At 37.3% G+C, this 72,089-nt stretch overlaps 1 protein-coding gene and 1 pseudogene across 1 annotated transcript; both read left to right on the plus strand.

Annotated features, from left to right (window-relative positions):
• Nucleotides 1-30,000: 30,000 nt before the first annotated feature.
• Nucleotides 30,001-41,179, plus strand: LOC129025709 (glutamate dehydrogenase 1, mitochondrial-like). The gene is given in 6 exon segments (XM_063660950.1): nt 30,001-30,055; nt 31,444-31,528; nt 34,143-34,298; nt 38,418-38,466; nt 38,469-38,749; nt 38,751-41,179. Coding segments are annotated over 6 exon segments (1,950 nt in total). The 3' UTR covers nt 40,075-41,179.
• A 1,540-nt stretch (nt 41,180-42,719) lies between these two features.
• Nucleotides 42,720-55,822, plus strand: LOC129025710 (heat shock transcription factor, Y-linked-like; annotated as a pseudogene).
• The last annotated feature ends 16,267 nt before the right edge of the window (nt 55,823-72,089 follow it).

Genomic DNA, 72,089 nt, shown 5'->3' on the forward strand with positions numbered 1-72,089 from the left:
AGGACAAGAGATAAACAATAATATTGGGGTGGCCCTGTGGTGACAGTATTTTCCAGCCAGCAGGACTGCTTTACCTTCTGGGAAGAAGGCTGGGCCTCAGCATCCCACAAAACTTCTTCCATCTGATCCCTTTTAGAGGGACATGAATAGAATGGGCCTCCACACTCCCAAGAAAGCTCTCAAGGACTTGGGCTTGGACTTTCCTGGAGACAAGACAATTTGAATGACACTGACTGCCAGGTACTGTCATCCCATGGGCCATGAGACCATTTCACCTGTTCACTTCCCCTCTACTCTTTATTGGGGACTAAGGCATGGAATGAGTGTAGGGATGACAGATGACAGGGCCCTGTCTGTGGGATAAGGACAGACCCCAGGGAAGGGGAATCCTCCAGCCAGGAGCCCAGGTCAGGAGCCAGGTGTGGGCAGCAGTTTCCTCTGACCCTATGCTTACTCCTGCAGCCTGACTCATCACCTGAATTTATGTCTATTTTGGAGAATGGAGAAAACAGACTTAGGAAAAGACACTTGCAGGCCTGTCACCTAAAGACAAGCCCTGTTGTAATTCTGGTGTGTTTATTTTTAGTATTTTGTTTGTTTCTCTTTTCTCATGTTTCTGATACATATCAGTGCTTTTTTGAGCACACTCCCTGAACTGTGTGATCTTCCTTTGTTGAGGAGGATCTTTTAAGACAAGAAAAGTACAGGCTGGCCAGCTGTGGATCTGGTCTACATTTGGGCTGGCCTACATCTTGTCTGGCTTTCACACCATGTGCACTTTTTCTCCTCCTTTCCACATACCATAAGGATATTATCATCTTTCTTGGCACCTCTTTTGCCTGCTTGTATTTAGATCCTGCTCTGCCCTGGTGTGTGACCTTGGGCAGGTTAATGTGACTTCTCATCTCTAAAATGGGGATGGTGCCAGGACCTGCCATGGGGATTGCTGCAAAGATTAAGTGAGGGTGGTTATCAAAAGCCTAAGAGTACCATTGAGGCAGAGTGTGCATTCATAAAATACAAATTCTTTATTATCAAGTACTGCCTAATTGTTCTTTAGGATCAACCATCATTTATTCACATAACTATCAAGCTCTTGTTAATCATTTTCCTATTTTCAACACTGGAGAACAATACTTCATTGAAAGTCATTGTAAATAAAGTGCTAACGTATTATCAATTCAAGTAATAGGCTACATTAAGTGCCTCAAGGGTGCCAGGTCAATCAGAACCTGAGCCAAGTGTTTGCAGCCACAGAGAAAATGGGAAAGGCATTGCAATTTGTGATATCCTGCGACCCACAGCCACAAGTGGCCAAATTGAAACAGGAAACCACATTCCTCAGCTTGGCTTCAGTTTCTTTACAAGTCCTACTGCTCTGACCTGAGAGAGCCTCTGCCCACCAAAATATGGTGTTCTTTGTGTCCCCCAGGCCACTGCAGGGTAGTGAGATGCACCAGTAGTGGCCCAACCATGTTGTCACCACCCTCCCTCTCATCTTTCTTGTTCCTTTTGTCTGCCCTCTGGCTGTTACAGTAACATGCTGGACCACTCTATGGCTGCACCTGAGTCGTGGTTGATGCCACTAGCACTGGCATCCTCTAAGGAAATTTCCTTCCAGACTAGGAAGTTGGTCTACACTTAGGGGCTGGACTTCATGATGCACACTGCGGATACCTCTGTGATTGTGTCTATTGATACCATTTTTGATGCCTACATGTGGATCTGCTTTAGACAGATCTAAAGTTTTTGAGCTGGATCTGGTGATTACTTGGGTCTTGTTTCAGGCAGCAGAAGTGTGGGTAGAGACAGGACTTTCTGCTGGAATCTGTGACATTTAATTAGACTTGGAACAAGTACACCTGGAACAGAGACTGTTCCTAGAGTCTCTGATACTACATATCATTTCTCATGTATTTTATTTTGAAAATAAAAATATATGCACATGACTGAAAAATACAGAGGTGAGCCAAGAGTTACACAGAAGGAGCTGCCACCATGTGCACCTCACTCTAGTCACCTGAACTACCTGTTAACAACCGGGTAACACAGAGGATGACTGAGTTTCTTACACTCCCCCATTTCCTCCACCCTCATCCAATGATAGGAATACCATGATTTTATTTTCTTTCTTAGTTATCATTGAAGTTGTAAGTAACTGTAGGATATAAATATTTAGATATACATTTTGTTGATCCAATACAATAGAATCTTGTGACTTTCCTCTTGTAGGAAGTATATTATCACTGTGAATTCACATACACGTCTTGGTATTCTATGGGTATATACAAATTTTTTCTTTAGCTTTCTATTTTCTTGAAGTTTCTATTCCTTTTATTCTCTCTTTCTTTTAAAATTAAATTGTCTCCTTTTATCACATCCTTAACATCTCCCCTCATTTCTAACCTCCCATCTGAAAAGTCACTGCTGGATGCCTTCCTTTTTCCTGTTCCCACCCAACCAACATCTCTCCAGGCCTGGAATTGAGCTGTCATTCCAAGGACTTTTATAACTGCCTCCCTGGGTTTTTACATGTCAAATGCTATTTCACTACTGCAACTCTGGGACTCATCTCCCGGAGAGCTAACCACTTTTCTTTTTTTTTTTTAATTGTATGTGGTTTTGAAATATTTTTTAGATTCTGTCTTCCATTTTTTGAGAGTTTCACATTTTAACAGAATTTCAAGCTGTATTTCCTAATCTCAGAATTTTCTTATTACCTTCCTAAATTTTGTTACTTTCTATGGATGCAATATTTTGTACTTCTTTGAGACGATAGGGAGTATGAACTCTGAAATTTCCTTGAACAGAGGGCATGGGGCCAGAAGGAAAAAGGAACTTAAAGACTCATTTCTCTGGAAGTGAGTTGTGTGTTTGATCATATTTGTCTTTTATTTTTTGCATTTTTTAAAACTGTTGAACACTCATGTTTGTCTCTGCAATTAGTACTTAGGCTGAAAGGAGGATGATCACAGGCTCATTTCACACTGGGACAAGAGGAACTGGCCTTCAAACCAGGGGTCTACACATGGGAAGGATGATTTCCTCTGGGAATCCTTAAGCTTCCTTGTTTCCTCTGCAGAAACCTTCACCTTCAGTTGTCCTGCTGCTGCCTTGGCATGGCGATACTCTTCCTCCACTTGCAACCTGACTGCACAACCATGGACATTGTGCTCATGGCTTTTCCCTTCTCTTTGTCTTGAAGAGAGACAATGCAACCCATTTATCTACTGTGATGGAACCAGAATGTTCATATTAGAACTTGAAAATCATTTCCTCTACATAAGAGGGCATGTAAGATTCTGCATGAAAGAGGAAATACCAGAAAATAGACACAAGGACAGGAAAGTCACTTTGACCTATAAAGGTCCTCAGGGGCAACTGGGTACTATGTTAGATGGTCACTCTTCTGTGCTGTGCAGAAGGAAGGACTGTGTGAGCCTTTCTCTCAGGCCTGTTCTGCGTCTGAGTTCAGGGCCAACTTAATTCTCATTGTATAGCCTCATAAATTAGGAAAACAAAAGAATCTACCTTCTCAGATCTCCTGCTCATCCATATTCTAAGCTTTCGACAGTTATTCCTTATTTAAAAACAGCTTCATTGAATTGTGATTGGCATATGGTAAACTGCATATGTGCAGGTAGAAGAACTGGTGGTTTTCTCCATGTGAGTATATCATTTACCACAAGGCCAGAAGTGCGATGAAGGTCATGAAAATATATCTTCCTCCCAGCAATAACAATCTCTTCCTGGCCAATCTCAGATCACAGATCTGCTTCTTTCACTAAAATTTAGCAGGTATTTTATAGAATTACATGTAAATACAGTATGTATTTGGGTCATTGTGCATCATTCTGATCTGGCTTCTTTTATTTAGCAGAACCACTTTCAGAGTCACTCTGTTCTGAGTGCATCAACAGTCCATTCCTTTTCATGCTGAGCCACATGCCATGATGTGGATGTGCCACGGCTTGTTCACCCTTCTTCTGTGTATGGGCATTTGGGATCTCCTGGTTGGGAACATTGTGTATAAGGAGGTCTTGAATATTTATTTATGTATATAGCCTGTAAATTTGCCTTCATTTCTCATCATTCATTCCTAGGAGTGCAGTGGTCACATCATGTCATGGTAGGTCTGTTTCAACCTTGCTAGGGAACCACTGGCCCTTGTGATAAGTGTTTGGTCCATTCCCTGCTTTCTGTCTTGCTCCATCTGATTTAGTCATACTAAGTCATCTGCATGTGGTGGTGCTCATAAAATATTAATTTCCCTTTATTTACGTGGAACAATGCATGGATATTATATGCTGAGATCTGGATTACACTAGAGCAAGATGCAGAAGACATTGTAAGCCCTGAGGAGACATCACTGATCACTGGGTGTCTGAATAGGCAGCATAGAAAAAGTGACCTGGAGCTGGAAATGGCCAGTGGGTGTGTTACAGATATTTAAAGAGGTGTGAGTGGGGCAGGAGAGGGATTACTTTATACCCACTAGAATGTCTTTTTTTTTTTTTTTTTTTTGAAAAAGGGAGAGTTGGAGAGTTTGTGCAGAAAATGGAACCCTTGTGCATTGCTGGTGAGAATGTGAAATGGTGGTGATGGTTGCACAATAACATAAACATACTTAATGCCACTTACCTATACACGTACAAATGTTTAGATTAGTAAATTTTATGTTATGTTTCTTTTAACACATACAATAAAGGCTTCCTAAGAACTGGTCCTGAAACAGTTCCATGTGGAAAAAAACAAGACCCTTCTTTCCTAAAGTGAGTAGGAGCCTTTTATTTTTTTCAAATGGAGTCTTGCTCTGTGGCCCAGGCTGGAGTGCAGTGGTGTGGTCTCTGCTCACTGCAGAGCTTTGACTGTGGCCCCAATCAGCTAGTGAGATTTGCATTAATTCCGTGAAGACTAATTGACCAAGGCTCAAGTCAACACCACTAAAGAGTAATTGACAGCGTGGACTTCCCAATTAGAAAGCAATCTAGCACCGTACTAAGTCAAAGATTAACCTTAGGACCACATGAGTAAGCAAGCTAGTTAGATAAACACCCCACATTCATTTGTTTCTATTCTAACTTACTTAACTAAAGGGAAAAGGCCATTGTCAGGCAAGTTTATTACTGGAGCTTGTGCCAACCCCCTAGGCCTTGCAAGAAGGTTTGCATCTGCTAATTTTCCCCACCATCTTGACTGAACCTCCATAGATATCAAAGCAATAACAGGAATTTCTAGAGTACAAATTCGTTTCTGTGAAAATTGAAGAAATCATTGATATCAATTTTAGTACATACTTTGCAATGCTTAATAATTGATAGATATTAGAAATCTGAAGGTTTACCTTCTTAAATCTGCTTTTTCAAAAGTGAACCAAAATGTGAAATCACATGTTTTTGGTCTGTTCATTTTTCTTCACCTTTCGCAACATGGCACTGCTTTCGATTGACATTTGAAGACAGAGATTAATTTATTAAAACATTTCTCACTGTTCTTTTCCCATTTGCTTTGAGATATTACAAGTGAAACTTCTGGTAATTTCAGCAGTGCACACTTTAAATAAGAAGAAAAGGTGGTGGGCATCTGGCAATATGGTTGAAAAGTAACAACTCTGGTCTGCAGCTCCCAGTGAGATGAACACAAAAGACAGGTGATTTCTGCATTTCCACCTGAGTTACGCAGTTCATCTCACTGGAAGTGGTTAGACATTGAGTGCAGGCCACAAAAGGTAAGCAGAAGTAGGGTGAGTGTTGCCTCACTCAGCAAGTGCAAGGGGCTGAAAACTTCCTCCCTTAACCAAGGAAAGCAATTGTGGGCTGTGCTATCAAGCCCAAAACCTGCAGTTTTCCATGGTTTTTACAATGCACAGACCAGGAGATTCCCTAGTGTGCTTGCATAACCACAGACCTGGGTTTCAAGCACAAACCTGGGTGACTGCTTTCACAGTTGCTGAGCTAGCTGCAAAATAATTTTTGTACCCCAGTGGCACATGGAACACCAGTGACACAGAACCATTCACCCCCATGAAAAGGGGCTGAAGCCAGGGAGCTAAGTGGTCTCACTGAGCAGGCCCCACCCCCATGGACAACAGCAAGCTGATAACTGCTGGCTTCAAGTTCTCTTTACCCACATAGAAGCCTGAAGTCAACCTAGAATGATCACGGTTGGTTGGGAGAGGGTTGACAACCATTACTGAGACTTCAGAAAAGGTTTTCCCCTCAGAGTGTTAAGAAAACTGCCAGGAAGTTTGGACTGCATGGAACTCACAGAAGCATGCAAAGCAGCTGTGGCCACATTGGCTCTCTAGATTACTCCTTACTGGGTAGGGTGTCTCTGAAAGAAAGGCAGCAGCCTGAGTCAAGGGCTTATATGTAAAACTCCCATCTCCCTGGAACAGAACACCTGGAAAAAGGGATGTCTGTGAGTGCAACTTCAGCAGACTTAAACATTCCTGCCTGCTTGCTCTGAAGAGAGCAGTGTATCTCCCAGGACAGTGCTCAAGCTCTGCTCAGAGACAGACTGGCTTTTCAAGTGTGCCCCTGACCAATGTGCTTCCTGACTAGGAGACCCCTTCCAGCAGTGGTCAACAGACACTTCATACAGAAGAGCTGTGGCTGGCACCAGCCAGGTATCACTCTGGGACCAATCTTCCAATCATTGCTGTTGAGCAACTTCATATGGAGATACCCAAGAAAACAGCATCTGAAGTACACCAGCAAACTGCAGCAGAGCTGCAGAAGAGATGCCTGACTGTTAGAAGAAAAACTAACAAACAGGAACAGTAACATCAACATCAACAAAAAGGACACTCACAAAAAATCCCAATCCAAAGACATTCAGAATCAAAGATCACAGATAGATAAATACATGAAAAATGAGGAATAGCCAGCACAAAAGAGCTGAAAATTCAAAAAAACTAGAAGGCCTCTTCTCCTCCAAATGATTGCAACTCCTCTCCAGCAAGGGCACAAAAGTGGATGGAGAATGAGGATGATGAGTTGGAAGAAGTAGGCTTCAGAAGATCAGTAATAACAAAACTATCTGAGCTAAAGGAGTATGTTCTAAACCAATGCAAGAAGGTAAGAACCTTCATAAAACGTTACAGCAGCTGCTAACTAAAATAACCAGTTTAGAGAAGAACATATGTGAACTCATAGAGCTAAAAAACACAGTGCAAGAAACATTGTGAAGCAAAAACAAGTATTAATAGCTGAATCAATGAAGAGGAAAAAAGAGTATCAGAGATTCAAGATCAACTTAATGAAATAAAGCCTGAAAACAAGATTAGAGAAAAATGAAAGAAAAGCAACAATCAAATCCTCCAAAAAATATGGGACTATGTAAAAAGACCAAACCTATAATTGATTGGTGTACCTGAAAGTGATGGGGAAAAATGGAACCAAGCTTGAAAACGCACTTCAAGGCATTATCCAGGAGAATTTCACAAATGGAACAAGACAGGCCAACATTCAAGTTCAGGAAATACAGATAACACACTAACATACTCCTCGAGAGGAGCAACAGACATATAACTGTCAGATTCTCTAAGGTTGAACAAAAAGAAAAAATGTTAAGGACAGCCAGAGAGACAGGTCAGGTTACCTACAAAGGGAAACCCATCAGACTAACAGAAGATCTCCCTGCAGAAACCCTACAAGACAGAGGAGAGTGGAGTCCAACATAAAACAACTCTAAAGAAAAACAATTTCAACCTAGAATTATATATTGAGCCCAACTAAGCTTTATAAGCAAAAGAAAAATAAAATTGTTACAGACAACAAAATGTAGATGGTTTTGTCACCACCATGCCTGCCTTAGAAGAGTTCCTGAAGAAAGCACTAAATATGGAAATAAAATACCAGTATTCACCTGGTGCAGTGGCTCACACCTGTAATCCCAGCACTTTGGGAGGAAGAGGCAGGAGGATCATGAGGTCAGGAGATGGAGACCATCCTGGCTAACACAGAGAAATCCCATCACTACTAAAAATACAAAAAAATTAGCTGGCCGTGTTGGTGGGTGCCTGTAGTCCCAGCTACTCAGACTCAGGAGGCTGAGTCAGAATGGCGGGAACACATGAAGCGGAGCTTGAAGTGAGCCGAGTTCACACCACTGCACTCCAGTCTGGCAGACAGCGTGAGACTCTGTCTCAAAAAACAAACAAAAACAAAAACAAAAAAAAAAAAAAGAAAAGAAAACTGGTACTCAGCATTGAAAAAAAAAGAACAACAACACTATGAAGAAAGTGGATCAACTAATATGCAAAACAACCAGCTAGCATTGCCATGCCAGGATCAAATTGACACTTAAGAATATTAACCTTAAATGTAAGTGAAATAAATTTGCCAATTAAAGTACAGAGACTGGCAAATTGGATAAAGAGTCAAGGCTCTTCAGTGTGCTATATTCAGGAGACCCATCTCATGGGTGAAGACACACATACGCTCAAAATACAGGGATGGAGGAATATTTACCAAGCAAATGGAAAATTAAAAAAAAAATGCAGGGGTTGAAATTGTAGTCTATCCTAAGACAAACTTTAAGCCAACACAGATCATAAAAGACAAAGAAGAGGATTGCATAACGGTAAAGGAATCAATGCAACCAGCAGAGCTAACAATCCTAAACATATATGAACCTAATACAGGAGCACTCAGATTAAAAAGCAAGTTCTTAGAAACTTACACAGACTTAGACTCACACACAATTGTAACAGGAGACTTTAACTCCCCACTATCAATATTACACAGATAAATGAGCTAGAATTTTAACAAGAATACTCAGGAAGGGAATGCAGACTTGACCAAGCAGAGCTAATAGACATCAGCAGAAGTCTCCATGCCAAATCAACAGAATATACATTCTTCTCATCACCATGTAGCACTTATTGGAAAATTGACCACATAATTCGAGGTAAAACACTCCTCAGCAAATACAAAAGAACAGATATGAAAACAAACAGTGTCTCACATCAGAGTGGAATAAATTGAACTCAGATTAAGAAACTTACTCAAAATGGCACAATTACATGGGAACTGTAAAACCTGCTCCTGATTGACCACTCGGTAAATAACAAAATTAAGAAAGAAGTTGTTTGAAATCAATGAGAACAAAGACACAACCTACCACAATCTCTGGAACACAGCTAAAACAGTGTTAAGAGAGAAATTTATAGCACTAAACGCCCACATCAAAAGTGGGAAAGATCTAAAATCAACACCCTAAAATCACAATGAAAAAAACTAGAGGGACAGACATACTGGCCCATGCCTGATATTTCAGCACATTGGGAAGTTGTGCTAGGCAGGTCACCTGAGTTCAAGAGTTCAAGACCAGCTTAGCCAACCAACATGGTGAAACTCCATCTCCACAGAAAATACAAAGAAAAAAAAGTAGAGTGGCATGGGGGCACACACCTGTAATCTAGGATACTTGGGAAGGTGAGTTGAGATAATCTCTTGAACCCAAAAGATAAAAGCCACAGTGAGCTGAGGTAGCACCACTCCACTCCAGTGTGCATGGCAGAGCAAGACACCTTCTCAAAAAAAAAAAAAAAAAAAAATGAAGAAAGAAAGAAAAAGAGCTGCAGAAGCAAGAATAAACAAATTCAAAAGCTGAGACAAAAAAAGAAATAACTGAGTTCAGAACATAACTGAAAGTGATAGACACAGGAAAATCCTTCAAAAAATTCATGAATACAGGAGTGTTTTTTTTTTTTAATTTTGTAAAAATTAACAAAATAGATACACTGCTAGCCAGACTAATAAAGAAAAAAAAAAGAGAAAATCAATTTGACATAGTAAAAAAAGATAATGGGTATGTAACCACTGATCCCACATAAATACAAACTACCATCAGAGAATAATGTAAACACCTCTATGTAAATAAACAAAAAATGTAGAAGAAATAAATAAACTCCTGGACACATACACTTCTACAAGACTAAACCAGGAAAAAGTAGAATCCCTGAAGAGACCAACAGATTCTAAAGTTGAGGCAGTAATTAATAGCTTACCAATCATAAAATGCCCATACCAGACAGATTCACAGCTGACTTCTACAGAAGTACAAAGAAAAGCTGGTGCCATTTTCTTCTGAAACTATTCCAAACAATAGAAAAAGAGGCACTCCCCCCAAACTTATTTTATGGGGCCAGCATCGTCTTAATACCAAAACCTGTCAGACACACACACACACACACAAAAAAATAGGCCAATATCCCCGATGAACATCAATGTGAATATTCACAATAAAATACTCACAAACTGAATCCAGCAACATATCAAAAAGCTTATCCATCACGATCAGATCAGCTCCAACCAGCAAGGCTGATTTCAGCATACACAAATCAACAAACATAATTCATCATGTGAGGAGAACCAATGACAAAAACCACATAATTTTTTCTATCAATGCAGAAAAGGCCTTTGATAAAATTCAATATCCCTTCCTACTGAAAACACTCAATATACCAGGTATTGATGGAATGTATCAAAAACTAAAGAGAACTATTTGTGACAAACCCACAGGCCATATTATACTGAATGGGCAACAGCTGGAAACATTTTCTTTGAAAACACAAAACACAAGGCACAAGACAAAGATGGCTTCTCTCACCACTTCTATTCAATATTGAATTGAAAGTTCTGCCCAGGGCAATCAGGCAAGAGAAACAAATAAAGCATATTCAGATAAAAGTAAAGGAAATCAAGTTTTCCATTTTTAGAGGACATAGATGTATATTTAGAATACCCCATTATCTCACCTCTAAAACTCCTTAACAATAGACAAGAAACTTGTCTTTTATATGAGTTTGCTTAAGCTTATAAGCAACTCCAGCAATCTCAGTCTACCAAATCAATATGCAAAAATCACAAGCATTTCTATACACCAATAATTGACAAACAGAGAGTCAAATCATGAATGAACTCAAAATTCTCAATTGCTCCAAAAAAAAAAAAAATAACTAAGAATAAAAATTACAAGGAACATGAAGGACTTCTTTATAGAGAACTACAAACCACCACTCAAAGAAATAAGAGAGGACACCAAAATTTGGAAAAAAATATCATGTTCACCGGTAAGAAGAATAAATATGAAAATGACCATACTGCTTAAAGTAATTCACACATCTACAGTGATCTGATCTTTGACAAGCCTGACAAAAAAAAGCAACTGGGGAAGAATTCCCTGATATAGGAAAACTGGCTCACCATATGTAGAAACCTGAAACTAGATCCCTTTCTCACACCACATAATTAACTCAAGATCAGTTAACAGACTTAAACATAAAACCAAAAACCCTAAACACCCTAGAAGAAAATCAAGACAATACCATTCAGGATATAGGCATGGGCAAAGCCTTCATGACAAAAAGACCAAAAAACAATTGCAACACAATCCAAAATTGACAAATGGGACCTAACTAATCTAAAGAGCTTCTCCAAAGCAAAAGAAAATATCATCAGAGTGAACAGGTGACATACAAAATGTGAGAATATTTTTTCAACCTATCTATCTGAAAAAGGTCTACTATTCAAAACCTACAAGAAATTTTTAAAAATATACAACAAAATAAAAAACCCCATCAAAAAGTGGGCAAAGGATATGAACAGACAATTCTCAAAAGAAGACATTTAATCAGCCAACAAATGTGTATAAAAAAAGCTCATCATCACTGGTCATTAGAGAAATACACATCAAAACCACAATGAGATACCATCTCACACTGGTCAGAATGGTGACCATTAAAAAGTCAGGAAACAACAGATGCTGGTGTAGGTGTGGAGAAAAAGAAATGCTCTATACTGCTGGTGGGAGTGTAAATTGGTTCAATCATTGGGGAAGACAGTGTGGTGATTCTTCAATGATCTATAACCAGAAATACCATTTGACCCAGCAATCCCATTATGTCGTATACCGGCAGAGGATTATAAATCATTCTACATAAGGAAACATGCACACATATGCTTATTGCAGCACTATTCAGGAACAAAAAAGACATGGAACAAACCCAAATGCCCATCAATTATGGACTGGATAAAGAAAATGTGGAACATATATCCCATGGGATACTATGCAGCCATGAAAAAGAATAAGTTCATGTCCTTTCCAGGGACATGAATAAAGCTGGAAACAATCATTCTCAGCAAGCTGACATAGGAACAGAAAAGCAAACACTACCTGTTCTCACTTATAAGTGGGAATGGAACAATGAGGACACAATGAGGCCTCTCAGGGAGTAGGGGGTAAGTGGAAGGAGATCATTAGGACAAATACCGTATGCATACAGGAATTACAACTTAGATGATGGGTTGATGGGTGCAGCAAACCACCGTGTCACATGTACACCAATGTAACAAATCTGCTTGATCTGCACATGTATCCTAGAAGTTAAATTATAATTAAAATAAGTCAGGTTAAATGAAGACTAAATAGTATCCATGAATTCATTATTACTCCCTATTTGGGTTTTACTTTATAATTTGTCTGCGCTTTGTGTCTCCAGGAAAACAAAATAAAAATATATTGTACCGAACATTTTAAAAGAATTTACTAAAAAGCAGTTGGAGCCAATTCTTTTATCTCTTTATGAAGACAAGTGTGGATTAAAAACCAACTCTCCTAATGCTTGTCAGTGCTGCAAGGTACTCAGGGTAAAAATAAAACTTCCAACCTAAGGATACTTGGCAGCCTCCAGAACTTTAAGGAAAGTGAAGAAACAAAATATCCAACTTCAGGCTCTTTCTGGGAGAGGATGCCCAGTGCCTTGGGGACCCTTGGACCCTGGAGGAAGGGTGGAAGTGGGGTAGGTGGGGGCAGCCTTTGGAGCCACTGCCACTCTGGCAAGCACTTCTGCTCCCCGTGGATAGCTTGGAGTCTCAGCCTTCAGCAGAAAGAGCAGGATTTCCGCAAGCAGTGTTTGGTGTGCCTGCCTGATTTCCATCTCTGTGTCTTCCTTAGTGATGTATCTACTCAGGTTTTTACCTTGGAATTGGGTTGCTTATCTTTTTGAGTTTGACAGTTTCCTCATATATTGTCCATACAAGTCACTTTTCAGATGAGTTCGCGAAATTTTTCTACCTGTGGCTGGCTTTTTGGTTCCCTTTATCAGATTTTTATTTTTTTGAAGTGGAGTCTCATTTTGTCACCAAGGCTGGAGTGCAATGACCCAATCTAGCCTCACTGCAATCCATACCTCCCAAGTTCAAAGGATTCTCCTTGCTCAGACTCCTGAGCAGCTAGGATTACCGGGGCACACCAGAAATCCCAGTTAAATTTTTGTATTTTTAGTACAGACGTGATTTCACCATGTATACGATGCTGATCTGGAACTCCTGTTCTCGGGTGATCTATCTGCTTTGACCTTCAAAACTGCTAAGATTATGGGCTTGAACTGCCATGTCCAATGGTAACAGGGTGTTTTACAGAGTAGACACTTCAACTTCCAATAAAGTTCATATTATCCATTCTTTTTCTTTCATGGACTTGCTAATAACTCATTACCAAACCCAGACCCATGAAGATGTTTTCTAATTACAACTTTGCATTGAATAAATTTAATGTATGTGTATTTTTGACTACTTTTTTAACTGTAAAATTTTTGTCTATGTTCATTTGTTTCCATATAGTTTCCAGTAGTTTTCTTGCCACTTGTGAAATAGCTTTATCTCTTCCAAAATTATGCTTTGCGTTTTTGACAAAATCAGTTGACTTGGGATGGTATTAGGGCTACCTATTCTCTTCCACTTATCTGCTTGTCTGTTAAATTATGAATGCCACACTCTTCTTTATTACGTTAGCTTTAGTGTAAGTATTCATATCCAGATGTGCAAGTCCCTTAGCTTTGTTCTTCTTCAGTCTTATTTCATCTATTCTAGGTTTAGGAAGAGTTTGTTGATATATTTACCTGGAATTTGATTGGGATATGGCTGAAATAATCAAAAATGTACTTCTCCAGAACGAGAAACATCTGTTTATTGATTGATTGATTGATTGAAAGAGTTGTGTCACCCATGTTGGAGTGCAGTGCTGCTATCTCAACTCACTGAGATTCTCCCACTTCAATGACTCAAGTAGCTGGGACTACAGGCGTTGTATTTTTGGTAGAGATGGATTTCACCCTGTTCCCCAGGCTGGTCTCCAACTCTTAGGCTCAAGTGATCTGCCTGTGGCAGCCTCCCAAAGTGCTGGGATTACAGGCATCTGCCAACATGCCAGGCCTCTCTGCATTTACTAGCATTTCTTTTGATTTCTCTCAAAGGTGACTTGTTGTTTACTGAATGAATCTTGCATATTTTGTTACATTTATACTTAATGGATTCAATTTTGTGGGTAGTATTGTAAGTGATGTTTTAATATTCAAATTCCAATGATTTCTATTCACTGTTGCTGATATACAAAAACTCAATTGTGTTTTATCTATTGCCAGTCTTCTTTACTTCTTTTTATCTCCATTCAGGTATGTGAAAGTTGGCTCTATTTAACTTCCACTTCCTGAGATTACCTCGTGGATTAACCCACACTTAATTTCAGAGATTTTCCCGGGCTACCACCAGAGGGTGTACGGAGCCTATGCAATGAGCCCGCAGAGCCGGCAAACCAACTCTGAGGAGCAGGGTGTCCTCACAGAGCCTCAGACAGTGCTTCCTTCTCCTCAGGACACACCGGAGAAAGGCCATTGTTTCTGTGTACCTGGGGACACCGGTGGCACGTTCATCTTCAAGACTATGCCTCGTTCATCTCAGGACCCGCCCAAGAGTGGTCGCGGATTTGGCATAAATGGGGTCGCGTCCACCATGAAGATGAAGCCCCTTTCCCTTCCGGACATGTCCAGGAGTGGCCGTTGCTACAAGAGATCTGGTGCTACGACCAGGTGAGAATAAAAACGTCTCCGCAGAACCCTCCCAGGAAAGAACATGGCATTCAGACATCTGGTGACCAGGTGAGGAAAAGACACCCTGTCTGCAGCACCCAGAACTGAGGAGGGGCACTGTCCTGAGCCTTAATTCCCAGCCCTAGCCTCCAATTCTGACTATACGAAAGTGTCCCTTGAGTGAGTCAGTGACCACACATTGTCACAGCTACCAAAGTGTGGTTTGCAGATGATCTGAGCTTGTTTCTGGGGGAGATTCTGGTACAGAGAAAGGAGAGGTGCTGAGTGGAACCACTATGACTGGCTGAGGCCAGGGGAGAAATCACAACCTCCAACAATACTTTTTTCATGCTTTCATGACTCATTTTTCTTAGAGAACTAAAGTAGTTCAAACAACATAGAAAAGTTTTTAAGTAGGTATATGAGAACTTGAATTGTTATTTAAGTTTATGTATATGATATATGACTGGTTAGCAACATTTTTTCTTTTCCTGAGACAGTCACAGTTTAATTCAGAGTGGATTTCTAATGGTGAAGAAAATGTCCACTTTATGAAGATTGACATCCTACATTAGCTGAGATGTACTAACAGTATCAAATTTTAATATTATATCATAAAATTAATTGAAGAATTCTGAGCCAGATATGAGTGACAAATGATCCATGGCACAGCCCTACTCAGGAGATCCTGAGAACATGTGCCCCAGGTGATGGGTATACAGACTATATTTGTACATTTTAGGGAGACAGGAGACATCAATCAAATATATGTAAGATGTACATTGGTTTGGTCGAGAAAGGATGGACAACTTGGAAATAGCGATGGTGCGGAGCTGGACTTTCAACTTACAGGTAGATTTAAATATATTTTCAATGGCAGTTGTCTGAAAGAATGAAGTTATTACCTAAAAACCTAAAACAGATAGGAATGACTGGGTTACAATAAATAGTAAGGGATGTAGAGACCAAAGTTTTATCATGATGAGGACGACTCCATGTAGCAGGCTTGAGAGAATAGAAGGTAAATATTCCTTGTCAGACTTAAGGTATGTGTTGCTGTTAATGATGGTCAACTTTTTCTAAAGTGAAAAAGGGAAGAGTGTGTAATGAATCATGTGTGTCCCTCTTTCCTGTTGGGAACTGGACCACTTTTGGAATGCCCTTGGTCAAAAGGAGAGGTCCATTCAGATGACTGTGGTGGGTGGGGGGACTTGAGAGTTAATTTTTTCTATAAAGTTTCACTTCTATTTACAAAAGTATAACCTATTAAATTGTTATACATTATAATTAGTCTAAGAGAAAAAAGGGATTTCTTAAAGAAAAAAAAAAAAACAAACACTAAAAAACCTAAGCCACCACATCTTGCCACATTTTTTATTGTTTCTGTTTTTAAAGTTGTCAGGGATGCTTTGCTTGTAAGTCATATAGTTGACTTGTTGACCATCTGGGTATAGTTCTTTTGCTTCTTCAAATACTGTACCTAGTAACCTTCCAAAATTGTTTTTAAGTAAATTTCTTAAATTGTAGCAGTAAACAAAATGAAAAGACAATATTAAAAAATACTGAGGTTGATCACAGCACATAAAATTTTCAACTCTTATTCCTTTTCTTCTTCTATTTTTTTTTTTTTTTGACACAGGATCTCATTCTTTTTCCCAGCCTGGAGTGCAGAATTGCCATCATGGCTCACTGCAGCCCCTAGCTGCCAAGATCAACTGATCCTACACCTTAGACTCAGCTATCATCTCTGGCTAACTTTTTGTATTTTTTGGTAGAGACAAATGTTTGCCATGTTGCCTGGACATGTCTCAAATGTCTGGACTCGAGTGATCTGCCTGACTTGGCCTCAAAAAGTGCTGAGATTATAGGCATTAATAAAATATTTATGTTAGGGTTAGATAAAAATCAATCTTGAAAACTGGGTAGCCATATGTAGAACGCTGAAACTGGATCCCTTCCTTACACCTTATACAAAAAATTAATTCAAGATGGACTAAAGACTTAAATGTTAAACCTAAAACCATAGAAACCTTAGAAGAAAACCTAGGCATTACCATTCAGGACATAGGCATGGGCAAGGAGTTCATGTCTAAAACACCAAAAGAAATGGCAACAAAAGCCAAAATTGACAAATGGGATCTAATTAAACTAAAGAGCTTCTGCACAGCAAAAAAAAATTACCACCAGAGTGAACAGGCAACCTACAAAATGGGAGAAAATGTTCACAACCTACTCATCTGACAAAGGGCTAATATCCAGAATCTACAATGAACCCAAACAAATTTACAAGAAAAAAACAAACAACCCCATCAAAAAGTGGGTGAAGGACATGAACAGACACTTCTCAAAAGAAGACATTTATGCAACCAAACAACACATGAAAAAACGCTCACCATCACTAGCCATCAGAGAAATACAAATCAAAACCACAATGAGATACCATCTCACACCAGTTAGAATGGCAATCATTAAAAAGTCAGGAAACAACAGGTGCTGTAGAGGATGTGGAGAAATAGGAACACTTTGACACTGTTGGTGGGACTGTAAACTAGTTCAACCATTGTGGAAGTCAGTGTGGTGATTCCTCAGGGATCTACAACTAGAAATAGCATTTGACCCAGCCATCCTATTACTGGGTATACACCCAAAGACTATAAATCGTGCTGCTATAAAAACACAAGCACACATATGTTTATTGTGGCACTATTCACAATAGCAAAGGCTTGGAACCAACCCAAATGTCCAACAATGATAGACTGGATTAAGAAAATGTGGCCCATATACACCATGGAATACTATGCAGCCATAAAAAATGATGAGTTCATGTCCTTTGTAGGGACATGGATGAAATTGGAAATCATCATTCTCAGTAAACTATCGCAAGGACAAAAAACCAAATATGGCATGTTCTCACTCATAGGTGAGAATTGAACAATGAGAACACATGGACACAGGAAGGGGAACATCACACTCTGGGGACTGTTGTGGGGTGGGGGGAGTGGGGAGGGATAGCATTAGGAGATATACCTAATGCTAAATGATGAGTTAATGGGTTCAGCAAACAAACATAGCATATGTATACATATGTAACAAACCTGTATATGGTGCACATTTACCCTAAACTTTAAAGTATAAAAAATAAAAAAAAAGTTGGAGTTGGTAGATCCAGAAGTTCCTTTTCTGGCCTTGTTTGAAAATCTTTAAAATGTTCTAATTGTTTCCTGTCCATGTACTTCTTTTTCTGTTTTTTAATCTGTCATCTGTTAAAGTCATAAATACATTTTTCACAGTTTGTGAATTGCTGCTCTGCTTCCCAAGTGTCATTCTGTTTGTCATAGTTTTTCCACTGAATGAAATACTCTGCCTTCCTATTTTTGTCTTATCTTTTGTCAACAACAGTTTCAACCTCAAACTCCTGGGATGCCATGAAGGAAGAGATAGGATTGGAGCAATTACTGTGTCATTTTTATTTTTCTTTTCTTTTCTTTTTTTTGAGATAGACTCTCATCTGTCGCCCAGGCTGTAGTGCATTGGCGCAGTCTCAGCTCACTGCAACCTCCACCTCCCCGGATCACGTCATTCTCCTGCCTCAGCCTCGCGAGTAGCTGGGACTACAGTCACGTGCCACCACGCCCGGCTAATTTTTTGTACTTTTAGTAGAGACAGGGTTTCACCGTGTTAGCCAGGATGGTCTAAATCTCCTGACCTCGTGATCCACCTGCCTCGGCCTCCCAAAGTCCTGGGATTACAGGCATGAGCCACTGCGCCTGGCCTGTCATTTTTCTTTCTGATGAGTCTCCATGTTGTCACTGCTTTCAGCCTCCATTGCTGCACCAGCCCTGGGTATGGATGAGCCTGTCCACTTTGTGGCCACTGGTGTAGTAAAATTTGTGTGAAGAAGCAGCTATGCTATGTACCTTTGTATCTCCTAACTTAGTCCATGGTGGGACAGCTCAGGCTTCTCTTTATCATGCCAAGTTTTCTGGCTGGGTAGCCTCAGGTACTCCTACTTTCTGGTGTGGTAAAGAGATCTTCCTTCCTGGCTATAACTCTTTGCTTTGTAGTTGCTCCAGTGTTTATATAGAACATTCTAAAAGTAAAACACTTCTAAAATCACATTAGTTTATTCTCACTTAACATACAAAACCCTTACTCCTTTATAGCATGGCTTGCTTTATTTCAGTTATTGAGTTCTCAAAATTATAACAATATGCATTCTATCTCAAAAACACAAGCTAGTGAGTTTTTTTTAATATAATAGTGTATTAAATTATGTGGAGAACAGATTGTGAAGGTGCACATTGTTAATTTTTTTATCTTTTGGAATTGTTCATATATTTATCTTTACTTTATTCTTTGTTTATTAATACTGCTGTTCATTGTCCTTTCATTTTACCCTGGAATAATCCATAAGGTATTTGTTAAATGGTTGTCTACTGGCAAAATAATGTGGCTTTTATTTGGGAATTTCATAACTTCTGCCTCACTTTTGATGGACGCTTTGTTTAAACATAACTTTTCTCTTTGAAAGTTCTTTCTTACTGCACTTGGAATATATGAGTCTTCTCTGAGTTTTGAGATAAGAAATTCCCTTGTTATTTGTGAGGGTATGTTGTGCATTACTAGTCAAGATTTCTCTTTCTGCTTTCAAGATTCTCTTTGTCTTTGTTTTAGACAGTTTAACTATCATGTATGTTTGGGTGTGTTTCTTTGAGTTTATTTTATTTGGAGTTTGTTGAGTTTCTTAGGTATTTATTATCTCAAATTTGTGACATGTTTAACCACTTTTTTTAGTCTCCCTATTTCTTTATCTCCTCTTGAATTTCCAAAATGCCTAAGTAGGTCTGCTTGATGGTGTCACACTGGATTCTAAACTGTTTTCACATTTATTTATTTTTTTCTCTTCTTAACTTAATAATTTCAATTACCTGTTTTATTCAATTTGCTAACATTTTGTTCTATATGCACAAGTCTCCTGTTAAATGTCTGTAGTAATAATTTATTTATTTATTTGAGATGTAATCTTGCTCTGTCACCAGGCTGGAGTGCATTGGTACAATCTTGGCTCACTCCAACCTCTGCATACTGGGTTCAAATGATTCTCCTGCCTCAGCCTCTTGAGTAGTTGGGACTACAGATATTTGTGACCACACCCAGCTAATTTGTGTATTTTTAGTACAGATGGGGTTTCATCATGTTCCCCAGCAAAATCACAACTTCTTGACCTTATGATCTGCCACCTAGGTCTCCCAAAGTGCTGGGATTGCAGGCCTCAAGTGAATTTTTTTCTATATTTTTTTTAGTAGAGATGCGGTTTCACCATGTTAGCCAGGATGGTTTTGATCTCCTGACCCCTTGATTCACCCAACTCAGTCTCCCAATATGCTGGGATTACAGGCATAAGCCACCATGCCCAGCCATGAATTTTAATGTCAGTTGTTTTATTTTCATCTCCAGATTTTTTTTTTCTTAGAGCCACTGAACCTGGACCAGAATTTTTTTCTAAGTTTGAAAATAAGTTTCCATGGTTTCCTAAGAACCTGTATTATTTTACTTTCAATGTCTGTTTCTTGAACCTAAAGTAAGAGATGCATGGACATCACATTTGTGAATTTTTTTCAAAGATGCATTTTTACCAGTCTGTGTGTTTTTATATAAGAGCTCACATTTACAGTGATTACAGGTAAAAAAAATTACTTACTGTGACATTTACTTACCTTTTTTATATGTTATTTTTCTTATTTGATCCTCAATTACTCCTTTATCCATTAAAAAAGTTAACATTTTAAAACTTTTTTCTGTATTTTCATGTAATAATTAGTTATATTTGGGACTTTAATTATATTTTAAACATAAACAGACTTCTTTGAATAATATTAACTTGTTTGAATATTCAAAATTTTAATATTAACAATATAAATATATGCTGCTCTTATACTTTTCTCTTTCTCAATATAAATTGTCTCAGGTTATATCTGTACACACTGAGTGTCCATTAGGGTAAATTTGTAACTTTTTGTGTAATAGCTGCCTATGAGATCTGTAATAGTAATAGCTAACTTTGCCAGGATTGCAATAGTAACAGCATTTTTTTTAGGCAAATGTTAATCACACATTATTTTAGCTTTTCTATATGTAGACATTTTTTGCTTGAGTATCATTTTCATAAGATATAGATTTTGTTCATTTCTCCAATGTGTTTTTCTTAGTTATTGATAGCTTAGAATGCATTCCATTAACACTATGAATAAGAGCAATACAAAAACTATCATTTTTTTAAAAAATTGGATCTGTATTAACAAATCTTTTGTATTGTCTATTGTATGAAAAAATTGTATTCTTGCTTTCAACAACTTAAAACTTGTTCGTGACCAATTCCTGGCATTTTCAACCAAGAGTGATTTCTGACTTTGCAAAACAGAAGTACATATGTTTCATTGATTCTTTATTTATCTTCTAGAAAGACTACAAGAAACACAATAAGTTAGCACACAAGTGCTTCTTCACTCCTGCCAGAATTAGGAAACAGGGCCTGAAATGGAAAATGCGGATTTCTAATTTTGAAGGCTTCATCTGTGCCTGGGAGGCAGTATGGCAATCCAAAAAAATATTTACTACTTTAAAACTGTCTCTTTTGATGGTTTGCTTGGTTTATACAAACTACTGATTTACAGGGATCAGACAGTTTTTGATTGGTTTGATGTTTCTTTGAATGGTTTGAAGCTGCCAGCCCTGCAGTTTTGCCCTCATTTTTATTTGGGAAACACTGATTGTTTTATAATCTCAGAAATTAATTTTATTTAGGGGATCTATGATTTGTCCCTTGGAAATATGGTTTAAAATACTAAAATTGAATTTTACACTTTTAATTTGTGTTTCTAATTGTTAGCTTTTGTTTTAGTGGTTATGGTATAAAGTTTGTTGTTTGCTTTTTAATAATTGATGTTATCAATTTCATATAAAAGACTAAGGCAATATTCTCTATTATGAATCACGTCTTGGTTTTATGTAAAACATGTATACAATTTTTTGTTTCCAAAGTGACTTTCAAGTACATATGAAAATAAAATAATAAGGGAATAATTATGTAGGCATGCAGCAAGATCTACAAGTGTGATGATCTCTGACAGAAGCCTGCATAAATTGTTTGAAAAACAACCAGGTCACTGTGGATGGAGCACACTGTGGAAGGAAAATGATTGTAGACAATGAGATTATAGGTGTAACACACAGTTGATGTGATTGTCTAGGGTTTCCATAGGTCAGTAGATTTTACTTTAGTTTCACTTTAAGCCAAGTTCATGACAGGAAGTGGAACTGGTAAGGTTGTTACTAGCATCTAGTGCCAAGAGGCTAGAAATGCTGTTGAATATCTTAAAATCTAGTCTCAGGCACCTTTGAACAATTAACAGTATCGACCCATCTCTCCAGAAAATTGTAAAAGAGAAAAAAAGAAGCACACTTTTAGAAAACATTGATTTTATATTTTCAAGGTTACTTAACTCAATCTTTGGTTTCTGTAAATCAGAAGGATTTTAAGAAGCTCTTGTAAAGTTCAGTTGATTCAAGTTAGGGTAAGTGTTAGTAAAGTGAAGTCAGTTCAGTTAATCAATAATTAGAAAGTAAATTTCAGGCCAGGTGTGGTGGCTATAATCCCAGTACTTTGGGAGGCCAAGATGGGCCAATCACAAGGTCAGGAGATCAAGACCATCCTGGCTAACACAGTGAAACCTTGTCTCTACTAAAAACACACACACACAAAATTAGCTGGGCATGGTGGCAGGCACCTGTAGTCCAAGCTACTCATGAGGCCAAGGCAGAAGAATGGTGTGAACCCAGGAGGTGGAGTTTGCAGTAAGCCAAGGTGGTGCCACTGCACGCCAGCCTGGGTGACAGAGCAAGACTCCATCTCCAAGAAAAAAAAAAAGAAAGTAAACTATTTCCTTTTTTCTCCCCCTTTCTTTTCCATTACTATAAAATATTTCTGTAAAGCACTAATATAGCAAAATAAAACCCTAGGCACACTCTATTTTTGGGATACCATGGAGAACACTCCTAGGCTTTTGGGATAGAACTAATCTTGAATACAACTGGAAGTTATACAGAATACAGATGCATATATGTGCATTAGTGCACTTCATTATGCATACAGACTGGGCATAATGATTCTCATAAGACAAATATTAAATGTTTCTTATGACATAATATTTGCTAAGATTTTACAATAACCATGCCAAATGGAAACCAAGATTTCAAGGATTACAGCCACGGTTAGAGAACTCTGGCTGTTAAGTACAATGAAAACTCAAGCATCTTCTAGGAGAGGCCATCACTCTTGCCATAACCAGCATGGGGATTATCTCTACAGAAACAGGTGAAAGGGCTGATGGCAGCATGAATCTCATTATTCCTGGATGCAGAAACATAATGCGAGATTATCTGAATGGCAGGGCTGAATGACCTGGAACACAAACAGGGATAAAAGTTTCCCCTGGCTTACCACATTGTGGTAAGACAAAAATAAAACAAAAGCTGTGGCCCTTCAGTGTGCACAGACCTAGGAGCTCTCAAAGCCAGCGGGGGCTGCCACACCCTTTGCAGCTTTGCATTTTCTGGCATCTCCAAACTTCTGGGTATCACTACATTCCCCATTATCAGCTGTGGAAGCTGCTTGCGGTTCGCCTGGTCCAACTGCAGCTTTTCAATGATCTGGCAGTTCTGTTGGCAACTAAAACTTCCTGGCCTGATACAGCTGGCATGACTGACCTTGTTTAGCAGCTGAAGCCCACACTTGCTCATACACCACTCACCACTCATCCCTGCTTGCCCTTGACAGGTGATAAATCCTGGCCATTAACACCAGATGAGTGCAGCATGTCAAGTAGAGAGGGTAGAACAACTTAGCAGGCCTGATTAAAGCTCAGGGAAAGGCACCACAGGCCAAAGAGGTTTTTGTCTGCAAAGTGACACCCCTAAACACCCATAGCAATAGAAGCATAGCTGGTTACGTTTAAATGACTTACTTCTTTTGGTTCCTGAAATAATGACTATTCAGTGTCCTACATTTTGGTATTTTTTAACCTCATTTGCAAATGATTATATTTCAAAATTTTTACAAAATCAAATTTGACAGATTATTATTTGCATTGAACCACCTGATCCATCTTATGTACACTACATTTTTTTAAGATGGAGTTTCAGTTTTCTCATCCAAGCTGGAGCGCAATGGCATTTTCTCAGCTCAGTGTACCTCCTGCCTCTGCCTCCCGTCTAGCTGGAATTACAGGCACCCACCATGGTGTGCAGCATGGCATTGGAGTTCAGATTAGCATTCTCCTAGTAGATTATGAAGCTTACGTATGAAAGAGTATTTCTAATTCCTGGACTTTGATGTTTTGTACTCATGTAATTTCTGTTTGAGAGTCACTTTTGCTCAGGGTTGTAATATGATGAGCAGCATTTCTGCCATTTTCTGCTAAATGCAATAGTAACATCCATTTTCTGTGGTTGAAATACCCTAATATGTTTGTGTCTCAAGAAATCTGAATCATTGACATTTACTATTCTAGAGAGCTCTGAAGAAGAAATTAAAAACCGCTTTATAAAATTTTGCAGAGACCAGGATGAGTGGTTCATACCTGTAATCCAAGCAACTTTGGAGACTGAGGCAAGAGGATAACCTAAGTTTAGGAGTTGTAGACCAGCCTGGTCAATAGGGTGAAACCTCATCTTCACTAAAATTACACACACAGACATGAAGTAAAATCAGCTTGTCAGGGTGGTGGACAGCTGTAATCCCAGCTATTTGGGAGGCTGAGGCAGGAAAATCTCTTAAATCTGGGAGGTGGAGGTTGCAGTGAGCTGAGATCACACCATTGCACTGCAGCCTGTATGACAAGAGAAAACCTCTGTCTTAAAAAAAAAAATTGCAGAAATTTTATATGAGATATCATTTTTCTCTGATTTTTGGCTATTCTAACATCCTGATATTTTCTCTAACTTGCTGCTATAATAACATTCTGTCATTTGTGAAATATACCAGGATGTCCTGCATATACCATGGAACTTAATATAAAACAATATTAAATTAATTAAATACAAATAAAAAGTTTTTTTTTTCTGGATGTGAGGTTATAGTAGTTTTGAAAAATGTGCCACACTTTAAAACATTTTGTAATTACACATCAGCGTTGTCACAAACTTCATTGAAAAGCAAATAAGTAGCATATCTCAATTTTAAGTTGATTGAATTTCTTTTCTTTTATTTTTAGAATGAAATCTCACACTCTCTTTGGCTGGAGTGCAGTGGTGCAATCTTAGCAGACTGCAACTCCCTGCCTCCCAATTTCAAGTGTTTATTCTTTCTCAGCTTCTTGAATAGCTGAGAATACATGTGTGCATCACCACCCCTGATGGATTTTTACCATATTGGCCACACTTGTCTCAAGCTCCAGACCTCAAGTACTCTCCCTGTCTTGGCCTCCAAAAGTACTGGAATTACATGTGTGAATCACAATGCCTGGCCCCTGACTGAATTTCTAATTCAAAAAAAATCCATCTGACAAAACCTTATTTTCCATATTATATTTTTGATGTGTTTCTTTATATGTCTCATTACTAAAGAAAATGGTATAATTTTAATGTATTTTTTGTAATTGAAAATGAGTTTATTTGTATTAATATGTAATTAAAATAGTAAGTATGTTAAGAATTTTTTTTGCTGTGTGTAAAGTAATGAGGTTTTAGAAATTTCTTTAAAAAACTAATTTGGAAAATTAATTACATTATTTGATTGTACTTGGGTTATTTTCCTCAGGATTTTCTTTTGTAAGAAAATTCAAAATTGCTTCAAGATACATTGAGATGTTCAATTATGTGAAATAAATTTAAAGGTATTTTCTTTGAAAAGAAAGTTTTTATAACCTATCTTTTCTACTAATAATATGTGATTTTTTTTCTAACATGCTAGAAATTAATTTTTTTCATCTTCCCTGCACCTAAAGTTCCCCTGTAATATATGACAAGCAAATAACTGCTATCAGAGGAGGCTGTTGTAGTCCGTAAGTCACCCATTACCATCAACCCTGGTTTTGAGCCACTTGCAGCACCAGCTATTGGCTGTGTAAAAAAACTCACAGTGATGCTAGACTCTCTGACAGAAATGTATTACATAGACAAAGTAAAAACTGCGAGTATCTTAAATTATAAACAGTTTTGTTCATTAATCATACTTTTGCTTGAAATTCTATTATTTCATTTAGAAAAATTAACTCATGGTTTTTTTTTGTTTTTGGTCAACTAGTTTACCATTTTGTAATCATCAGGTATATAATTTAAACCATTTAACTAAGAGAACATCAATTTTTTAATAAGCATGTATTTCTTAACTTCTCTCCTATAGTTGATTTTAGTACTTTACCACAGTGGGTTTTATTTAGTCATATGAGAAAAAAAAAAATCAACCCTTTAGAGTAACAAGAAACCTAATTTAATGCTACAAAAATTTATTTTTAAAATGTATTCGTTAAGTCAGGTTGTATGATGCCTCCAGCTTTGTTCTTTTGCCTTAGGATTGACTTGGCGATGTGGGCTCTTTTTTGGTTCCATATGAACTTTAAAGTAGTTTTTTTCCAATTCTGTGAAGAAAGTCATTTGTAGCTTGATGGGTATGGCATTGAATCTGTAAATTACCTTGGGAAGGATGGCCATTTTCACTATATTGATTCTTCCTACCCATGAGTATGGAATGTTCTTCCATTTGTTTGTATCCTCTTTTATTTCCTTGAGCAGTGGTTTGTAGTTCTCCTTGAAAAGGTCCTTCACATCCCTCGTAAGTTGGATTCCTAGGTATTTTATTCTCTTTGCAGCAATTGTGAATGGGAGTTCACTCATGATTTGGCTCTCTGTTTGTCTGTTATTGATGTATAAGAATGCTTGTGATTTTTGTACATTGATTTTGTATCCTGAGACTTTGCTGAAGTTGTTTATCAGCTTAAGGAGATTTGGGGCTGAGCCAATGGGGTTTTCTAGATATATAATCATGTCATCTGCAAACGGGGACAATTTGACTACCTCTTTTCCTAATTGAATACCCTTGATTTCCTTCTCCCGCCTCATTGCCCTGGCCAGAACTTCCAACACTATGTTGAGTAGAAGTGGTGAGAGACGGCATCCCTGTCTTGTGCCAGTTTTCAAAGGAAATGCTTCCAGTTTTTGCCCATTCAGTATAATATTGGCTGTGGGTTTGTCATAGATAGCTCTTATTATTTTGAGGTACATCCCATCAATACCTAATTTATTGAGAGTTTTTAGCATGAAGGTTTGTTGAATTTTGTCAAAGGCCTTTTCTTCATCTATTGAGATAATCATGAGTTTTTTGTCTTTCATTCTGTTTATATGCTGGATTACATTTATTGATTTGCGTATATTGAACCAGTCATGCATCCCAGGGATGAAGCCCACTTGATCATGGTGGATAAGCTTTTTGATGTGCTGCTGGATTCCGTTTGCCAGTATTTTATTGAGGATTTTTGCATCAATGTTCATCAAGGATATTGGTCTAAAATTCTCTTTTTTTGTTGTGTGTCTGCCCAGCTTTGGTATCAGGATGATGCTGGCCTCATAAAATGAGTTAGGGAGGATTCCCTCTTTTTCTATTGATTGGAATAGTTTCAGAAGGAATGGTACCAGTTCCTTCTTGTACCTCTGGTAGAATTCGGCTGTGAACCCATCTTGTCCTGGACTTTTTTTGGTTGGTAAGCTATTGATTATTGCCACAATTTCAGCTCCTGTTATTGGTCTATTCAGAGATTCAACTTCTTCCTGGTTTAGTCTTGGGAGGGTGTATGTGTTGTGGAATTTATCCATTTTTTCTAGATTTTCTAGTTTATTTGCATAGAGGTGTTTGTAGTATTCTCTGATGGTAGTTTGTATTTCTGTGGGATCAGTGGTGATATCCCCTTTATCATTTTTTATGGCATCTATTTGATTCTTCTCTCTTTTTTTCTTTATTAATCTTGCTAGCGGTCTATCAATTTTGTTGATCCTTTCAGAAAACCAGCTCCTTGATTCATTAATTTTTTGAAGGGTTTTATGTGTCTCTATTTCCTTCACTTCTGCTCTGATTTTAGTTATTTCTTGCCTTCAGCTAGCTTTTGAATGTGTTTGCTCTTGCTTTTCTAGTTCTTCTAATTGTGATGTTAGGGTGTCAATTTTTGATCTTTCCTGCTTTCTCTTGTGGGCTTTTAGTACTATAAATTTCCCTCTACACACTGCTTTGAATGCATCAAAGAGATTCTGGTATGTTGTTTCTTGGTTCTCATTGGTTTGAAAGAACATCTTTATTTCTGCCTTCATTTTGTTATGTACCCAGTAGTCATTCAGGAGCATGTTGTTCAGTTTCCATGTAGTTGAGCAGTTTTAAGCGAGATTCTTAATCCTGAGTTCTAGTTTGATTGCACTGTTATCTCAGAGATAGTTTGTTATAATTTCTCTTCTTTTACATTTATTGAGGAGAGCTTTACTTCCAAGTATGTGGTCAATTTTGGAATAGGTGTGAGATATAGTTCAATGGAACAGAACAGAGCTGTCAGAAATAATGCCACATATCTACAACTATCTGATCTTTAACAAACCTGAGAAAAACAAGAAATGGGGAACGGATTCCCTATTTAATAAATGGTGCTGTGAAAACTGGCTAGCCATATGAAGAAAGCTGAAACTGGCTCCCTTCTTTACACCTTATACAAAAATTAATTCAAGATGGATTAAAGACTCAAATGTTAGACATAAAACCATAAAAACCCTAGAAGAAAACCTAGGCATTACCATTCAGGAGATAGGCATGGGCAAGGACTTCAGGCCTAAAACACCAAATGCAATGGCAACAAAAGCCAAAATTGACAAATGGGATCTACTTAAACTAAAGAGCTTCTGCACAGCAAAAGAAACTACCATCAGAGTGAACAGGCAACCTACAAAATGGGAGAAAATTTTCACAACCTACTCATCTGACAAAGGGCTAATATCCAGAATCTACAATGAACTCCAACAAATTTACAAGAAAAAAACAAACCAACCCATCAAAAAGTGGGTGAAGGACATGAACACACACTTCTCAAAAGAAGACATTTATGCATCCAGAAAACACATGAAAAAATGCTCACCATCACTGGCCATCAGAGAAATGCAAATCAAAACCACAATGAGATACCATCTCACACCAGTTAGAATGGCAATCATTAAAAAGTCAGGAAACAACAGGTGCTGTAGAGGATGTGGAGAAATGGGAACACTTTGACACTGTTGGTGTGACTGTAAACTAGTTCAACCCTTGTGGAAGCCAGTGTGGTGATTCCTCAGGGATCTAGAAGTAGAAATTCCATTTGACCCAGCCATCCCATTACTGGGTATATACCCAAAGGACTATAAATCATGCTGCTATAAAGACACATGCACTTGTATGTTTATTGCGGCATTATTCCCAATAGCAAAGACTCGGAACCAACCCACATGTCCAACAATGATAGACTGGATTAAGAAAACGTGGCACATATACACCATGGAATACTATGCAGCCATAAAAAATGATGAGTTCATGTCCTTTGTAGGGACATGGATGAAATAGGAAATCATCATTTTCAGTAAACTATCACAAGAACAAAAAACCAAACACTGCATATTCTCACTCATAGGTGAGAATTGAACAATGAGAACACATGGACACAGGAAGGGGAACATCACACTTCGGGGACTGTTGTGGGGTGGGGGAAGGGGGGAGGGGTAGCATTCGGAGATATACCTAATGCTAGATGACGAGTTAGTGGGTGCAGCGCACCAGCATGGCACATGTATACATACAGAACTTACTTGCACATTGCGCACATGTACCATAAAACCTAAAGTATAATAATAATAATAATAAAATAAATAAAATAAAATAAATTTAAAAAAAAATAAATATATAAAATGTATTCATTAAAAAGATTTTCATAACCCAAATGTTAAAGTTGCTCAATGTATTTTAATTATATTCTGAGAGGTACTTTTTAAAAAAAATCATAATTTGAGAAGAGAACATTTGAATGCATTTTATTACTTTTAAATGTCCATATTAGTTAAGCAAAATGAGTAGGAATGTCGAAATTTTACACAAAACTGAATCTCAGAGTGGGAGCCAATGTAAGTAGGTTAACAAGTAATAACATGAAATTTAGTTGATTTGAAGAGAAATCTGAGGGTTAAGAATATAATTAACAACAGCATTCTGTACAGATATTTAATTGGAAATATGAAATTATATTTGTTTATGTTTTTTCTCGGTTTGAGTATATTTTTTAGTACATTGTAGGAGTTTCTAGCTAAACTCAGTATTCAAAAGTTCAGATCTTTATGTGTTCTGTAGGATCTACGTAGAGAGAAGAATTTCCTTTTTGAAAACACTTTTTTTGTTTATTTGTTTAACTATTGTATTAGAATAGTAAATATATATTTTCAAAAGAGATTTTTTAACTAAACACTATTTTTCTTAAACTATTTAGCCAATGTTTTCTTGTGATTAATATATATTTTCAAATATATAAGAGGATATGCAGTAAAATCTATGAACTTGTCACCAATATGTATTTCTGATGCAGAGATTTTCTTTTAGGTATATGCACATCTTCAAACACTTACCTATTTTTTTATCAGAAATATGCAATATACAATATGGTTAACTTTGTTTTGTACTTAGTCACACACCTGTCAATACATGAAGATCTGTTTAATTCTCTTTTGTAGCTACTTAAATTGCATTTCAATGTGCTCTAATTTATGCAATCCACCTCTAAGTTGAAGTGAGGTGTAAGTTGTATTCAGTTTTACAAAAAGTAATATTTACAATTTTCATGGGTATTTTAAAGACATCATCTAATTGACTTCTTCTTACAATAAAACTGTGAACATATTTAAAGCAATTATCACTATTAGCTGAGGAAGAAAGTGATATGTATGTGGAGGTTATAGTTTTTATGAGTTGGAAAAATAATTTAAATGAAGTGCTCAATTAAAACTGAGAAAACCCTAATGTTCCATTTATATACAGTTCTGATGAAAGTGTATTGGATATAATTATTTTAAGTGCAAAAGTTTTTTAATATGTAAAGTCATAATGATTAATGCTAAGTCTCTGTTTAACACATGAGAATATAATATTATATCATCGTGTATGAACTCGTTCTAATAGAATTATTACAAAAGCAATGCCATTAAAAATGTGGACTTAAAAATTCTGTATTTAATAGTCTTTATAGTGGCTCACATTGCTGATGTAAAAGTTTAAAGTACTCTTTCAAAATGGCTGTGTTAGCCTGATAGAATAAATTTCACAGCCCAATTAAGAGAACAATGGGTAAAATCATTATTTTTGTTGCAAAATCATTATTTTTTCTTAGCTTGTGAAGCACTCAGTGAGTAGGAATAACTGTCCCCTGTTGGATCCTGCCCACCAAAAAGATTGGTGAGACTCAGAGAAACTGCTGCTACTTTTCACCTAAATTATGTGATCCATCAACTATACATAATCCTAGTCATCAGAAATAGTTTATCTACAATTGAAGAAACAGTTGGTGATAAAGATGACGATTGTTCAGAGATGGGAAACAAAATTGTGAGGTAAGTTTTAATTATATATTTTTAAATATTCTGATAGTAGATACTGTTGTTATTCCTGAGATTAATGTACTTTCATGAGATTTTTATCCGTACTGCATTTTGATGATATGGCTAGAAAATATGAGATACTATGACTGGCATATTTATTGTGCTCTCTATCTAGTAACTTGAAATTTTGGTTAATAATATGTATCACTTTTTGTTTGTTTGTTTTGAAACCATGGTAGATACAATCACATTTGTATGACCTGGTAAATGAAATTCAGCCTTTGAATAATGAGAATTTTTTTTTTTTTTTTTTTTTTTTGAGGTGGAGTCTCATTCCGTCACCGAGTCTGGAGTGCAGTGATGCAATCTCAGCTCACTGCAAGCTCTGCCTCCTGGGCTCACACCATTCTCTTGCCTCACCTTCCCAAGAAGCTGGGACTACAGGAGCCCAGCATCACTGCCGGCTATATTGTTTTCATATTATTAGTAGGGATGGGGTTTCACTGTGATAACCAGGGTGGTCTCCTGACCTCGTGATCTGCCCGTCTCAGCTTCCCAAACTGCTGGGATTACAACCACGAGACAATGTGCCAGGCCTTTTATTTTTAATAATTATATTCACATTTTGTCTTTTAAAGAGCCATTTTTTTTTTTACTTTTGTTCTGTCTGTGTCATATAAGCTGTGCTTATTTTTAGGAATCTCTGAATATTTTTCTCAAATTAGGGTTTTTTCTGCTAAGGAAAAAAATTGTTTTTGAGATAATGCTACATGGACCTGTTAGCAACATGATATAATTCTTACAATCAGGCTGCTAAGTGTATAAAAACATCTGGTTGAAAATACATAGTACATGGTTGAAAATAAAGCAGAAAAAACGTTAGGTTTTAGTGGCAGTTTACATATTTAAGATATAGCTATTAAGTAAATGAACCCGGAAAACTTTAATTTTGGAAACGTTTGTATTCAAGTAATTTATCATTCCTATACTTTTTTGCATGGATATTGACAGAAACTAAATAAAAAAATTAGAATATTTTAACTCTAGTAAATAATTCTTAAATTTCTGTTTATCTTCCTCAGTGATCATAAATAGTTTGGTTTTCAAATAACATCTCAGCGCTTATCATCAATAGAGATTGAAACACAAACTTGCTTCTGCCTTTCTAGATCTGATAGATCACACCATACAGTTATTACAACCTTGGTAGCATTTCTTTTATTAGAATCTCCATATGGGATGTTCACTAACACTTGATTAACAGCCACTAACAGACAACAACAACAAAAAAGTAAAATTTAAGTCCTGGCATTGTAGTCGGTTTTACCTCAAGGGTTTTGAATTTAAAACAGATGGCGGGGGAGGAGGAAGGGATAGCTTTAGGAGATATACCTAATGCTAAATGATGAGTTAATGGGTGCAGCACACCAGCATGACACGTATACATATGTAACTAACCTGCACATTGTGAACATGTACCCTAAAACTTAAAGTATAATAATAATAAAATTAAAAATAACAGATAGAGATGGTTAATTATACTGACAAAAAGTGAATGAGGCAGACAGAATATAAAATTCAAATAAAGTCCCCACCTGTGTTCTTGGTTGCCTCTGCTTTATGTTTTCTTAGGATTCACTGTGGCATGCATATCTGCCTAGCTAATTTTTCTGCATGATGAACTTCATCAGGGCACAAACTGGGTATTGTTTATTTTTGTATCAAAAACCTCAGGTGTAGAGAAAAACATATAGAAACTGATATGTGTAAAATGACTGTATTTTGCTCTGTAGCTACAAAGAAATTATGACCTTTGGAGCACCTGTGTATGTTCTCATTCCTTCCACAACTACTCTTAACATTCGTATTTATTGAGTGGTAATAATTCCAAATACATCACATAAATTATATCATGAAATCTGTAAAAATACATTATACTCACAAGAGGACTCTGAATTCTAGCAGAACAAGCTATCTTATTCCTCGTAAGTTATTTATCACAGGGCACATAGCCATCAGTGTCCGTGTCGGTAATGTTTTCTGATTTGCAACAAATAAGAGACTTCTACATACACAGGTTCTGCAAACAGATTTCTCCAAATATATATTAAAATGTTTGAAAACAAAAACAAATCAATACTACAGTAAAATGTAACAAATTTAAAGCCATGAGAGTATATTATCTGTCTACAGATCATTTACATTTTATTAAATATTTATGTAGAGATAAAGCAAACTACACAGGAGGAGGAGTGTGAATTATATTTACATACTCCATCATCGTAAACCAGAAGCTTGAGCAGACACAAATTATAGTATTTAAGAGGCTCCTTGAGCCAAACCCCTACAAATATCAAACGATTACTATATGGAAATATTTTAAGCTTTGGTAAGAAAGTATTGCTTAAGGTAGTTATGGCATAATCACCCTAATGATGCTAATTTTTATTTACTTATCTTTTTATAAATAAATTAAAAGATTATAAACCTTAAAATTATCATTAAATTGTTTTAATGTTTGCTCAGGGAATGTGAACATTTGTACATGTTCTCTGTTTAAGGTGTGTAACACAGTTAAGCACTTGCTATTTAAATAATTTTCTTTTCTTTTTTTTTTGGCCAACAGAAATGATTTGTGTACGACTAAAAAATGGGCATTTACATTCAGTGATTATTTTGAATTTCCTTGGGAGTTGGATATGGGACCTTACACAGAAGCAGGCATTGCAAAGCTGGAAGAGAATAATGTGAAATCAGAAAATTGGTTGATTCCACAGAAAGAGTAACCTGAAAATAAAACTACAAAGATCACAAAATGCAGACTTTTAGTGTGCTTGTATACTGTGGTCAAGCAAAGCAGTGGACATTATTATTCTCATATTATTCAAAAAATGGTAGGATGATGACTGAGATTACTGGTATAAATTTCATGATGAAGATTTAACAGGACTTAACATGGATGATGATAAAGAAATTTTATCAAAGGCCTTTTCTGCATCTATTGAGATAATCGTGTGGTTTTTGTCTTTGGTTCTGTTTATATGATGGTTTGCATTTATTTATTTGTGTATGTTGAACCAGCCTTGCATCCCAGGGATGAAGCCCACTTGATCATGGTGGATAAGCTTTTTGATGTGCTGCTGGATTCAGTTTGCCAGTATTTTATTCAGGATTTTTGCATCAATATTCATCAGGGATACTGGCCTAAAACTCTCTTTTTTGTGGGTATGTCTCTGCTAGGCTTTGGTATCAGGATGATGCCGGCTTCATTAAATGAGTTAGGGAGGATTCTCTTTTTCTATTGAGTGGAATAGTTTCAGAAGGAATGGTACTAGCTCCTCTTTGTACCTCTGGTAGAATTCAGCTATGAATCCACCTGGTCTTCGACTTTTTTTGGTTCATAGGCTATTAATTACTGCCTCAATTTCAAAGCCTGTTATTGGTCTATTCAGGAATTCAACTTCTTCCTGGTTTAGTTTTGGGAGTGTTTATGTGTCCAGGAAATTTGTCCATTTCTTCTAGATTTTTCTAGTTTGTTTGTGTAGAGGTGTTCATAGTATTCTCTGAAAATACTTAAATGTAAGACCTAAAATCATAAAAATCCTAGAAGAAAACCTAGGCAATACAGGACATAGGCATGGACAAGAATTTCATGTCTAAAACACCAAAGGCAATGCAACAAATGCCAAAATTGACAACTGGTGTCTGATTAAACTAAAGAGCTTCTGCACAGACAAAGAAACTTCCATCAGAGTGAACAGGCAACCTACAAAATGGAAGAAAATTTTTGCAATCTACCCATCAGACAAAGGGCTAATATCCAGAATATACAAACAGCTTAAAAAAATTTACAAGAGAAAATCATACAACCCCATCAAAAAGTTGGCAAAGGATATAAACAGGCACTTCTCAAAAGAAGAAATTTACGCAGCAGAAAGCCACATTGAAAAATGTTGATTAACACTGGCCATCAGAGAATTGCAAATCAAAACCACAATGAGAGACCATCTCACACCAGTTAGAATGGCGATCATTAAAATGTCAGGAAACAACAGGTGTTGGAGTGGATGTGGAGAAATAGAAAAACTTTTACACTGTTAGTGGGACTGTATACTAGTTCAACCATTGTGGAAGACAGTGTGGTAACTCCTCAAGGGTCTAGAACTGGAAATATCATTTGACCCAGCCCTCCCATTACTAGGTATATACACAAAGGATTATAAATCGGCTGCTATAAAGACACATGCACACGTATGTTTATTGTGGTACTATTCACAATAGCGAAGACTTGGAACCAACCCAAATGTCCATCAATGATAGACTGGATTAAGAACATGTAGCACATATATACCATGGAATACTATGCAGCCATAAAAAATGATGAGTTCATGTCCTTTGAGGGGACAAGGATGAAGCTGGAAACCATCATTCTGAGCAAACTATCACCAAGGACAGAAAACCAAACACCATATGTTCTCACTCATAGGTGGGAATTGAACAATGAGAACACTTGGACACAAGATGGGGAACATCACACACTGGGGCCTGTTGTGGGATGGTAGGAGTGGGGAGGAGGGAGGGATAGCATTAGGAGATATACCTAATGTAAATGATGAGTTAATGGGTGCAGCACACCAGCATGGCACTTATATACATATGTAACAAACCTGCACGTTGTGCACATGTACTCTAGAACTTTAAGTGTAATGATAAAAAAAAGAAATTTTAAAAATTAGTGTTTTGACGGAGAGTACATGAATGTATTTAATCATATGCTGAAGTGCATGTCATACAGACAGCAGAAGAGGTGATAAAATGCTTATATAGTTTTGAAGCAATAAACAAATGGACATGATTGATGAAGGAGATGAGATGATAAGACATATATTATGACTAACTGTTGCAAGACCACATTACATCGTCATGTCACCAGCCTTCAAGAAAAGCGTACGGTAAAAAAAAGAAAATGACATTTATTCCTAAATGAAAGCAATAAAGATGAGAGTATTTGCAGTTTGTGAAAGAACTGCTTACATGTAATGGTGTTTATTTAAACCCTGCTCATGCTAAGCTTTTAGATTAGCTTCTTCGTAATAAAAATAATGTGTCCTTGGCTTCTACGATTCTTTACAAGACATCAACATGTTTTTAATATTTTTCTTCAGTCTTCTTTTTGCTTTTTTCATAGAATCATTAGCCTTAATTTATGTGAATGTGTTGCCTTTCTGGTTTAATTATTCTAAAGTAAAAAAATTTAAGATATCTCTACCTTAGAATAGTGGAACTTAATGTATGGATATATGAAAAGCATTTATTTATTACACCAGTGATCATTTTTTACTGAAGCATTAGTTTAAAATGTGGGTTAGTGAAGTGGTAAGATCATCAGTAAAACTAGTCTTAACTAACAAAAATTATGTTAAGAAAGAGCTTGAAAATACAACTGTTTTTGACTGTATAGGTACTTTTTATTTAAAGAGCAGAATTATTTTTCTGCCTGAATCAAAATAAATTACTTTGATTAGTATACACATTGCTGCTGTATTCCTCATTATCATTGTATTTTACATTTTAAAAAAGTAATTTGTGTTCCTGCCAGTGACTGGTATACAGCTTTGGATTTTATTCATAGGGAACTTATAATTGGTTTGGTTGTCTATTATACTGCTTTATATTTTCCTAACCATAAAAACATTATTTCAAATTTTAAATATACAATAAACATTTTTGCAGTAATTGTGAGAGAATTCTTCCTAAACTTAAACTTGTCTAATCTAAATGTGTGTTTATTATTTCAAAATTGGTTCCTACTCCAATACCTTCGTATTGCACGTTTTTCCACTTTATCGTTAAGTATGAAGTTTTACCTTTACTAAATAAAATATTAAGTGATAATTAAAAAGATATAACATATTGTAGATGAGGTTTTCTTGGTGATATTCATAATTCCAATAATTTGGAAGGCCAATGCAAAAGATCGCTTGAGGCCAAGAATTTTGAACATGGTTTGGCCAAAGAGTGAAACACAATCTCCACAAAAGTTTTTACAAATCAAGAAGTTATGGTAGCTCACACCGGTAACCTTAGCAATCTATAAGTCCATGGTGAGTGGATCAGTTCAGCATATAAATTGAGGCCAGCCTGAACAATATAACAGGATTCTGTCTATACAAAAAATTAAAATAATTAAAGAAATTAAATAATTATCTGAGCCTACTGGCCTTTTCCTGGAGAACCAGCTAACTGGGAGGCTGAAGCTGCAAGAACATGGGTATCACAGGCTGCCACTAAGGAGATGAGACAGATACCTGATTCTTTCACATAGCTAAGTGGATACAGCCTACTTTACATTTATCTTTTTCATGTAAAATTGCTTATTTTCTTGACTTTGTATGACTATAGGTAGGGTTGTAGTTTGGAGTCAGAGGACAGCTTTAGCTGAGCCATCTTCCCTGAAAACACAAGGCATTCTTCCTTCCTACACAGTCACCCATCTTAGTGCCCCAAAACGTTCAGCCAATTTGACTTAGATTGTCCTAAATTAATGTGATTTTTGTCTTCTGATCCTTCCATTAACGCTCTCTTTTCTCCACACTCAAGTCCCATCTTTGGCTACTGTCAGTAATCATTCATCCCCTCCCATCACAAAAGAAGCCTGTACTCCCTTCAGATACAGCAACATGAAAATTCCCCAGAAAAACCACAAAATAAAAAAATACATATTTTAATTTTGCACTTTTTTAATTTTTAAAAAACGGTCAAAATTGAGGAACCACATGCATCTGGTAGGAGACGGGTTTCATCTTCACAAAGAATTTACTGATAGGAACATTTTTGTTACATAATATTAGTAGAAAAAATTCTGAATGAAACAAGAACAAAAAATCCCCAAAACCTGAAGTGAAGCCCTGCTGCTGGCCCGGGACGGGCCCTCTGCCCTGGGTTCGGCGGCCCCCTCTCCGCCGCCTTGTTGGGCCGGGCCCAGAGACAGTCCGCCGCCGCCTCACAGCCAGGGTTCGCATTGGCCGCCTGGCGCCACTACAGCGAGGCGGTGGCCAAGCGCGAGGACGATCCTAACTTCTTCAGGACGGTGGAGGGCTTCTTCAATCGCGGCGCCAGCATCGTGGAGGACAAGCTGGTGGATGACTTGAGGACCCGGGAGAGCGAGGAGCAGAAGCGGAACCGGCTGCACGGCATCCTGTTGATCTTCAAGCCCGGCAACCTTGTGCTGAGTCTCCTTCCGCATCCGGAGCGACGACAGCTCCTGGGAGGTCATCTAAGGCTACCCAGCCCAGCACAGCCAGCACTGCACACCCTGCAAGGGAGATGTCCGTTACAGCACTGATGTGAGTGCAGATGAAGTAAAAGCTTTGGCTTCTCTGATGACATACAAGTGTGCAGTGGTTGATGTGCCATTTGGGGGTGCTAAAACTGGTGTTAAGATCAACCCAAAGAACTATACTAATAATGAATTGGAAAAGATCACAAGGAGGTTCACCATGGAGCTAGCAAAGAAGGGCTTTATTGGTCCTGGCATTGATGTGCCTGCTGCAGACATGAGCACAGGTGAGCGGGAGATGTCCTGGATCGCTGATGCCTATGCCAGCACCATAGGTCACGATGCTATTAATGCACTCTCCTCTGTTACTGGTAAACCCATCAGCCAAGGGGGAATCCATGGACGCATCTTTGCTACTGGCCATGGTGTCTTCCATGGGATTGAAAACTTCATCAATGAAGCCTCTTACATGAGCGTTTTAGGAATGACACGAGAGTTTGGAGAAAAAACATTTCTCGTTCAGGGATTTGGTAATGTGGGCCTACACTCTATGAGACAATTACATCATTTTGGTGCTAAATGCATTGTTGTTGATGAGTCTGATCGGAGTATATGGAATCCAGATGGTATTGACCCAAAGGAACTGGAAGACTTCAAATTGCAACATGGGTCCATTCTGGGTTTCCCCAAGGCAAAGCCCTATGAAAGAAGCATCTTGGAGGCCTACTGTGACATACTGATCCCTGCTGCCCGTGAGAAGCAGTTGACCAAATCCAATGAACCCAGAGTCAAAGCCAAGCTCATTGCTGAAGGTGCCAAGGGGCCCACAACTCCAGAAGCTGACAAGATCTTCCTGGACGGAAACATTATTGTTATTCCAGATCTCTACTTGAATGCTGGAGGAGTGACAGTATCTTACTTCGAGTGGCTGAAGAATCTAAATCATGTGAGCTATGGCCATTTGACCTTCAAATATAAAAGGGATTCTAACTACCACATGCTCATGTCTGTTCAAGAGAGTTTAGAAAGACAATTTGGAAAGCACGGTGAAACTATTCCCATTGTACCCATGGCAGAGTTCCAAGACAGGATGTCAGGTGCAACTGAGAAAGACATCAGGCACTCTGGCTTTGTGTACACAATGGAGTGTTCTGCCAGGAAAATCATGTGCACAGCCAGGAAGTATAACCTGGGATTGGACCTGAGAACAGTTGCCTATGTCAATACCATTGAGAAAGCCTTCAAAGTGTGCAATGAAGCTGGCGTGACCTTCACATAGATGGATCATGGCTGACTTCCTCACTGCCCTCTTCACGTGTGACTTCTGCAGACCTATCACAAGTTTACATGTAACCACATAAATCCCTTTCTCTCCTGACTCATTAATAATGGATACCATTCTCAACAAGTCAATCCAAATCAGCCTGTTAAGGAGTAATAAATTAAGGTTAGAGGATCATGTACGAGCTGAGTGTGAAAGTAGAAATCACCTACATCAGAGAGCCATTTTGGTATTTTGCCTTTAAATAAAAAGCCTCCTCAATCTGGCTATGCAGCCTTGCTCTGTGGCTTTTCCCAACACAATCAGTGCTAGTGTTGGGGAAGGGACAGTCAAGAGCAGTCAGTTGCTTACTTATTTTGCTCTGGATGAGTCTGGGACATGCTTTAACTTTAACACATTTAAGAAGTAGTTGTGTGGCCTTTTCAGAAGGTGGCATGGTCCTCAAGTGAGTTCTTAGTATTTTATGTCAGCAAAATAACACAATTTTGCAGGTTACAGACAAATATAAAAGCTGTTTCTGTTTATGAATTTTATTATTTTAGAATAGAATAAGTACATGCTGTCTTTAATCACTTAACAAGCCTAACCTTGACTCAAACAGTGAATGCCTATAAAAATAATAAATAAAAAAACTAGTATTTTTATATCATAAATCAATATTATTTATAGCTTATCATTCATGTGTTGTTGTCCAGCAAATATTAAAAGCCCTGTGGATAATTAAGTTTTCTTCATACCTGCAAAATATGGAGGCTATTTTCACTAAAACTGTCAGAATTTGCTTACTATAATTATGAAACATAGTCCAAAGAATGCAGGAATCTTTTTATCATGTTAACTAATTTTTCTCTTTTGAAGACCTATGGTTGACTAATTAAACTATAATTCAAGTAGAGTGTCCCAGAAAGAAACCACTTCGGCTCCCTCTTTGGAGTCTGGCTGGCTCTGAGCATTGCCAATGGCCCCTACTCACCTTACTTTGTATCCTCTCCTTTTAGAGGCTTTGCATTCTGCACCCAGCTTCACTAACAGTGGGCTCAAAACAACCTTGGGTTGAGTGTTTCACTTGGGAGTTATTTGGCCAGTGCCTTTTGAACAGTAGTGTCCCGATGAAGTGGTAGATAATATATGTGTAAGAATCAACTTCTTTTTTTTTAAACTATAACACCCTTCAGAAATTTCTCACTACTTTGTAACTGCATGGCTTAACCTGTTGATAAAAGCAGTTATTTAAAGTCTACGTTTTCCAAAAAAAAAAAAACAAACAAAAAACCTAAAGGATATTAAACCAGGACAATCTTCTAACAATGACACCTCTTTCCAGTATAAGAGAACTACCTCCTATGATATGAGAAATATCAATATTTTATTTCTTTCTTCTACACATATTCAACACTTATGAATGCCAAAGAGTTCAAATTTTAATATGTCAAATTCAACCATGAAGATATAAAAATTCTTACTGTAAATGCAGCACTGTTGTTTCATTCAATAATAATATTACTTTATGAATTCAAGTCCTGCTTAATAATGATAATATTATTTGCAGGACACAAAGATCATTCCTTACAAATCTTTTTTTAATAGAGATTATGTTCTTGGAGCCAAATAAAAATTTTGCTGCTTAGACACACATACATATGTTCTTTTCTTAAAACATTTTCTTGTTATTATTTTTATTGTTATTATTATTTATTTACATCTACTCTTTGGGAATTCCTTACAAGTAAATCACCAGCTTTTAAAATATTTCATCATTAATATTTGTCAGATATTTACAGACATAACAAATAAAATCATTATTTATTTTTCTGATATGACTGAAAAATGTTTTGAAGAGACATGCATATAAATAACTTTTATTCTGAAAAGTAATCAGTTAGTTTTATTCACATTTGTTTTCTCCTTAATTTATCAAGGTAAGTTTCACATAATGTGAAATTACATTTGAGTATGCAATTCAGTGAAATTTATTCTGCTTATGATGTTGTACAATCATCATCTATCTTTAGTTCCTAAATATTTCTATTGTCCAACAGGAGACTCCATATCTACTAAACAGTTCTTTTTATTTCTCAGTCCCTGATAACCAGTAACCTACCTTTTATCTCTATGGCTATGCCTTTTTACCACATGGGTTTTGCACTGCAGCAGTTTTCAATCCAACATGCCAAAGTCATAGAGGTTTTAAAATTGTTCATTTTTCTTTTCCTTTTCCTTTTTTTTTTTTTTCATTTTGCAATTACCAGGCCCTGTGCTCCTCTCACCAATCTAGTAAGAGTGTGTGTGTCAGTGAGAGAATTATTACATTTATTTCAGGGATTGAGGACATTATTTTCTTATTTATTTAAATGCTGCTACAGGGATGAGATTTTGCAGCCTACAGTATGTAAGTGAGCAGTCTATAATTTATTTTCACTGGATACATTTCTCAGACTTGGAAGGAAATACTTTTAGCCAGATTTTTATTGGTTGCTAGGAGACTAAAGTACTCTTGTGATGTCTTTGCTACTCAGCTTGACATATACTAGAGTGATGCTTTAGATTGGTTTGCCTTCATAGGCCTTCTGAAGCAGTGTTTGAAGCTGCAGTCTTGAAAATCATAGAGGCTGAAAAAATATCTAAAGAAATATTTATTTGAGATGGCACATGTTTCTTCAGAAACTCAAGTTGTTTCTCCCAGAGATGAATTAACTGATTCAGAAGCCTTCCACTAGATCTCCACTGTGTAAACACACATTCCCTGGGGACTCAGACTTAAGGTCAAACATTGAAGAAAATTCTGTTCAGGATTTGTCACAAGAATCCTTGTTAAAATGGCCATGTTACAGAGTGTGTGTCTCTGAGCCAGATAAAGATAATGATTTTTTTTTCTGTGACCTTTCCCAGGAAACGTTGGAAAATATTTGAGAGTGACCAATTCACGTCTATTCTATGGGATGAGAATGGAACTTGCATAGTGATTAATGAAGAACTCTTCAAGAAAGAAATTTTGGATAGAAAGTCTCCTTGCAGAATATTTCAAGCTGACAGTATTACAAGTTTTGTTTGACAGCTCAGCCTTTATGGATTTAGTAAAATTTACAGAATTTTCAAACATCTGCCTTTGTAGCCACCTTTCTGGCAGAAGAGAATAAATCCATTGTCTCGAGCAAGGTATTTAACATATTTCAGTTAACACTTTACATAGAGTAGATATGTAATTTTACTTTGTACATCAGTAAATATATTAATACATGCAGTGAGACCACATTTTGAAAATTATATAAAACACTAATGTAAAAATTATTTAATTTTTTGAAATTATTGAGTTCAGCTTGAGCATTAATCTTTCAGGGTTTTAAGAAATTTTGCTAACAACTTTGAATCTCATTTATCAAAATAAATGTACCAAAGCCATTAATGCAATGTTACTATTAATATATAACATGTTTTCACTTGAGGGCTTAACAATTTGAGTGCTTTTTTCCCAAAAGCACATTCCTGAAGATAGTAAACCATGTTCATGAATTACTTGATGACATTAAGTTTGTGTGATGAAACAGAAATCTGATATTTTAAGTGTTATGTTTGTTATTGCCACTTGTCTCAACAAATTACAGAAGATCAACATGCTATTTTAAATCAGTTGACCACTATTCATGTGCACTCTCATAGCACCTGCATCCAAGCAAGTGGCCACATTGTGAGTTTCATTACAACCACAACTTCTCAATACCCTAACATATCTCCCTAGCAAAACCATTATCTGGGGCTGATAGTGGAACAATCTGCTCTTCCAACAAGATATCCTGTGATATCAGTCAACAAGGCTACACATTTTAACCTGCTACCAGCAGGCAACTCGTGGTTGCAAATGCCTATGATACCTGATACATCAGCTGTCCCTCATTCCAGGCCAGATCTTCAACCATCACAACTGGACAAATATCACCCTAATTACAAATGATCTTCCATTAAAAGAGTACCAAATTATGCGGGACAACAGAGACTAACATTTACATTGACCAAAAAAATCCTAAAAAATTCTGTAATTATCTTACTGAACAATAAAACTGCATGTCGACTTTCATGTTTGCTTTTTTCTCTTTTTCTCAAAGTATAGTTAAAAGTAGAATGGTGTTTTCTTTCAGTGTCAGGCTATTGTACTAATTTTTGTAAAAGTATATATGGGCTTTTTGATCATTTGTAAGGAAATTTAATGTGCTCCTATGTAAGTTAACTAATTTAGTTCTCTAAAGAGGAAAAAATAATAAAGTCTTTGGGTCCATTTGCTGCTGAAACAACACAGTACCACTGCCTGGGTAATTTGTAAAAAGACTTATTTTGCTCATGGTTCTGGAGGTGGGGAAGTCCTAGGGGCTGCATCTCATGAGATCTTCTTTCTATGTTACAACATGGTAGGTTGACCTCATATGGTGAAGGGCATGAGATGAACAGAAAATCGAGGCCAAACTCATCCTTCATCAAAGACAACTCACAGAATAAATAACTTGTTCTCCAGATAACACCATCAATTCAGTCATGAGGTTACACACACATGGCTAATCACCTCTCAAACATCCTACCTCCCAACAGTATCTCAATGGACACAGAATTTCAATGTGAAATTTGGAGGGGACATATCAAACAATGACAGCAGGCAAAGGAAAGGAAACAACTGGAGTTAGGAAAAAGTAATAAGTGACTTCTAAAGTACTCTGGCATAAATCAAATTAGGGCAAAAATTTGCATGACAGAAAGGGAATAGATGCTCACATAAACACATGCCCACAACACTGGGCTAATTTTTATATTTTTAGTAGAAATAGGGTTTCACCATGTTGGCCAGGATGGTCTTGAACTCCTGGCTGCCTGTGATCCACCCACCATGGCCCCCAAAGGTGCTGAGATTACAAGCTTGAGCCACCATATCCCACCTCTAATGCAGATTTTCATCACATTGGTTTCGTGCTCCATACAAAGTCAGATTTAATTGCTTTTGTCAGGATTAACACCTTTTAGATTCTGAGTCCAGATCCTCAGCATGGCTAAATAAATCCCTTCCAGACCTGATATTTGTTCTCCTTTCAGCTTCATGTCCTTCTATTTCACCACAGTGAGACATTCAGACCGTTCCACTTTCAGACATGCCCTTTTCTATCTGGTAACTTCAGTCCCATTATTTTCTTGTAGATAAAAGTATCTCCCCAATTTGCCTACTTAAGACGACTACAACACAGACATCACTCCTTCCAGGATAGTGCTTCTTGTCTATCACATTAGTTTTACTGTCTGTCTTGGACACCCAGCACTGATGTAACACAGTACCTAATACATATATGTATGTGTGTGTATATATATACACGTATGTATGTGAATTAGTCAATGTTGACTGGGACTTACAAATATAGCACCTATTTTCATTGTCAAAATGAACATTCTTGGTGTTGTGGCATTAATTTTTATTCTTTTTTCCTCACCACAACTTTTTCTAAAGGGGTAGGTCACAGTATTGTTCACTAGAGATGCAATGATTTTGACTTACTGAGACTAGCATCACTGGTTATCATTTCAACTATGATGCTTTCTTTTTAGGTCTAGTTATAATTTTTCCATGCTTCTAAAAGTTCTTTTTCGTCTTCTGTTTTGACTGGCAGGTCCTTGCCTGAAAGAATTAGCTGTCTCCTTACCACTTCTTCTTTTATTTGCAGTAGCAATTCCCAGTGGCAAAGGGATATTTGGGAGCCCTTTGTGACCTATGGAAAAAAACAAAATATCCTAAAATAAAAACCTAAAGAAGCTCTTTGTGAAACTGACTTTTGATGTGTGGATTCATTTGATAGAGCTTAACCTTTCTTTTGATTCAGCAGATTGGAAACCCTCTAACTGTAGAATCTGCAAAGGGACATTTGGGAGCCCATAAAAGCCTATGGGGAAAAATCTACTATACCCACACAAAAACTGGAAAGAAACTATCTCTGAAACTGCTTTGTGATGTGTGAATTCATCTCATGGAGTTAAACCTTTTCTTTAATACAACAGTTAGGAAAACTTTTGGAGAATCTATGAAGAGACATTTGGGAGTCCTTTGAGGCCTACAGTGAACTACCAAATATCCGCAAATAAAAACTAGAAAGAAGCAATCTGTGAAATGTCTTTGTGATGTGTGGATTCATCTCACAGAGGTAAGACTTTCTTTTCTTTCAGCAGATGGGAAACATTCTTTTAACAGTATCTGTGAAGGGACATTTTATAGCCCATGAGGTCTATGATGAAAAACTACATATCCCCAGAAGAAAACTGGAAAGAAGCTATCTGTGAAACTGATTTGGGAAGTGTAAATTCGTCTCACAGAACTAAACCTTCCTGTTGATTCAGCAGATTGTAAACACTCTTTTTGGGGAATCTGCAAAGGGACATTTTGGAGGCCACTGTGGGCCTTTTGAAAAGAAAAGAATATCCCCAGATGAAAACTAGAAAGAAGCTATCTGTGGAACTACTTGGTGATGTGTGGATTAATCTCATAGAGTTAAACTTTTATTTCAATCTAGCAGGTTGGAAATACTCTTTTTGTAGAATCTGTGAAGCAACATTTGGGAGTCCTTTGAGACCTATGAAGAAAAACTGAATATTCCCAGATAAAAGTTAGAAAGAAGGTATCTGTGAAACTATTTTGTGATGTGTGGATTCATCTCACAGAGCTAAACATTTCTTTGATTCAGCAAGTTGAAAACACTCTTTTTGAAGAATCTGTGAAGGGACATTTTGGATTCCATTGAAACCTATGGAGGAAAATTGGATATTCCAAGATTAAAACTAGAAAGAAACTATCTATGAAACTGCCTTGTGATGTGTGGGTTCATCTCACAGAGTTAAACCTTTCTTTTTATTAAACAGCTTGGAAACACTCTTTTTGGAGAATCTGTGAAGAGACCATTGGGAGTCCTTTTAAGCCTATAGGGAAAAATCAACTATCCCCAGATAAAAGATAGAAGCTTTCTTTGAAACTACTTTGTGATGTGAAGATTCATCTCACAGAGTTAAATCTTTCTTTTGATTCACCAGGTTGGAAACACTCTTTCTGGAGAATCTGCAAAGGGACATTTGGGAGGCCATTGCAGCCTTTGGGGGAAAATGGAATATCCCAAGATAAAAACTAGAAAAAAGTTCTTTGTGAAATTGCCTTGTGATGTGTGGATTCATCTTACAGACTTTTTTTTTTTATTCAGGAGGTTGGAAACACTCTTGTTAGACAATCTGTAAATGGACATTGGGGGTCCATTGTGGGTTATGAAAAAAAAACCATGCCAGATAAAAACTAGAAATAAGATATTTGTGAAATTTTGTGATGTGTGGATTCATTTTGCAAAGTTATATCTTTCTTTTGATTCAGCATGTAGGAAATACTCTTTTTGGAAAATCTGTGAAGGGACATTGAGAAGCTCATTGAGGCCTATTGAGAAAAACTGTGTATCCCCAGATAAAAATTGGAAAAAACTGTATGTGAAACTGCTTTGTGATGTGTGGAATGATCTCACAGAGTTAAACCTTTCTTTTGATTCAGCAGTTAAAAAACACTGTATTTGGAGAACCTGTGATGGAACATTTGGGAGCCCATTGAGGCCTAGAGTAAAAACAAAATATCCCTATATCAAAATTGGAAGGAAGCTATGTATCAAACTGTGTTGTGATGTATGCATTAACCTCACAGAGGTAAGCCTTCCTTTTAATTCAGCAGGTTGAAAACACTCTTTCAGGAGATCTGTGAGGGTACATTTGGGAACCCTTTGAGGCTTAAAGGAAATAACTGAAAATCCACGGGTATAAACTACAAAGTGTCTACTGTGAAATTGCTTTGTTTTGTGTGGATTCATCTCACAGTGTTAAATTTTGCTTTGATTCAATAGGTGGGAAACATTCTTTTTGGGGAATCTGCAAAGGAACATTTTGGAGCTTTTTGAGGCCAATGGGGAAAAACAATATCCTCAGGAAAAAACTAGAAAGAAGCTATCCATGAAACTGCTTTGTGACATCTGGATTCACCTCACAGAGTTAAACATTTCTTTTGATTCAGCAGGTTGGACACACTCTTTTTGGAAAATTTCCAAAGGGACATTTGAAAGCCCATTGAGGACAATCAGGAAAAAAACTGAATATCCAAGTTAAAAATTAGAAAGAGGTTATCTGTGAAATGGCTTTATGATGTGTGGGTTCATCTCACAAAGTGAAACATTTATTTTGATTCAGCAGATTGGATACCCTCTTTTTGAAGAATCTGTGAAGAGACATTTTGGAGGCCATTGAGATCTATGAGGAAAAATGGAGTATCTCCAGGTATAAACTAGAAAGAAGCTCTCTGTGGTACTGCTTTGTGATATGTGGATTCATCTCTCAGAGTGAAACATTTCTTTTGATACAGCAGTTTGGAAACACTCTCTTTGGAGAATCTACAAAGGGGCATTTGTGACACTTTTGAGGCTTAAGGGAAAAAATTGAATATCTTCAGTTAGAAACTAGAAAGAAGCTATCTGTAAAACTGCTTTGTGATGTGTGGCTATATCTCACAGAGTTTAAACGTTTCTTTTGATGCAGCAGGTTAGAAATGCTCTTTTTGGAGATTCTGATAAGGGACATTTAAAAGACCTTTGAGGCCCATGCAGAAAAAAACCACGTATCCTTAGGTAAAAACTAGAAATAAAGAATCTGTGAAACTGCTTTGTTTTTTGTGAATTCATTTCACAGAGTTAAGCATTTCTTTTGATTCAGCAGGTTGGAAACACTCTTTCTGGAGAATCTGCAAAAAGACATTTGGGAGCCCATTGAGGCCCATGGGGAAAAACAAAATATACCCAGGTAAAAACTATACAGAAGCTATTGGTATAACTGATTTGTGAAGTGTGCTTCATTTCACAGTGTTAAACTTTTCTTTTGACTCAGCAGGTTGGAAATACTCTTTTTCAGAATCTGAGAAGACACAATTGGGAACATGTTGAAGATTATGGGGAAAAGTGCAATATCCCCAGGTAAAAAATAGAAAAAAGCTATCAAAGAACCCACTTTGTGATGTGTGGATTCATCTCACAGAGATAAACCTTTCTTTTGATTCAGCAGGTAAAAAACACTTTCTGGAGAATCTACAATGGAACATTTGGGAGCCCATTGAATCATATGGGGAAAAACTGAATATCCCATGGTAAATACTAGGGAGAAGTTATGTGTAAAACTACTTTGTGATGTGTGGATTCATCTAACAGAAGGAAAACATCCTTTCTGCTCAGCAGGTTGGAAACACTCTTTTTGGAATATCTGCCTAGGGACATTTTGGACCCCATTGAGGCCTAGAGGGAAAACAGAATATCACAGATAAAAATTGGAAAGAAGATGTATGAGAAATGGCTTCATGATGTGTCGATTCATCTTACAGAGTTAAACTTTTCTTTTGACTCAGCAGGTTGGAAAGACTCTTTTTGGAGAATCTATGAAGGGATATTTGGGAGCTCATTGAGGACCATGGGGAAAAACCAAGTATCCCAAGGAATAACTTGAAGGAAGGTGTCTGTGAAACTGCTTTGTGATGTGTGGATCCATCTAACAGAGTTAAAACTTTCTTTTGATTCAGTAGGATGGAAACACTCTTTTTGGGGAGTCTGCAGCAGTAAATTTAGGAGCCTAGGAGACCATGTGGAAAAATAGAATGTACCCAGGTAGAAACTAAAAACAAGCTGTCTGTCAAACAGCCTTGTGATGTGTGGATTCAACTTACAGAGTTAAAACTTTCTTTTGATTCGGCAGGTTGGAAACACTCTTTTTGGAGGATCTGTGAAGGGACATTTGGAAGTCCATTGAGGCCAATGGGGTAAAATGGAATATCCCATGATTAAAAACTAGAAAGAATCTATCTGTGAAACTGCTTTGTGATTTGCAGATTCTTCTCACAGAGTTAATACTTTCTTTTGATTGGACAGGTTGAAAGCACTTTTTTTTTTTTTTTTTTTGGAGAATCTGTGAAGGGACATTTTAGATCCCATAAAAGATCATGGGGAAAGTCAGAATGTTCTCAAGTAAAAACTTGAAAGATGCTATGTGTGAAACTGCTTTGTGATTTGTGGATTCATCTCAGAATTAAACCTTTCTTTTGATTCAGCAAGTTAGAAAATCTCGGCTGAGTGGGGTGGCTCATGCTTCTAATCCCAGGACTTTGGGAGGCAAAGCTGGGTGGATGACAAGCTCAGGAGTTCAAGACGGTCCTGGCTAACATGGTGAAACACCATTCTATTAAAAATACAAAAAAAAATTAGCCAGGCATGGTGGTGGGTGCCTTAGTCCCAGCTACTTGGTAGGCTGAGGCAGGAGAATGGCATGTACCTGGGAGGTGGAGCTTGCAGTGAGTGGGAAATTGCAACACTGCACTCCAGCCTGGGTGACAGAGAAAGACTCCACCTCCAAAAAAAAAAAAAAAAGAAAAAGAAAATCTCTTTTTGGAGTATATGCAAAGGTATATTTGGGAGACCACTGAGGCCCATGTGGAAAAACTGAATATCTCCAGGTAAAGACAAGAAAAAAGCTCTCTGTGAAACTCTTTTGTGATGTGTAGATTCATCTTATAGAGTTAAAAGATTCTTTTGATTCAGCAGATTGGGAACACTCTTTTTTAGAGATTTTGCTAACAGATATTTATCAGCCCATTGAAGCCTATGGGGAAAATCCAAATATTCCCAGGTAAAAACTAGGAAGAAGGTATCTGTGAAACTGCTTTGTGATGTGTGGATTCATCTCATAGAGATAAACCTCTTTTTTTGGCTCAGCAGGTTGAAATACTCTTTATGGAGGATCTGCAAAGGGACGTTTTGAAGCCCATTGTGGCCAATGAGAAAAACAAAATATCACCAGGTAAAAACTAGAAAGAAGCTATCTGTAAAGCTACTTTGTGGTTTACTGATTCTTCTCACAGAGTTAGATGTTTTCTTTGATTCAACGGGTTGGAAACAATCTTTCTAGAAAATTTGCAAAGGGACATTTGAGAGCCCATTGAGGCATATGGGGAAAAACCCAATATCCCCCGGTAAAAACTAGAAAAAACTTTCTATGAAACTACTTTATGATGTGTGAATTCATCTTACTGAATTAAAAGTTTGTTTTGATTTAGCAGGTTGGAAACACTCTTTTTGGAGAATCTGCAAAGGGATTTTTAGGAGCCCATTAAGGCCCATGAGGAGAAACTGAATTTCCACAGGTAAAAACTAGAAAGAATCTGTGTAACAGCTTTGTGATGTGTGGATTCATCTCACAGAGTTAAATATTTCTTTGGATTCAGCAGGTTAAAAACAGTCTTTTGGAGGATCTATGAAGGAATTTTTGGCAGCCCATTAAAACCTATTGGGAAAAAAACGAATATCCTCAGGTAAAAACTAGAAAGAAGCTATCTGTGAAAATGCTTTTGTCATGTGTGGATTCATCTCACAGAGTTAAAAATTTCTTTGGATTCAGCAGGTTAAAAACATTCTTTTTGGAGAATCTGCATAGGGATATTTGGGAGTCCATTCAGGCTTATGTGGAAAAACCCAATATCCCCAGCAAAAAATTAGAAAGAAAATGTGAAAATGCTTTGTGATATGTGGATTCATCTCACAAAGTTAAATCTTTCTTTTGATTTATGTGGTTGGAAATGTGAGAAGGAGGGTTTCTGGGGTGCCAGTTGTGTTGGTCTCCCCTGTGTGAGACACCCATGGAAAGCCATGGCTGGTCTCTGAGCAGAAAATTCTCCTTATTACCTTCAGGTTTTTATGCCCCAAGAGCATAACCACTCAGTAGCATTCCACAGTTTTCTCAGGGAGATAATGCTCCCTTGAAGCAGTGGAGTATAGCCAAACATCTTGGCTTCTCCTAAAACCTGCTCCCACCTGTTTCAGTCCCAATAAGTTAAAGATCTTAAGTAGTTTAGACACACGCCCCTCCTCAAGGAAATTCACAGAAATCACCACTGCTATACATCTTATCGAATGACTCACAAGATCTCCTTCACTGATTAATCCTTTTCCTCATTCCTTCCTCCCCCTCCCATCTGCTGTAAGAACAAACTGTCCGTATACCAATAAATTGGGTGGAGCCTGAGGGCTCCAGGCTGTGAGGAAGCCTTCAATGCTCCAGTCGCCTAGACCCACCTTTTAAACACTTACTCGGTCTAACTCTTTTTTTCTCCACCAGAGTCAGGGTACCCACTGGGTAGGGTGGGACTGGTTTCCCCAACATCTGGCACCCAACACAGATCTCCCTGTAATCTCTACAATAATACAGTGAAGAAATGCCAGAGCATGGAAAGTGGAGCATGACTGACAAAGGACACCCACGTACGTTTTCACTTCAGGCTCTGTGGAGAATTCCATGGTAACCTCAGGAAAATGTGGGTCAGGCTGAAAGTAAGTTTGCTAATTACTTATGCCTGGTGACACAGTTATTGGGCTACAGTGGGGCAATTGTGAGTACCTGAAATCTCACATCTTTGTTCCATCTCATAGAAGAGTATTCTCCTTGGTTCATGGAATATGGAACCAGGCATGTAAAAGATTGGTATAAGGTTGGATCAGACTTAAAATTAGCACAATGAGAGAGCCACAATATTACTTTCTCCACTTGGTCATTGTGGTTGGCAATTAAACAGCACTGAAGTGCTTCCCCACTGAGGAGGAAGGAACAGGAGTTCCTTCTATGTCAGGATGACATAGAAAATTTTAACAATCAGAAGTCTGATGATGAGCAAAGTGAACCATCACAGTCTAGGTTTAAAAAGGGGTAGAAATGGGAAGCTATATATTAATCTTCAAAAACTTATGAAAGAAACAGTTCCATCTACTGCAGAAATATTGCCACCTACTGTGCCTTTAGGGGAAGGCCTGGAATGGTCACCCCTTCCTCAGCCTTATGAATTTCTGGAAAGGAAACCTGAGACACGGCTTGCCACTCCCAATGTTGCATGCCCCACCATTGACTGTGGTGAAAGGAAGCTGCATGCTTGCCCAACAGCCAATTACAGTAGGGAATGATCCAGGCTTGTACACCTGTTAATTATGGTAAAGGAATTCTGTGAGCCAGCCCAGATACTAATTATGACTCAGGGATAATCCAGGCATCCATTCTCCCGACACAAGAAATGGGGTATTTGGATGTTGGCAGTTTTTACTAATTATTTTGCCAGCTGAAAATTTCAGAGAACATTCTCAAGCACAGTGGGAGCTATTTTATTTTAAAATATTAAAAGACTTAAGGCAAGCAATTGGACAATATGGGCCAAATTCTCCTTATGTTCATTTCTTATTACAATCTGTGGCTTATAACCAACATTTAATATTTATGAATTAGGAGTTATTACCCTGATCCATCCTGTCTCCCTCTCAATTTCTCTAATTTGAAACTTGGTGGATGGATGAAACAACAAATTAGGCATGCAGAAATGCTCAAGCACAACCTCCCATTAATATCACATCTGATCTGTTGCTTGGAATTGGAGAGGCATGAGGTACTTGAAATCAACTGATGGTAATGGGTGTTGAACCTGTTGATCAGCTAAGAACTATATGCCTAAGAACCTGGGAAAAAATTCACAACCCTGGTACTACTTACCATTCTTTTAACTCAGTTCCACAGGTTCCAAGGGAGCCTTATCCAGATTTTGTCATCCATTTGCAAGACACGTCTCCAAAAGCCATTTTGGATTATCATGGCAGGAAAGTGCTTCATGAAGGAACATTTTGGAGCCCATTGAAATCTATGGGGAAAAACCTTATATTCACAGGTAAATACTAGGAACAAGCTATCTGTGGAACTGTTTGCTGATGTGTGGATTCATCTCACAGAGATAAAACTTTCTTTTGATTCAGCAAGTTAGAAACACTATTTTTGGTGAATCTGTCATGAAACATTTGAGAGTGCATTGAGGTCTATGAGGAAAAACTGAATATCTTCAGATAAAAACTAGAAAGTAGCTATCTGAAAAACTACTTTGTGATATGGGGGTTCATCTCACAGGGTTAAAACTGTCTTTTGATTCAGAAGTTAGAAACAGTATTTTTGAAGAATCCGCGTAAAGACATTTGGAAGGCCATTGAGGCCTCTGGGAAAAAAACAAGTATCTTCAGAAAAAACTAGAATCTCTCTGTGAAATTACCTTCGATGTGTAGATTTATCTAACAGAGTTAAACCTTTCTTTTCATTCAGCAGGTTGTAAACACTGTTTTTGTGGAATCTGCAAAGACACATATTGGAGCTCACTGAAACATATGCTGAAAAACAAACTACCCCCAGATAGAAACTAGAAAGAAGCTATCTGTGAAACTCTTTTGTAATATTTGGATTCATCTCAAAGAGTTAAACCTTTCTTTTAATTCAGTAAGTTGGGAAAACTCTTTTTAAAGGATCTCCAAAGGGAATTTTCGAGTCCATTGAGTCCTTGGGGAGAAACTGAATATCCTCAGGTGAAAACCATAAAGAAGCTATCTGTGAAACTGCTTTGTGATATGTGGATTCATGTCACAGAATTAAAATTTTGTTTTTATTCAGCACGTTGGAAACACTCTTTTTGGTGAATCTGTGAAGTCATATTTGGGAGCCCTTTGAGCTTTATGCAGAAAAGCAAAATTTCAAGAGATAAAAAAATAGAAAGAAGCTATTTGTGAAACAGCTTTGTGAGTTGCAGATTTATTCCACAGAGTTAAAGCTTTCTGTTGATTTAGCAGGTTGAAAACATTCTTTTAGGAGAATCTGCAATAAAACTTTTGAGAGCCCATTGAGGCCTATGGTGAAAAACCAAATACCTCCATTTAAAAACTAGAAAGAAGTGAGGGACTGATCCAAGATGGCTGAATAAGAACTGGTCCAGTCTACAGTTCCCAGAGTGACACAGAAGACAGGTGATATTTGCATCTCCACCTGAGGAACTGGGTTTATCTCTCTGGGACTTGTTGGACAGTGGGTGCAGACCATGGAGTGTGAGCCAAAGTAGGGAGAGACATTGCCTCACCTGGAAAGCATAGGGGGTCAGGAAATTCCCTTTCCTAGCCAAGGGAAGACATGACAGATGGTACCTGGAAAATCAAGACACTCCCATCCTAGTACTGCACTTTTCCAACAGTCTTAGCAAATGGCACACCAGGAGATTACATTCTGTGCCTGGCTCAGGGGGTCCAACACCCACAGAGCCTTGCTTACTGCTAGAGCAGCAGTCCAAGATCAAGCTGCAAGGCAATTGCAAGTCTGGGAGAGGGGCGTCCACCATTGCTGAGGCTTAAGTAGGTAAACAAAGCAGCTGGGAACTTCAAACTGTGTGGAGCCCATTGCAGCTCAATGAGGCCTGCCTGCTACTGTAGACTCCACCTCCGGGGGCAGGGTATAGCTGAATAACAGGAGGCAGAAACTTCTGCAGACATAAAAGTCCCTGTGTGACAGCTTTGAAGAGAGTAATCATTCTCCCATCATGGAGTTTGAGATCTGAGAATGGACAGACTATCTCCTCAAGTGGGTCCCTGACCCCCAAGTAGCCTAACTGGGAGACACCTCCCAGTAGGGAGTGACTGAAGTCTCATACAGCTGGGTGCACCTCTGAGACAAAGCTTCCAGATGAAGGATCAGGCAGCAATGTTTCCTGTTGTGCAGTATTTGCTGTTCTACAGCTGCCGCTGGTGATACCCAGGCAAACAGGGCCCGAAGTGGACTTCCAGCAAAGACCAACAGAGCTGAAGCTGAGGGCCCTGGATTTCAGAAGGAAAACTAAAAAACAGAAAGGAATAGCATCAACATCAACAAAAAGAACATCCATGCCAAACCCCCTTCTGAAGGTCACCATTATCAAAAACCAAAGGCAGATAAAACCACAAAGATGGGGAGAAACTAGAGCAGAAAAGCTGAAAATTCTAAAACTCAGACCACCTTTTCTCCTCCAAAGGAATGCAAGCTCCTCCCCAGCAACAGAAGAAAGTTGGAGGGAGAAAGACTTTGATGAGTTGACAGAAGTGGGCTTCAAAAATAGGTAATAACAAATTTCTCCGAGCTAAAGAAGGATGTTTGAACCCATTGCAAAGAAGTTAAAAACCTTGAATAAAGATTAGCCAATTGGCTAACTAGAATATACAGCATAGAGAAGACCTTAAATGACCTGATGGAGCTGAAAACCATGGCACGAGAAGTATGTGATGCATGCACAAGCTTCAGTAGCTGATTCGATCAAGTGGAAGAAAAGGTATCAGTGAAAGAAGATAAAATGAATGAAATGATGCAGGAAGAGAAGTTTAGAGAAAAACAGAGTAAAAACAAACAAACAAAGCCTCCAAGGGATATGGGACTATGAAAAAAAAAACACATCTACGTCAGATTGGTGTACCTTAAGGTGACAGGGAGAATGGAACCAAGCTGGAAAAGACTCTTCAAGATATTATCCAGGAAAACTTCCCCAACCTAGCAGGGCAGGCCAACATTCAAATTCAGGAAATACAGAGAATGCCTCAAAGATATTCCTCAAGAAAATCAAACACAAGACACATAATTGTCAGATTCACCAAGGTTGAAATGAAGGAAAAAATGTTAAGGGAAGCCAGAGAGAAAAGTTGGGTATCCTAAAAAGGGAAGTCCAGCAGACTAACAGCTGATCTCTTGGCAGAAATTCCACAAGCCAAAGAGAGTGGAGGCCTATATTCAACATTCTTAAAGACAAGAATTTTCAACCCAGAATTTCATATCCAGCCAAACTAAGCTTCATAAGTGAAGGAGAAATAAAATACCTTACAGACAAGAAAATGCTCAAAGATTTTGTCACCAGCAGGCCTGCCCTACAAGAGCTCCTGAAGGAAGCACTAAAAATGGAAAGGAACAACTGGTACCAGCCACTGCAAAAACATGCCAAACTGTAAAGACCATCACTGCTTGGAAGAAACTGCATCAAATAATGAGGAAAATAACCAGCTAACATATTAATGACAGGATCAAATTCAGACATAACGATATTAACTTTCAATGTAAATGGGCTAAATGCCCCCATTAAAAGACAGACTGGCAAACTGGATAGTGTCAGGACCCAAATGTGCTGTATTCACGAGACCCATTTCATATGCAGAGACACACATTGGCTCAAAATAAAGGGATGGAGGAAGACCTACCGAGCAAATGGAAAACAGACAAACAAAGAGACAAAAAGCAGGTTTTGCAATCCTAGTCTCTAATAAAACAGACTTTAAACCAAGAAAGATCAAAAGAGACAAAGAAGGCCATTACATAATGGTAAAGAGATCAATTCAACAAGAAGAGCTAACTATCCTAAATATATATGCACCCAATACAGAAGCACCCAGATTCATGAGGCAAGTTCTTACAGACCTACAAAGAGACTTAGAATCACACACAATAATAATGGGAGACTGTAACACCCCAGTGTCATCATCAGACAGAGCAACAAGACAGAATGTTAACAAGGATAACCAGGACTTGAACTCAGCTGTGGACCAAGTGGACCTAGCAGATATCTACAGAACTCTCCACCACAAATCAACAGAATATACATACTTCTCAGCACCACATCACACTTATTCCAAAATTGACCACAGAGTTGGAAGTAAAGCACTCCTTAGCAAATTTAAAACAATAGAAATTATAACAAACAGTCTTTGTGATGAAAGTGCAATCAAATTAGAACTCAGGGTTAAGAAGTACACTCAAAACAACACAACTACATAGAAATTGAACAACCTGCTCCTGAATGACTACTGGGTAAATAACGAAATGAAGGCAGAGATAAAGATGTTCTTTGACACCAAGGAGAACAAAGATTAGACATACCAAAATCTCTGGGACACATTTAAAGCAGTGTGCAGAGGGAAATGGATAGCACCAAATGCCCACAAGAGAAAGCAGGAAAGATCTAAAATTGACAGGCTAACATCACAATTAATAGAGCTAGAGAATCAAGAAAAAATACATTCAAAAGCTAGCAGAAGGCAAGAAATGACTAAGACCAGAGCAGAACTGAAGGAGATAGAGACATAAAAAAAAAAAAACCTTCAAAAAATAAATGAATCCAGGATCTGGTTTTTTGGAAAGATCAACAAAATTGATAGACCACTAGCAAGACTAGTAAAGGAGAAAAGAGAGAAGAATTGAATAGATGCAATACAGCTTCGCAAGACTAAACCAGGGAGATGTTGAATCCCTGAATAGACCATTAACAGGCTCAGAAATGGAGGTAATAATTAGTAGCCTATGAACCAAAGAAAATGCACATCCAGATGGATTCACAGCTGTATTCTACCAAAGGTACAAAGAGGAGCTGGCACCATTCCTTCTGAAACTATTTCAATCAACAGAAAAAGAGGGAATCCTCCTGAACTCATTTTATGAGGCCAGCATCATCCTGATACTAAAACCTGGCACAGACACAACAAAAAAATAAAATTTTGGACGAATATCCATGATGAACTTTGAAGCAACAATCCTCAATAAAATACTGGCAAACCGAATCCAGAAGCACATCAAAAAGCTTATCCTGCACAATACAGTTGGCTTCATCCCTGGGATGCAAGCCTGATTCAACATATGCAAATCAATAAACGTAATCCATCATATAAGCAGAACCAAAGACAAAAAACACATGATTGTCTCATATGCAGAACAGACCATTGACAAATTTGAACAGCCCTACATGCTAAAAATTATCAATCAACTAGGTATGGATGGGATATATCTCAAAATAATAAGAGCTACTTATGACAAACCCACAGCTAATATCATGTTGAATGGCAAAAGCTGGAAGCATTCACTTTGAAAACCGGCACAGGGATGCCCTCTTACTACTCCTATTCAACATATTGTTGGAAGTTCTGCCCAGTGTAATCAGGCAGGAGAAAGAAATAAAGGGTATTCAATTAGGAAATGAGGAAGTTAAATTGTCCCTGTTTGCAGATCACTTGATTGTACACTTAGAAAACTCCATTGTCTCAGCCCAAAATCTCCTTAAGCTGATGAACAACGTCAGCAAAGTCTCAGAATACAAGATCAATGGGCAAAAATCACAAGCATACCTATACACCAATAACAGACAAACAGAGAGCCAAATCATGAGTGAACTCCCATTCACAATTGCTTCAAAGAGGATAAAATACCTAGGAATCCAACTTACAAGGGATGTGAATGACCTCTTCAAGGAGAACAACAAAGTACTGCTCAACGAAATGAAAGAGGACACAAACAAATGGAAGAACATTTCATGCTCATGGTTCAGTAAGTTGGAAACAATCTCCTTGGAGAATCTGCAAAGGGACTTTTGTAAGCCCACTGAGGCCTTTTGGGAAAACTGAATATCCCTATATAAAAACAAGAAAGAAGCTACCTGTGTAACAACTTTGTGATGTGTGTATTCAACTCACAAATTTAAAACTTTATGTGGATTCAGCAGGTTGGAAACGCTCTTTGTGGAGAATCTACAACTGGACATTTGGCAGTCCGTTGAGACCTAAGGGGAAAATCAGAATATCCCCAGAAAAAGTAGAAAGTAGCTATCTGTGAAACTGCTGTGTGATGTTTGAATTAATCTCACAGGGATAAAAATTTCTTTTGATTCAGCAGTTAGAAAATGCACATTTTGAGGAATCCGCTAAGGGACACTTAGTATCCCATTCAGGCCTATGGGGAGAAGTCAAATATCCTGAGATAAAAACTGGAAAGAATCTCTCTGTGAAACTTCTTTGTGATGTGTGAATTTATCTCACAGTGGTAAACGTTTCTTTTGTTTCAGCAGGTTGGAAACACTCTTTTTGAAGAAAGTGCAATGGGGAATTTGGAAGCCCACTGTGGCCCATTGGGAAAAACTGAATACCCCAAGACAAAACCTAGAGAGAAGCTATCTTTGAAACTGCTATGTGATGTGTGGATTCATCCCATAGAGTTAAAACTTTCTTCTTATTGAGGAGGTTGGAAACACTTTTTGGAAAATCTCACATGAGGGTGTCCATTAGGGCCTATGAGGAAAACCGGAATATCCCCTTATAAAAACTGGAAAGAAGCTATTTGTGAAATTGCTTTGTGATGTGTGGATTCACCTCACAGAGTTAAACTTTTCTATTGATTCAACAGGTTGGATACTTTTTTTTGGAGAATCTGCGATGGGACATTTTTGAGCCCATTCTGGCCTATGGGGAAAAACTGAACATTCCCAGATAAAAATTAGAAAGAAGCCATTGGTGAAACTGCTTTGTAATGTGAAAATTCACCTTATAGATTTAAACCTTTCTATTCATTTAGAATGTTGGAAACACTCTTTTTGGAGAATCTACAAACTGGCATTTAGGAGCCCATTGAGGCTGATGGTACAAAACAGAATATCCTCAGATAAAAATGAGAAAGAAGTTATCTGTGAAACAGCTTTGTGATGTGTGGATTCAGCTCACAGGGTTATACCATTCTTTTAATTCAGCAGTTTGGAAATGCTTCTTTTGTAGAATCTGTGAAGGGACATTTTGGAGCGCATTAAGACCTATGATGAAAAACCAAATATCCCGCAATAAAAATTTGTAAGAAGCTATCTGTGAAACTGCTTTGTGATGTATGATTTCAGCACAGAGTAAACCTGCATTTTGATTCCACAGATCAGAAACTCCTATTTTAGAATCTACAAAGGGTCATTTAGAATATACAAAGAGTCATTTTGGAGTGCAGTAAGGCCGATAGTGAAAATCCAAATATACCTAGAAACAAAGAAACATGTTTTCTGTGAAAGTGCTTTGTCTCCATTCAGCTCACAGAGTTAAACTTTTTTTTGATTCAGCAGTTTGGAAAAACTCATATTGTAGATTCTGTAAAGGGACACTTTGAAGGACCTTGAGACCTACAGTGAAAAACTGAATATCTTGTGATAAAATGTATAAAGTAGCTATCTGTGGAACTGCTTTGTCATATGTGGATACAATTCACAGAGTTAAACCATTGTTTTGATTCAGCAGGTTGGAGACCCTCTTTTTGTAGAATCTGCAAAGGGACATCTTGGAGCCCATTATGCCTATAGAGAAAAACAGAATATCTCATGATAAAATTTCAAAGTAGTCTATCTGTGAAACTGCTTTGCAATTAATGCTTTCAGCTCACAGAGTTAAATTTTTATTTTGATTCAGCAGGTGTGAAACACTTTTTGTAGGATATGCGAAGGGACATTTCAGATCACGGTAATGCATACAGTAAAAAACTGAATATTCCATGATAAAAACTAAAGAGAAACTGTGAAACTGCTCTGTGATGTGTTGATTCACCTCACAGAGTTAAAATTTTCTTTTGATTCAGCATGTTGGAAACACTCTTTTTGTACAATCTGCTGAGGAAAATTTTGGAGAACAGTGAGACCTATAGAGAAAAATTGAATATCCCACGATAAAATCTTGAAAGAAGCTGCATGAGAAACTGCCTTGTGATATGTGGATTCAGCTCACAAGTTAAACCATTCTTTTCATTTGGTAGTTTGGAAACACTCTTTTGTAGAATCTGTGAAGGGACAGTTCAGAGGACAGTAAGGTCTATAGTGGAAAATCATATAGCCCTATGTAAAAATTAGAAAGAAGTTATTTGTGAAACTGCTTGATGATGTGTAGATTCAGCTCACAGAATTAAACATCTCTTTCCTTCCAGCATGTTGGAGACTCACTTTTTGTACAATCTGCTAAGGAAGATTTTGGAGCACAGTAAGGCCTATAGTGAAAAATCAATATTCCATGAGAATAACTAAAAAGAAACTATATCTGAAACATTATTCTTAGGTCTGCATTCAGCTCACAGATTTAACTTTTCTTTTTCATTCAGTAGTTTGGAAACTCTTTTTTGTAGAATCTGTGAAGGGACATTTCAGAGCCTACCAGGCATATAGCGAAAACAGAAGCATCCATGATGAAATTTATAAAGAAGCTATCTGTGAAACTACTCTGTGATACACAGATTCAGCTCACAGAGTTAAACCTTTCTTTGGATTCAGCAGTTTGGAAATACTCTTTTTGTAGAATTTGCTAATGAACAATTTGGAACACACTAAGACCTACAGTGAAAAACCTAACATCCTATATTAAAAACTAGAATGAATCTATCTGTGAAACTGCTTTTTTGTGTGTGAATTCAGCTCACAGGGTTAAATCTTTCTCTTGTGATTCAGCAGTTTGGAAACATTGTCTTTATAGATTCTGTGAAGGTACATTTTGGAGTGGAGTAAGGCCAATATTAAAAAAACTGAATATGCCATGATAAAAACTAGAAAGTTATCTGTGAAAACTGCTCTATGATGTGTGAATTCAGCTCAAAGAGTTAAACCATACTTTTGAATCAACAGTTTGGAAACTCTTTTTGTAGAATCTATGAAGGGACATTGAGGCCTATAGTGGAAAACCAAATGACCTGTGATAAAAACCAGAAGGAAGCTATCTGTGAAATGGCATTATGCTGTGTGGCTTAGGCTCCTAGAGTTAAAATTTTCCTTTTTTTCAGCAGGATGGAAACACTCTTTATGTAAAATCTGTGAAGGGACATTTCAGAGTGCAGTGAGTCCTAAATTGAAAATTGTATATCCCACTAAAAAACTAGAAAGAATCTATCTGTGAAGCTGCTTTGTTATGTGTGGACTCAGCTCATACACTTAAACCTTTATTTTCATTCAGCTGCTTGGAAACACTCTTGTTTGGAGAATCTGCAAAAGAGCATTTCAAATCCCATTTTGCTTATAGAGAAAAGCAGAATATCCCACAATAATATCTAGAAAGAAGGTATCTGTGAAACTGCCTAGTGATGTGTGGATACAGCTCACAGAATTTAAACTTTATTCTGATTCAGAAGTTTGGAAAAAGTGCTTTTGTAGAATCTGCAAATGGACATTTCAGAGCATAGTAAGGCCCATAGTGAAAAACCGAATATCCCACAATAAAAACTAAATCTGTGATGTGTGGATTCAGCTCACAAAGTTAAACCGTTTTTTAATTCAGTGGTTCAGAAAGTCTTTTTGCAGAATCTGTGAAGGAACATTTCAGAGCACAATAAGGCCTATAGTGAAAAATTGAATATCCCATGATAAAATCTAGAAAGAAGCTATCTGTGAAAACGTTTGTCAAGTCTCCGTTCAGCTCACAAGGTTAAACCATTCTTTTGATTCAGCAGTTTGCAAAAGCTCTTTGTGTAGAATCTGTGAAGGCAAATTTCGAGACCACTAGGCCTACAGTGAAAAAGTGAACATCTCATGATGAAATCTAGAAAGAAGCTACATGAGAAACTATTTTGCTATTTGAGAATTCAGTTCAAAAAGTTAAACTGTTTTTTTGGTTCTGCAGTTTGGAGACACTTTTTTTTGTAGAATCTGTGAAGGGACATTTCAGGGTACCATCAGGCCTACAGTGAGAAACAGAATATTCCTAGATAAAAACTAGAAAGAGATTATCTGTGAAACTGCTTCCTGTACATTCAGCTCACAGATTTAAACCTTATTTTGATTCATCAGTTAGAAAACACTCTTTTTGTAGAATCTGCAAAGAGAAATTTTGGAGCACAGTGAGCCCCATAATGATAAAGTGAATATTCCATGATAAAAACCAGAAAGAAGCGATCTTTGAAACTGCTTTGTGAAGTGTGCATTCAGTTCACAGAATTAAACTGGTCTTTTGATTCAGCAGCTTGGAAACACCATTTTTGTAGGATATGTAGAGACATTTCTGAGCACAGTAAAGACTATAGTGAAAAACAAATTATCCCACAATAAAAATTGGAAGAAAGAATAGTTGTCAGTTTGCTTTGTGATGTGTGCACTCAGCTCACAAAGTTAAACCTTTCTTTTCATTTAGCAGTTTGGAAAAACTCTTTTTGCAGAATCTGTGACTGGATATTTCTGAGGACATTGAGGCCTATAGTGAAAAAGTGAATAGCCCATGATAAAAATTAGTAAGAAGCTATCTGTGAAACTTCTTTGTCATCTGTCGATTCAGCTCATAGAGTTTAGCCTCTCTTTTGATTCAGTAGGTTGTTAACTCTCTTCTTGTAGAATATACAAAGAGATATTTCAGAGAAAAGTAAAACCTGTAGTGAAAAACAGAAAGTCCCACAATAGAAACTAAAAAGCAGCCATCTACAAAACTGCTTTGTGATGTGTGGATTCAGTTCTCAAAGTTAAACTTACCTTTGATTTCGTGGTTTCAAAACACTATTTTTGTAGCATCTGCTAAGGGACATTTCAGAATGCAGTAAGAAAAAAACTGGATATCCTATTTAAAAACTAGAAAGAAGCTGTCTCTGAAACTGCTTTGTGAAGTCTCCATTCAGCTCACAGTGTTAAAATTTTCGTTTGATTCAGTGTTTGGAAACACTCTTTTTGTAGAATCTGTAAAGGGACATTTTGGAATACAGTAGGCCTATAGTGAAATACAGAATATCCCATGATAAAATCCAGAAATAATCTATCTGTTAACCTGCTTTGTGAAATGTGGATTCAGCACACAATGTTAAACCACTCCTTTGATTTAGCAGTTTTAAACACTCTTTTTGTAGAAGGAGAGAAGGGAAATTTTGGAGCATATTAAGGCCTACAATGAAAAAACAAGTATCTCTAGACAAAAACTGGAAAAAGTTATCTGTGAAATTGCTTTCTGATGTGTGCTTTCAGCTCACACAGTGAAATCTTTCTTTTGGTTTTGATTTTGTATAATTTGGAAGGTATTGAGGCCTGTAGTAAAAAATTGAACATCCTATGATAAAAACTAAAAGAAGTTACCTGTGAAACTGCTTCATGATGTCTGGATTCAGCTCTCAGAAGTAAACCTTTCTTTTCATTCAGCAGTTTGGAAACACTTTTTTTAGAACCTGCAAAGGGACATTTTGGTGGACATTGAGGCCTACAGTAAAAAACCTAGTAGCCCACAATAAAAACTAGTAAAAAGCTGTCTGTGAAAATGCTTTGTGATGTGTGTATTCAGCTCACAATGTTAAGCCTTTCATTTGATTCAGTTCAGTGGAAACACCCTTTTTCTAGAATATGTGAAGGGACACTTCAGTGCACAGGAAGGCCAATAGTAAAAAACAGAAGATCTTGCAATAAAAACAAAAAGAAGCTATCTATGCAACTGCTTTGTGATGTCATTCAGCTGACAGAGTTAAACCTTTCTGTTGATTCAGCAGTTTGGAAACACACTTTTTGAAAAATCTGCAAAGGGATATTTCAGAGACAACCAGGCTGATAGGGTCAAACAGAGTATTTCATCATAAAATCTTAAAGAAACTATCTGTGAAACTTCTTTTGGAATATCTCAATTCAGCTCACAGAGTTAAATCTTTCTTTTGATTCAGATATTGGAAGCACCCCTTTTGTGAAATACGCTAAAAGATATTTCAGAGTACAGTAAGATGTACCGTGAACAGCAGAATATCCCACGACAGAATCTAAAAAGATATTATCTGTGAAACTGTTTTGTGATATCTGCATTCAACTCACAAAATTAAACCTTTCTTTTGATTCAGCAGTTTGGGAACACTCTTTTTCTAAAATCTGCAAAGGGATATTTCAGAGACAACTTGGCCTATAGTGGAAAACCTAACATCTTACATTAAAATCTAGAAAGAAGGTATCTGTGAAACTGCTTTGTGACGTTGGATTCAGCTCACAGTGTTAAATTTTTCTTTTGATTCAGCAGGCTTGAAACACTTCTTTGGAGAATCTGAGAAAAGACATTTCAGAACACATTAAGTCCTTTTGTGAAAAACTGAATATTGCTTGTAAAAACTGAAAAAAAAAACAAGTTTTCTGAGAAACTGCTTTGTGATGTCTGCATTCACCTTATAGAGCCAACCCCTTCTTTTGACTCACCAGTTTTGAAACACACTTTTTGTAGAAGCTGCAGAGACATTTCAGAGTTTATTGAGGCATATTGTGAAAAAAACATTATCTCGTGTTGGAAACTAGAAAGAAGCTTTCTGTGAAACTTCTTTGTAATGTCTGCATTTACATCAGAAAGTTAAAGTTTTCTTTTGATTCAGTAGTTTGGAATTGGATTTTTTTTTTTTTTTGGAGACTCTACAAGGGACATTTTGGAGCCTAATAAGTCTATAGTGAAAATCCAAATATCCTATGATAAAAACTAGAAAGTAGTTATCTGTGAAATTGCTTTATGATATGTGTATTCGGATGAGTTAAACTTTTCTTTTGATTCAGCAGGTTGAAAACACTGTATTTGTAGAAACTGTGAAAGGACATTTCAGAGGGCAGTAAGGCCTGTGGTAAAATACTGAATATCCCTAGATAAAAACCAGAAAGAAGTTATGTGAAACTGCTATGTGGCATCTGCATTTACCTCACAAAGGTAAATATTTTGATTTAGCAGATTGGAAACAAATTTTTTTTTTTTTTTAGATGGAGTTTCACTCTGTCACCCAGGCTGGACTGCAATGGTGTGATCTCGGCTCACTGCAACCTCTGTCTCCCAGACTCAAGTGATTCTCCTGCCTCAGCCTCCCTAGTAGCTGGGATTACAAGCATATGTCACCATGCCTGGCTAATTTTGTAATTTTAGTAGAGACGGCATTTCTCCATGTTGGTCAGGCTGGTTTTGAACTCCTGCCCTCAGGTGATCTGAGTGCCTCGGCCTCCCAAAGTGCTGGAGTTACATGCATGAGCCACTGTGCCTGGCTTTGGAGATACTTTTTTTGTAGAAGAGATGTTTTAGAGCACATTGAGGTTTGTAGTGAAAAACTGAGTATCTTTTGATTAGAAACTAGAAAGAAGCTCTGTGTGAAACTGCTTAGTTATGAAAGGCCTCAGCTTGCAGAGTTAAATCTTTCTTCTGGTTTAGCATATTGGAAACACTATTTTTGTGGAATGTGCAAGAAAATATTACAGAGCACAGTGAGGTATATAGTGAAAAACATAATATCTCACAATAAAAACTACAAAGAAGCTATCTGTGAAACTGCTTTGTGATGTGTGGAATCAGATCACAGAGTTGTATTTTTGTTTTGACACAGGAGTTTGGAAAAACCTCTTTTGTAGCATCGCCTAAGGGACATTTCAGAGTGCACAAAGGCCTATATTGAAAAACCGAATATCTTGCCATTAAAATCTAGAAAGAAGCTATCTGTGAAACTGCTTTGTGATGTGTGGATTCTGCTCACAGAATTAAACCTGTCTTTTGATTCAAAAGTTTAGAAACACTCTTTGTAGAATGCACAAATGGATATTTCAAAGCATAGTATAGCTGATAGTGCAAAACCAAATAACTTGAGATAAAAATTAAAAAGATGCTATGTATGATTTTTGTAGAATCAACTAAGGGACTTTTCTGAGCACACTAAGGCCTATAGTGTAAAACTGAATATACTGTGATAAAAACAAGACAGAAGCAATCTGTTAAACTACTTTTTGTTGTGTGCATTCAGGTCAGTGTTAAAACTTTCCTTTGATTCAGAATTTTGGAAATATTCTTTTTGTAGAATCTGTGAGGGGCATTTCCGAGGCCACTAAGCCTATAGTGAAAAATCAAATATCTTGTGATAAAATATTGAAAGAAGCTAGCCGAGAAACTGCTTTGTGATGTGTGGATTCAGCTTACAAAGTTAAATTGTTCCTTTCATTCAGCAGTTTGGAAACATTCTTTTGTAAAATCTGCAAAAGGGCATTTTGGAGTGCAGTAAGGCCTATAGTGAAAAATCAAATATCCCTAGATAAAAACTAGAAAGAAGCTCTCTGTGAAACTGCTTTGTGATATGTGCATTCAGCTCACAGAATTAAAACTTACTTTTGATTCAGCCATTTGGAAACACTCTTTTTATAGAATCTGTGAAAGAACATTTTGGAGGGCTATCAGGCCTATAGTGAAAAACCGAATGTCCCATGATAAATTCTAGAAAGAAGCTATCTGTGAAACTGCTTCATGGTGTGTGGACTCATCTCTTGTAGAATCTACAAAGGCATATTTCAGAGGACACAGAGTCCTATAGTGAAAAAGCAAATAGCCTGGGATAAAAAACTAACAAGAAACTATCTGTGAAACTTCTTTGCAATGTGTGGATTCTGCTTCCAGAGTTGAAACTGTCTTTTAATTCACCAGCCTGGAAACACTCTATTTGTAGAATCTGCTAAGGGACATTTCAGAGCACATTAAGGCCTATAATGAAAAACCCAATATCCCATGATAAAAATTAGGAAGAATCTATCTGTGAAACTGCTTTGTGATGTCTGTATTCAGATCACAGGTGTAAGCCTTTCTTTTGACTCAACATTTGGAAGTACTCTTTTTGTAGAATCTGAGAAGGCACATTTCAGAGGCCATTAGGCCTATAGTCAAAAACTGAATATCCCATAATAAAAACAGAAAGAAGCTAACTGGGAAACTGCTTTGTGGTGTCTACATTCAGCTCACAGAATGAAACCTTTCTTTTTATTCCACAGTTGGGAAACACTCTTTTTGAAGGATCTAGAAGAGACATTTCAGAGCCCACCATGCCAATAGGAAAAAATTGAATATCTAGTGATAAAATCTAGAAAGTAGCTGTCTGTGAAACTGAATTATGAAGTGTGGATTCAGCTCACAAAATTAAACTGTTTTTTCTGATTCAGCAGTTTTGAAACACCCTTTTTGTAGAATCAGTGAAGGGACATTTCAGTGCACAGTAAGGCCTACAGTGAAAAGCTGATTATTCCATGATAAAAACTAGAAAGAAGAAATCTGTGTAATCGTTTTGTGATGTGTGCATTCAACTCACAGAGTTAAATCTATCTTTTGATTCAGCAGGTTGGAAACACTGTTTTTGTGGGATCTGTGAGGGATATTTCAGAGAGCAGAAAGACCCATATTGAAAAACCAAATATCCCTAGATAGAAAACTAAAAAGAAGTTTTCTGTGAAATTGCTTTTGGATGTATGCATTCAGCTCAGAGTTAAACCTTTCTTTTGATTCAGCTATTTGGAAACACTCTTTCTGTAGAATCTGCAAAGGTACATTTCAAAGTGCATTAAGGCCTATAGTGAAAAAATGAATATCCCTGAAACAAATGTAGAAAGAAGTTATAATAGAACTTATTTCTGGTGTGTGCATTTAGCTTACAGAGTTAAACCTTACTGTTGATTCAGCAGTTTGGAAACACTCCTTTTGTGGATTTAGAAAAGGGATATTTGGGAGGGCATTGAAGCCTATAGTGAAACATTGAATATGCCTTGATAAACAATTGAAAGAAACTCTCTGTAAAACTGCTTTGTGAGGTATGGATTCAGTTTACAGACTTAAACTTTTGTTTTCATTCAGCAGTTTGGCAACACTCTTTTTGTAGAATCTGTGGGAGACATTTCAGAATGCAGTAAAGCCTATAGTGAAAAACTTATTATCCCACAATAAAAAGTATAAAGAAGTTATTTCTGAATCTGATTTGTGATGCGTGCATTCAACTCACAGAGCTAAACCATTGTTTTCATTCAGCAGTTGGGAAACATTGTATTTTTAGACTCTACCAAGAGACATTTCGGAGTGTATTGAGGTCTGCAGTGAAAAACTGAAAAGCCCAGGTTAAAAACTAGTAAGAAGCTATCTGTGAAACTGCTTTGTGATGTGTGCATTTAGCTCACAGAGTTAAGCCTTTGTTTTGATTCAGCACATTGGAAACATTCTTTTTTGTAGAATCTACAAAGTGATATATTGGGGCATAGTAAGGCCTGCAGTGAAAAACAGAATATCTCAAAATACAAACTAGTAAGAAGTTTTTTGTGAAACTGCTTTGTGATGTGTGCATCCAGCTCAAAGAATTAAATTTAACTTTTGATTCAACAGTTTGGGAACACTCTTTTTCTAGAATCTGTGAAGGGATATTTCAAAGGGCATTGAGGTCTATACTGAAAAAATGAATATGCCACTATGAAAACTAGAAAAAAAATCGGCTGGACATGGTGGCTTTTGCCTGTAGTCCTAGCATTCTGGGATGCCTGTGTGGGTGGATCATGAGGTCAAGAGTTCAGGACTAGCCTGGCCAAGATGGTGAAACCCTGTTGCTTGTATAAAAACAAAAATTAGCCAGGCACAGTGACAGGAGCCTAAATCTCAGCTACTTGGTAGGTTGAGGTCAGAGAATCAATGAACTAGGGTGGCAGAGGTTGCTGTGTGCCAAGATCAATCCTCTGCACCCCCAGCGTGGGTGACAGAGTGAGACTCCATCTCAAAAAAAGAAAAAATCTAAAAATAATCTATCTGTGAAACTGCTTTGTGATGTGTGCATTCAGCTCACAGAGTGAAACCTTTATTTTGATTCAGCAGATTGGAAAAACTCTGTTTACAGTATCTATAAAGTGACATCTTGGGGAATAGTGAGGCCTATAGTGAAAAACAGAATATCCCAAAATAGCTAGTAAGAAGCAATTTGTGAAACTGCTTGTGATGCATACATTCAGCTCAGAGAGTTAAAGCTTACTTCTGATTCAGCAGTTTGGAAACACTCTTTTGGTAGAATCTGTGAAGCAATATTTAGGAGTCCACTGAGGCAAATAGTGAAAAACCAAATATCCTGAAATAAAAACTAGAAAGAAGCTATCTGTGAAACTGCTTTGTGTTGTGTGCTTTCAATTCTTGTTTTACAGCATTACATTTGATTCAACAATTTGAAAACACATTTTTTGTAGGATCTGCGAAAGGATATTATAAGACCCAGAAGGCCTGTACTGAAAAACACTATATCCCATGATAAAAACTGGAAAGAAGCTGTCAATGAAACTTCTTTGTGATGTGCACATTAAATTCATAGAGTTAAACCTTTCTTTTTTTAAATTCAGCTGTTTGGAAACACTCTTTTTGTAGAATCTGAGAAGGTACATTTATGAGGGTATTGAGGACTATAGTGAAAAATGAAAAATATTCTGATAAAAAGTAGAAAGCAACTATTTGTGAAACTGCTTTGTGATGTGTGGATTCAGCTCACAGAGTTAAACCTTTCTTTTAATTCAGCAGTTTGGAAACCCTTATTATGTAGAATCTGCAAAGGGACATTTGGGAATGCACTGAGGCATATAGTGAAAAACTGAATATCCCAAGACAAAAACTACAAAAAAGCTATCTATCAAACTACTTTGTGATGTGTGAATTGAGCTCACTGAGCTAAACCTGTCCTTTGATTCAGCAAGTTGGAAACATTCTTTTCATAGTATTTGCAGAGGGACATTTTGGAGGGCATTGAGGCCTATCATGAAAAACTGAATATAGCATGATAAAAACCTAGAAGAAAGTATCTCTGAAACTGCTTTGTGATGCATGCATTCAGCTCATAGAGTGAAAGGTTTTGTTTGATTTAGCAGTTTGGAAACACACTTTTTGCAGAATCTGCAAAGGGTGATTCAGAGCTCTTTGAGGCATATAGTGAAAACCTGAATATCTCTAGATAAAACCTAGAAAGAAGATGTTTGTGAAACTGCTCCTGATGTGTGCATTCAGATCACAAAGTTGAATCTTACTTTTGAATCAGATGTTTTTAAATGGTTTCTTTATAGAGTCTGCAAAGAGATTAGAGACCACAGAGCCCTGTAGTGAAAAACCAAATATCCTGAAATAAAAACAAGAAAGAAGTTATTTGTGAACCTATTTTGTGATGTGCACATGCAGTTCACAGAGTTAAACCTTACTTTTGATTCAGTAGTTTCAAAACACTCTTTTTGTAGAATATGCAAAGGGACATTTCTGAGCCCTCTGAGACCTAAAAGTGAAAAACCAAACATCCCAAAATAAAACATCCTAGAAAGAATCTACCTGCCAAACTGCTTTGTGAAGGGTGCATTCAGTTCACAGAGTGAAACCTTTCTTTTGATTCAGCAGATTGGAAACACTTTTTCTAGAATCTACAAAGGGACATTTTGGGGTACCATAAGGCCTACAGTGAAACACAGATCACAAAAGAAAAACTAGCAAGAAGCTGTTTGTGAAACTGCTTTGTGATGTGTACATTAATGTCAAAGATTTCAACCTTATTTTGATTCAGAATTTTGGAAACACTCTTTTTGTAGAATCTGCAAAGTGACATTGCAGACC

This window comes from Pongo pygmaeus, chromosome Y, assembly GCF_028885625.2.
Source record: "Pongo pygmaeus isolate AG05252 chromosome Y, NHGRI_mPonPyg2-v2.0_pri, whole genome shotgun sequence".
In the NCBI taxonomy this organism is placed as follows: Eukaryota; Metazoa; Chordata; class Mammalia; order Primates; family Hominidae; genus Pongo; species Pongo pygmaeus.